Raw genomic sequence first — 72,089 nt, forward strand, 5'->3', positions numbered from 1 at the left:
CAAACGGACCAAGGATGGATGATGAAGGAAAAGTCTGTATGGTTCCTTCCTGACTCAATGGTCCAAGTTATAATAAACACTATACATAGTCCAGCGCATCTAGGAGAAAAAGCTATGCTAGACAGCATTCAACACATTTGGTTCAATAAACATTTACGAGCAGCAGCAAAACAAAAGGTCCGTACCTGTATGATCTGTTGTCAGTTTAACCCAGGAAAAAGCGTTCCCGTAGAACAGGGTGGATTTCATACTCCTAACCATCCTTTTGAAGTACTCCAGATGGACTATATCCAGATGGAACGATGTCGAGGATTCAAATATGTTCTTGTAGTTGTCTGCGCTCTGTCCCGTTGGACGGAGGCATACCCGGTTTCAGATTACACTGCCCCGACTACTGCCAAACAGTTGGTTCGAGAATTCTTCCCACGATACGGTTTACCACGTGCTGTTTACTCAGATAACGGCCAGCCGTTCTCATCCGAATTAATGAAACACGTTTCACTTCTGTTAGGATATCAGTGGAAATTCCACTGTGTCCGACATCCCGAGGCAGCAGGTCTCGTAGAAAGACATAACCAGATACTGAAAATTAGAATGTCCAAAATATGCAGAGAGAAAGGTGTCGACTGGGTAGTAGCGTTACCAGTTGCACTCTTTTACATGAGAATGGTAGCACACTCTCGAACAGGGCTATCCCCGTATGAGGTGATCTTCGGTAGACCACCGAATATGTGGGGGACGCCCATACCACGCAAAATAACTGATATTGACTGTAATATGCTGACAGATTACTTGGCTTCCTTGATGTCTGCACTACAATCTTCTCGTTCACAGGTAGCTGCAGCCTTTCCCGACAACACTGAGGTGAAACCCCATGACGTTGTTCCGGGTAATCTTGTCTTTGTGAGGAATTTCGACCGAAAGACCCAGCTGGAGCCCAGGTGGAAAGCACCCAAGTTGGTCCTGTTGACCACGAGGACAGCCGTGAAGATCGAGGGCCGTAAGGGCTGGATTCATTCAAGCCACGTCAAAAAATTTCATGGACTACCCTCGGATATAGACATTGTGCCCTGCACTCCCTCACAGACTGATTCAGAACTTCCTTTTGTTGAACAAAATGACTCTAAGAACTATAAACTAAAGCTTAGGCCCAAACAGTCGAGCAATTTGATTGTTTAAGTCCTCTCCAAGGTGAAGCGGTTGAATTGTCTCTGACATGTATCCCTTGGACCTGAGTAGAGAAAATACCCGGAAAATGTTGAAACGACAGGCGTATTGTAAATCACTGCGTAGCCACTGCATAGTGACATTATTAATTTTGTTTTTATTGAGTCTTTTAATAATTATTACAAGTATGTTGTTGCACATATATTACCCTATTTCTAGACATGCTTATAATGTTACTACTGAACATTCTTTTAGTGACTTACCTCCGCATGAATTATCTTATAGACTTGCGCTGCGCAATAACACATTCATTAGTATGTTACATCATTCCCATCAGACTAGTAATGCCACCAATTGTTGGGTGTGTGGCCGACTCCCTCCCTATCAGAATTATGAAGGAGTCCTGCCTTTCTTTCCACATCCATTCACACATAATGGCTCCTGTGGAGCATGGTTTAGTTTAATCAATTCCATAGACTCAGACACAGCAGTTTACCAAGATCATTGGATATGGGGAAACCTGAACCTAGTCTTACTCAAGGTCTGCTACCCTGACAAGGAGGGTCGCCCCAAAAGAACAGGAACTGATCTAGAAAATGAAGTATATGGATTAGGTAATTTTACACCTAATCTCATGATTCTAAATGTCGTATCCGAAGTTGAACTAGTCTTGCCCACCATGTCAGTATTCCCAGCGAAGGGTGAATTATGTGTAAGAAAGGTTGGTTCCATACATATGGGCCATAGTAAATGCACTACTATGGTAGAATTCAGTGATCAAGGAAAATCTTCATTTAGAGCTTCTCGCCACTCCTACTTTATATGTGGTCAGACTGCATATATGCGTCTACCTCCAGATTGGGATGGTACCTGCTACATTGCATTCCTTTTGCCACCTGTTTTTCTAGCTCCTCCTGATTACTACAGAAATATTCATTTAGTACACAACAGAAAGCGGAGAGATCTCCCCATTGTCGATTACACTGAGACGGCATGGGACAAGTATGTAGATTTTAATAAAGGCATCTTTCCCTATATAGGTACCGTTACTAATAGTAAGCTGATACGTAGATTAACCAGAACCCTTGAAGCAGTAGTGAATGAGACTATTTCCGCCTTAGGCAATTTAACAGAAGAGCAGTCTGCTATGCGGATTGTTGTGCTTCAAAATCGTCTTGTCCTTGACGTCATCCTGGCTGATAGGGGCGGAGCTTGTAGGGTCATCGGATCAAGTTGCTGCGTATTCATACCAGAAAATTCGCCATCTGTATATAAAGCCATCACTCGCCTTCATAAGATTGTAAGCCAGATACACCAGAACCCAGGCACTTGGACTTGGTCCAGTTGGTTTTGGAATGTGGTATCAGCCTGGGGATGGAGAGTTTTATCCTTCCTAGGTATTGGCCTTCTCATACTATTCAGTTGCTGTCTATGTCTACAATGTGGACCAGCAATTTGTGGTCTGTGTGCCACATCGTGCATTCCACATCAAGATTTTCATTCAAGATCCCGGAAGAAGAAAGAAGAACAAATGATGCTATATGAACAGATCGATGGATTGATGAAGATCGATATCTCTTGAAGGGCAAGTAGGGGGACAAGGAGGGAATGTGGAAATGTGGATTTTCCTGGTCAGTTATGTCCCCTATCTTGGACCCCAACGGTTCTATGTGCATGTCACAAGTACATGTATGTTCCCTCCAGTTCCAGTTATGAAGACGCAAATACATGTGCGTCCACCGTCAACATGTCCTCTGTCAGATCCGCCATGAATATGTCGGATATTCCATTTCTAAATATGAAAGGCCACCGGCTTTATATGGTTCACTTATGCCATTTTACAGTCCAAGGCAAGTAGGCCCTGATTCTGTCATCAAACTCCTTTTGCCTTCTGCCTCTGAAAGCTCCAGTCTGAGCCTGCATCTGTGACCATGAACTCTGTCTCATTCTCTGCGCGGCCCACGAAGCTTGACATCAGCCTATTCTCTGCCAAGAGCTGTATTTCACCTTCGAATTATCTGCTTCCCCCTCAGCCGATGCATTCCTGCCTAGTAGCTTAAGTAAACATTCTTCCAGTTACCAAGTAAGAGGCCCGGCTTCTCTGCCCTCATGCAAGTAATTCATAGCCCTGTCACCATGGAATATTCCCATCCCCTCGCATTCAGTGTAGACACTTAGACGCTTGTACACACACGCACAGTCAGTATAGAATAGATTCTGTCCGAGAGTCCTTCTTTATGGATAACATAGTTCTTTAAACATAGGATGTTAGATATGATTTGGGATTAGGTTGATCTGACCCCCAGACTTTTCGTCTCCACATGTAGAGCTAACGTCAAGTTCCCTTCACCCCCTAGTTACACGTCAATTACACGTCATGCTGCTGCGCGCGCATCTATGTCAAGTATTATCTTATAGATCCACCTATGCATGATATCATAACCAATCATGTGTCTTTTTACTCCTTGTAAACACCCATTTTTCGGTTACGCAGGTACCACGTCAAGTTCCTTATCAATTATTACGCCTACTGTATTTGCTCCATTATAACGTATGTACTATAAAAGTTACTTCTTGTCAATAAAGTATGTACTTCACTTCCTGAACCCCGTGGTGATGGAACTCGAAGCATCCGATTATAATCGTTTATTGGAATAAAGCCCATTCCGAAACTCTGATATCACGGATTCTGCCTCTCATTTTACTGAGCTATTTTATTATGATTATGTATCAAATTCAGTCCCGGTAAAGGAATTTTTATTTACCACACCTGGACCCTCAGGACTCATCAAATTATCGTCCTATATCCCTGCTGCCGTTCCTATCCAAGATATTGGAGGCTCACGTCTCCAATTGCCTTTCCAACTTTGTGGAAACCACTGGATTTCTGGAGCCAAATCAAGCTGGGTTCCGTCCAGGCCATTCGACCGAGACGGTAACCCTGGCAGTCCAGAATACACTTCGGTGTAACGCAGACAGGGATGTCCACCAGGCACTGGTGCTTCTTGACCTGTCTGCTGCATTCGACACGGTCGACCATACTATTTTGGTCGGCCGTGTCGAGCAGGCAGGCCTCAGAGGTGCTGCCCTGAGCTGAGTGGAATCATTCTTGTCCGACCGGATTCAAGCAGTGAGACTGGGCACTTTCACAGCCCCTAGAATTAAGAACGATTGCGGGGTCCCTCAAGGCTCATCCCTGTCCCCCCTTTTATTTAATTTATACTTGCGTCCCCTTTTGTACTCCTTGAGGAAATTCAAAGTGTGGATCTTTAATTACGCAGATGATCTGCAATTGGTTTTCCCCCTGGGGTCGCCGGATGCTGTCACTGAGTTTAGGGAGGTCATGGCTCATATCCAGAGTTGGATGGGCCTTAACCACCTAAAACTTAACCCAGGCAAGACTGAATTGATCTTGCCTGGGAAGAGCGAACTCAGCTGGGGACCTCAATTTTGGCCTCTGGAGATGGGAAACCCCCCCTCCAATTCCCGCACAGTTAAGAGCCTTGGAGTCACCTTTAGTGAAGACCTCCCCCTGAAAAGTCAGGTAGGGTCAGTTGTTTCCGCTTGCTTCTTTCAGCTGCGCAAGATTAGAAAGATTGCCCATTTCCTAACCCATTCTGCCCTGATACAGGTGACCATCGCCCTTGTGCTGTCTAGGCTGGACTACTCAAATAGTTTATATTTGGGCCTTCCAGCCGGGCAGCTCAAGAGGCTGCAGCTGGTTCAAAATCAGGCGGCCAGGCTGATCTGTGGGCTTCCTAAATGGCAGTCCATCAGGCCAGGCCTGGCAGACCTGCACTGGCTGCCAGTAGCCCAGAGGGCGGCTTTTAAAACCGGCTGCATTATCTTTAGGGCATTACAAAGTAAAGGCCCCAAATTTATCATCAATCTGCTTGCCAGATACACCCCCTCCCGCAACCTCCGCTCTGGTCACAAAAACTTGCTCATGGTGCCGGTTGTTAGGAAACAACGTCAGGGCGGCAGCTCTTTTCATTTTCTTGCTGCCTCCCTCTGGAACTCCTTGCCAGCTTCGTTAAGGTCACACGAGGATATTCTAGCCTTTAGACTAGCCTTTAAGACCTGGCTTTTTAGAGAAGCTTATCCTTAGACGTTCTAAGTTGTCCTCCTGTTGTTGTGTTATGCTCTGAAAACCTCCTACAGCGCCATGAAGCCTACGGGCGTACGTGCGCTTTATAAGCTAAATTTAACATAACATAACATAACACATGTGGCACTCTCCTTCGAGGTTGCGTCTGATGTGGCGCATTAACGCATGGTATTTGCAGGACGTGGACTTTGTCCAAGCATTAAGGGCTGAAATAGGTGCATATGTTCACGACAACTACGGGTCTGTGTCTAGCAGGGACACTCTCTGGGCTGCCAGTAAGGTGACCCTGCAGGGGGTTGCAAAGTGGTTGATCAGAAGGGAACATGAAAGCGCCTCTCATTACCCAGTTAGAGGCCCACGTCATATGCCTGGAACAGACCCCGAGCGAGGCTGTAGATGAAAGGGGCCCACAAGATGAATTGAGGAGGCCCTCTCTGGCCGTTCGATACGGTGGACTGGTATTATTAACAGGAGGTCCTGATCCGTGTGGGTCGGGGCTAACACTTTCGCAGCATGTTCCGTGTTCTCTATTCTCATCGCATAGCCCGAGTATTTGTCAATGGGGTGCTTTCGGATCTCTTTCCAATACAGTGAAGCACTATACAGGGGTGTCCCCTGTCCCCATCCTTCTTGCCTTAATAATAATAATAATACTGATGCTTGTATAGCGCGAACAGCTACCTCGCAAGGAGGTGTCCCGGCGCTGAAAGAGTGCTGCAGCAGTAGGCTTGAAACCATAGAGAAATTCTAGGTTTTCTGCATAAAAAGCCAGGTCTTTAGGAGCTTCCTAAAACCAGCTTCTGTCGTAGCAGATTGGATGACAGATGGCAAAGCGTTCCAAAGTTTCGCCGTGCCCACAGAGAAGGACCGGCCCCCAAGTCTGGCTTTTTTAACTCGTGGGATGCTTAGCTGTAGCAGGGAGTTAGAGCGCAGGTGTCGCTCCTGGTGATAGCGGGGAAGTCTAAGTTTTAAGTAGTTGGGGCAGGTCCCTTTCAGTGTTCTGAATGCCAGGGTGAGAACTTTGAATTTTATTCTGTTCGCCACTGGGAGCCAGTGAAGTTCGTGCAGATAAGGAGAGACATGATGTCTAAAGGGAATATGCTTTATCAGTCTCGCAGCCGCATTCTGCACGATCTGCAGTCGTTGCACCAGATATTTAGGCAGACTGAGGTAGAGGCCGTTTGAGTAGTCTAATCTAGATGTGACTGTCGCATGGACTACCGTTTTTCGGCACTCAATAGGAAGAAGAGAAAGAAATTTGCGAAGGTTTCTGAGTTTGCGAAGACAGCAGGTAGTAGTCTGCTGTATATGAGAGGCGAAGGAAAGATTCTCATCCCATCTTACTCCTAAGTTCTTTGCATGGGTGCCGGGAGATGGTGCTGGACCCATTTCAGGAGGCCACCACAGAACGGGGGAGGGATGTGTATTTTTACCAAAAAATAGCACCTCCGTTTTACTTGCATTCAATTTTAATTTGTTTGTATTCATCCAGCTAGCCACATCTCGAAGGCAGCCTCTTATTTTACTAAAAGCTGCCTCCGATACCTCTGTATAGGGGAAGACTAATTGCGTATCATCTGCATACGAAATCGCCTTGACCCCCCATTTGGCAATCAAGGTAAAAAGTGGGGCTAGATAGACATTGAAAAGCAGCGGGCTGAGCGCCGACCCCTGAGGGACACCGCACCAAAGGCGTTTAGGCTTAGAGGAGAAGGTGCCCAGCGCCACTTTCTGGGACCGATCTGTGAGGTAGGAGTGAAGCCAGCTTAGTGCCTTGTCTGCCAGACCTATGTCCTTCAATCGTAGCAGCAGTCTGTCGTGATCCACCGTATCAAATGCGGCTGATAGATCCAGGAGCACCAGCATAGCTGATGCCCCTGAATCTAGGGACCACCTGATTGATTCAGCAACCTCAATGAGGGCCGTCTCGGTACTGAAGCCGGTCCTGAAACCAGACTGTGTTTCATGTAAGGCTCCTTTTTCCTCGATAAAGCTGATCAGCTGACGCTGAATCAGCTTTTCGAGCATTTTTCCTGGGGCTGCTAATAAGGAAATGGGGCGGAGATTGCTCAAATCATCCGAGGCACCATTGGGCTTTTTTTTCAACGGGAGAAGTGTAGCATGTTTCCAGCAGTCCGGGAACGTGCCAGTTTCGATGGACGTATTCCATATATGTAGTAGTGGGGCTGCAATTGCGTCTGACATCATCTTCCAGAGCTTCGGTGGACAGGGGTCATCAGGGGCTCCTGATTTACATTTTTGTATTTCTCTCAGTGCTTCTGCATAGATGATAGGATAGAATTGATTTAAGGGCGAGGAGGATAACTCACAAATTTCGAAGTCAGCCATAACTGTGGGCTCGGGGTCCGTAAAGGTGTCGTAGACTTTTGTTATTTTTGTATCAAAGAAATCTGAGATGTTTTCACAGAGTCTTGCTGACGGAATAATTTCAGTCTCGATCGCCTTTGGTTTAAAAAAAGATTGAACAATCTTAAAAACTTCTTTACTAGATTGCTCCGCCTGCTGGATGGAGGTCGCAAAGAATGCTTTTTTAGCTTTTTTTATGGATAGGTGGAGACCGCGGATGGCTTGTTTGTAGCGGTTTTTTGCTAATTCACAGTAGTTGACCCGCCAGAGGCGTTCCAGCCTTTTACAGTTGCTTTTTTCGGTCATCAGCTCCGGGGAGAACCAGGGAGCAGAAGGAGATTCTCTACGAGACGTGGCAGTTTTTGCAGGAGCGATGGAGTCCACTGAATTGCCTATCCAGCGATTCAGCAGTACTGCATCATAGTTTACATCTGAAGTCTGTGGTGGGGGGTCAACTGTAAGAGCAGAACAGAGGGTGCCAGCTGATATGTTGTCCCAATTTCTCCTCACATAAGTGCGTTTCCCAGTTATCTGACAATGGGGTGGGAATAAAATTGAGAAAGGAATTAAGAAATGATCCGTCCATGGCAATGGCAGCGGGGGTTTAGCTGTAGTGTCCAATATATTGGTAAAAATTAGGTCCAGCATGTGACCTGCCTGGTGCGTTGGACCAGAAATGACTTGAGTAAGGTTGGCCGCTTGTAGCGTTGAAATAAGATGAGTGGCCTGGGGGCAATCGGGCTTATCGACATGGATATTAAAATCACCAACTACTATGTAGTGTGGGTGGGCTAGAGAGCTTTGGACTATAAGGTCCATAAGTTCCCATGTGTGAGTCGATGGACAATCCGGGGGTCTGTAGATGATTAGGCCTGTTAGAGACAATTGGGGATTAATTTGCAGGCAGAGGTGTAGCCCCTCTATCCCAGGAATGTTAGTGGGTGTAGAGGACGCCAATGTGTATTTATCTTTATAGATAATGGCTACTCCGCCACCCCTTCTGTCCTCTCCTCTATTTGAGAAGCTTATTTTAAAGCCCAGCGGGATAGCTGAAGAGATTGACGCCATATTGTCTTCATTAAGCCATGTCTCTGTGAGAAATAAGGCGTCCCACTCAGAGTCTTCTATGAGCATATAGATGTCATCGGCATGCTTGGAGAGGGATCTACAGTTCAGTAATCCAGCCCTAAAAGGAGTAGTTGAGATATGAGCTGTCTGACGACTGGCTGTTTTAGAATGTACGTTAGTTTGAAGTGAATCAGCACAAAGTAATTGACAGCAGAGTGGGCATGCAGAAGGTAGATCAAGGAGCGTCAGATCGAGTCTAGGCGCCTGACATGGGGTGGCTGCTTTCAGCGCCAATAATTCTGCGCTAGACCAGACAATCCTTTTAGTATGCAGCCGATTACTGGCAGCATGGCTGGCGCTGGGCGCGGTCCAGTCGCGGACGGGCGCAGACGGGCTTGCCTTAGGCGCGCCTTCGGCGCGCAAACGGCGCGCCCGCTGCGCTCGTCCGCTGCGCTTCCGGGGGACGCACATATTTATGTTGTATATTGGGGCGTGGACTGAGGGCAGTGGGCGTGGCCGCAGTCTTCCCCTCTGAATGGCGGCAGGTGAGGAGGAAGATTCCCTCGTGAGCGCTAGGGTCCGCTGCACGGGAAAAGCACACGTGGAAAGTGACAAGTTAGTTTTTAAAAGCACAGTAAATACACAACACTAGATTAAAAACCTTGCCTATTTCTCCCGGCTTTTCGCCTCAGGAGCTAGCAGTACTCTCTCTATTCGCGCTCGTTCTTCAGCGCGTTTTTAAGAGCTGGGCATTAGGGGGCGTGGCCTGAGGGCGGTGGGCGTGGCCGCAGTCTTCCCCTCTGAATGGCGGCAGGTGAGGAGGAAGATTCCCTCGTGAGCGCTAGGGTCCGCTGCACGGGAAAAGCACACGTGGAAAGTGACAAGTTAGTTTTTAAAAGCACAGTAAATACACAACACTAGATTAAAAACCTTGCCTATTTCTCCCGGCTTTTCGCCTCAGGAGCTAGCAGTACTCGCCTTGCCCATGGAACACCTGTTCAACTTATCCGGATGAATTCGCAAAACCAGGGCTGGGCCAGAGGGGTTGGTCATGAGGAGCATATTGCATTGTATGCAGACAATGTTCTCCTTTACATCGCAGACTCAGTGAAGAGTGGCCCTTGCTGCCTTCAGTTACTCAACACCTTTGGAAGGGCCTCTGGCTTGAAGATGAATTCTTTCAAATCTGTGTCCTGGTTCTTTTGGCATCATCTCAGGACTGTTTCGACTGGCAGTCCACAACTTCTGGTAATTATCGATTGGTTAAACGGGGGGGGGGGATATGAAGACCCAGTATACAGATTAGAATTGTCCATCCCAGGCCTAGATAATGTTCTTCAAGTCATTTACAGAGGCTCTTGCCCATATCAACTCTCTAAACCCACAAAAATTATAATTTTCGTACGACAGGGTGAACGACGTATAATGGGTAGAAAAAGAAACTTGCACAGCTGACCTGCTGTGGCCAGGAAGTTGGCTTTGTTATGTGTCAAAGCTAGAGGGATTTTTCAAATGGGACAGAATAGGTAGCACATACCTGGGAGATGTAACACATCAAGAAAACACTGACTGAAGTGCTTCAGCGCCCTCTGGATCATTCCCACAGAATAGCTCCGTTAGTCATCCTGGAAGATCTTGGGGCAAGCCATGGGGAATATACACTAGTGGGGATTGCTATATTACTGGTAAAAAGGAACATTGTGCACCACTGGAACGCTATGCAGCAACCGAGTAGCTCTGTGTGGGTAGCCGCAATGGACTAGTGTGCTAAAATGGAGGAGCCTATACCTGGCCAGAGGCTGTCCTTGTAAACACATTGCAATGTGGGGACACTTGTGGAGTCACTTTGGGCTATTTAATGGCGGGGGAGGATGGGTCAAAGAAGGGTGACGCTCCCCAACTGGGCGCATAGTATTTTGCTCGATGAAGCCTAGGCGAGATATCTCGGTTCTTTTCTGCTGAACATTTTTTTAACAAATACAATTTGGTTAGAATATTGAAAAAATGAAAATTCTAACTTCTTCGGTGAACACGAATGGATTAGGAAGGAAGCTCCATAGAGAAGCCTAGAACAGCATCACTTCTGGTACCATTTTATGCCCTATGCACATGCAGAAGCAATGGGGCAGAGGTGCACAGCCTTTGTCCTTCTGTGAAGATATCTGGCATGCGGTGTGCACATTTGTAAAATTATGAAAATAAGGGGCGTTTCACATGGTGTGCAAGAGATCATTTCAGAGCATGCATATTTTTTAAAATTTGTTTTAACTATTCTGCTGCAGATGTAGGTGAACTTTTCTCGGCCACAACCTTCCAACGAGTTCTCCTTATAATACGGAAAATTACATATATCAGTCCCCAATCTCATTATCAGAATAACTGATTCACACACGTGCACCAAGGAGGACAGCAACGCATAATGTCACCCAATATTTTCACTGACTTATAACATTCATTTATAGTATACTTCTTCCTCACCAACCCACAACTGACTGAATTGCAGTTAAAAATGTAGGGTACACACCTGCTTTCTTTATGGACCAATTATGAGGACAAACTAGACCCTGTCAAAAGGAAGTTCACACGTGTTTAGTAGCCACTCGAGAGACTCAAATGTGAATGGCAGCATGCCCTAGCAAGTATTTCACAAGTCTCAGCAGGGGAGGGGGAGACAGGGAGGTGGCCAAAATAGGGACAGCAAAGTAATGGAGTGCACTAAGTTGGCAATAATTAGTCCATATGAATGGGAAGTTAAAAGGAAAATGGGGTCCTTGCAGCAAAAATATTCAGGAAACTGTACCATGTAATGTTTGGGTAATGTAAATCTTGAAGGCTCACATATGAAATAACATATTGATACAGGTGTTTGTAAAATTTAAGGATGATTTTAAAATATGTACCATCTTAATAGTTTAACATTGAGATTGTCAGGCAAACTACGGTTACGAATTTAAAATAAATAAATTAACAACCACTTACCTGCAACCTAGATTCTTGATCATCTCTAGAAAAGGTTAGCTTCTTAAATGAATGCCTTTGGATGAATGTCTAGACGTGGACAAGCCTATTACAGTGCATAGGCCCGGTCTTTCTTTTGCACCAGAAAGTACCCGAATACTGATGTTGGTCATAAACATGCATTGTCTACATCAAGGATCTTAAGCAACTGAATGGTCCTAAGAGATGATTGAGTACCACAGAACATGCCCCCTTCTCAACATATGCTTGCTTTGGGATGAACTGACAGATCTGTCACCTCCTTGTTTGCAGGATGTTGGGACCTGAAGCTGTTTACGCATCATAAGGGTACTGGTGCTAATAGCCATACGGCGGGGGTAGAGGAGCAATTTGGCTTCCACTGCTACAAAAAGTTTGACAGGAACATACTTGGAAACTGCCCCCAAAGTTATTGGCATGTTTGTTCCTTGTTAGCAATCTATTTCAATATTTAGTGCGAAACAAGTATTTTTAATCTGGCTGACAAATGAGTGCGCATTTCGAATTTAGTCCTTTGCAAGCAGCATGTTGTCCACCATCAGTGTGTAGGAAGCTGCCAGGCACTCACAAAAAGAGATAGACCTAAGAAGCCTAAATTAATATTTTTGAAACTTTTTTTTTTTAAATGCCACCAAGCACATCACTGAAGGGGGCCATTTTATGCTGGATGTCCGGTATGCACACAAACAGAATACGTCACTCTAAGTGAAGGGAGCTATTGGCTAAAGTGGACTGACATTACCCCATGGTGTCAGGTGTTGGAGTGAGTGAGGAAGCAAGATGCAAATGACAAGTAAAAAAAACTCAGCTCGGTATACTATTTACAGAATCCAGGGAATCCCAGAAGTATATTAGAGGCTAAATTAGTTAAGTACTAACAGCTTTCTTTGTGGTAGTGTGGGCGAGCTGTTAGGCTTATCCAGAGGGTGTGTTAAGCATTTATTGTATTCACTTAATCAAGGCCTGATTACACACAGTTAAACAGAATCCAGACCATTTAGGTAAGTATAAAAAAAAAGGTATATTTATGTTTTATTTGTAGAACCAAGCAGGACTTGGCACATGTAAGTAAAATATACTCTAAAATGCAACTGTTCAAGGAAATGAAGTTGCAATCGTTACAGGTTTGGATATGCTTTGGAAACAGTTTAAATTACACTAATTAATTTTAGATACTTTTTAGTTACTTTTGGATTACTTTGCGTACGGGGGTGGTATGCCTAGATACCACACCTTAGGATCTCACAAGGCAAGTAGGACTTTATACATTTGCAGTTAAGTTCTTTTCTCCATACAAACATCAATTCAACAGAACATTTTAGGCCCAAAATCTCTCAACATGAGTTCCTATGGGAGAAAAGCGTTAGCGATGTATCGGGTAAGTACACAACTTACAAGTGGGAATTTGGGGGGTTAGGACCAACATAACCCAAGGTCTAGATGGGCACTCAAGTTGCACCACCAGCAGTACTGGGGCAACCGGGTGCAGTGTAGGGGCCCAATCTTAAGCAAAAGGGCTAAGTGGGCCTTCGGTTAGGGACTGCTGACGAGCAAGCCACTCTTTTGTGGGAGCAAAGCTCCTGTAGTCGGGGTCTGCACTGCAGGGGCCAATGACCAGCACAGGAGCTGCACCACCAGCAGCACTGGGGAAGCCAGGTGCAGGGTGAAAAAAGGACATCGGGGACCCTGTGCATTTCAATAGAGACCTTCATTTTTGGGAAGTTGGTGCAGGCTCTGGCAGGGAGACTTCCTGAAGGAGACCACAAGCTAGAGAGGTAAGTTTGGTCCTTGGGGGATGCCTGGACACTGTCGGCTGAGCCATCCAAGGCCGTGGGACGTCAGGTTCTATCAGTTAGGGTCATGAGGACCCTTAAGTTGAGGCTGCAGAAGTCGTCTCGAAGCTTGAGGTAGGCCGGGCATCACCAGATTCCAGGTCAGGATCACTGGGGAGACCTCCTTGTGTTGGGCCATTCGAACTCGGGCCATGGGCATCATGGGCAGAGTGTAGCGGGATTGCGGAGTCTGGTAAAAAAATATCCATGACCACCACATATGAAGTGATAATAATGGAGCGTTTTTCTAATTGGCAGTAATTTATTTTAGAGCAGCAGATAGTAAGAAATCAAAGAGCTTGTTGTTAGAATCTCAGTTTTTTTAAAGTAAAAGCGATTTACAAATCTATACATTATATGAGAGTTAATCTGATAAATGAAATTTTATAACATCCTAAACCTCATTCCAAAATAGTATTACAATCGAAAAGCATGTTTTCACGAACCTGGAACCAATTTAAAGTGCCGACAATTAGGCAAATTTAATAGTTTTGCATGATATATTTCTAACAGCGTCCATAAACAATTAAATAGTGTGAAAGAATTAGTTTGATATAAGGGCACAGGTAACTCTCCAGAGACACTATTTAACCATATTTTCCTCCATATGGCTTGAGAAAAAGATAAATTAAGTTCATTACTCCAAAAAGAATAAAATCAATGTTATTTTTGTCAAAATTATTCCATTTTTTTATATAATGACAGTGCGAGAGGAAGTAGCTATTGTTTGAATATATTCCTCTAAATCCTATAAGTTTTCCTTTGGAAAATTGCTGAGAAATTAATCTAGAATAGAATTACATAAACATTGGTATTTAGAAATAACTGATGGAGGTAAAATACATTTGTTGCAGTTCTTCAAAAGAAAAAAGTATTATTGCAATACATATCTTAAGTAAAACAAATACCTGCTTTCATCCAAGATTAAGTTTAATAACTGGGCTATAACATAAGGTATGAGAAAAAGAGAATCTAAATCCTGCAATATTAATTTTGTAGATTTTAGTATTGCAGATCTTCGTATTAAAGAGGACATGATAATTAACGTAGGCAACAGAAACTGTGAAATCAAACTTTTTTTAATGAGAAGCTATGAAGGTGTATTGTTAAACTCTGTATTAGTTAACCAAAAGACGCTTTGTTTTAAATTAAACGCTTTAGATAGTTAAAAGAAAATCCGGTAAACCAAAACTACCATTATATTTTGCAATTTTCAATTTTTTATAGCTTATACGGGGTGTTTTGTTACAAATTAAATAAGATAGTTTCTAAAGATTTATAAAACTTAAGTGGAAGTTGAGGAGGTATAGATAACAAATTATTTTGAGCAATAACCATTTAAACAGTCAATTCCCCCCCACCAGGATAAGTGTAAAGCAGACCACTTATGAATTGTCATTAATACGGTTAAGAATATATTCAAAATTTAATGTAATCGATTGTTTAATGGTATGGGGTACCAAGATACTTAAGTTTGTCCTTTTGCCATATTATTTTGTTTTTGGGGAGCATGTCAGGGGTACAACACACATTTAAGGGAATAAATTCAATTGTTACGATTTAGAGTAGAACCGGAAATTTGGGAAGATGTTTGAATTAGGTTTAATAGGGGAGGAACAGAAGAATCAGGATTATTAATATATAATACATAGGCATAAGCTGAGGTTTTTACAGTAAAAACATTGATAGTAATACCTTTTATTTCTATGCAGTGTGATGGCAATGAGTAAAGGTACAATAGCAATGAGAAAGAGTAAAGGCAACATGAGACAACCTTGACAAGTGCCTCTAAAAAGGAAAAAAAATTAGACAGTTGACCATTAATAAAAAGTTTAGCATATGGACCAGAATGGAGTGCAGAAATCATATGAATAAATGAATGGACAAAATTAAATTCAGATAAAGTACGAAAAAGATACTGCCATTGTACTTTGTCAAACGCTTTTTCAGCATCCAAGGACACCAGCACGAAGATGCAAAGATGACAGCTTAAATAACATGAAATAATAATCTAGTGTTATTTACAGAATGTCTAATTTCATTAAACCAGTTTGATCAATGTGAATAATAGTATCAAGCACAGAAGCCAATCTGATTTCAAGAATGTTTGCATAAAGCTTACAATCTTTGTTAATTAAAGAAATAGAGCAGTAATGTGAAACAATAGTGAGGTCTTTATTAGGTTTTGGAAGTAGTACAATCAAAGAATTAATAAAGGATCCTAAAGTAGATCCTGAATTATTAAAGTGAGAAAATAATTTAAGTAAATGAGGTAGGTAAGGAGACAATTCTTTATAAAAATTCAGCATGAATACCATATAGTTTAGGTGATTTACCCAGTTAAGAGATTTAATAGCTAAATTAATTTCTTCTATTTAAATTGGTTCATCCAATTTCTTTCAAGGATTGAGTAATTTTTAGGCAAGCCACAAGATTGCAAACAATTATCAATACTGGACATATCTGAAGCTGGGGGATTACTGTATAAATTTGATTAGTAAATCAAAAATTCATTGCCAATTTGATTATGGGATAATGCCAATTTACCATTAGAGCCATGGATTGCATTGATTGAGTTTATTTTTTTAATACGTAATTTGCCAAAAGCTGTCCAGATCTATTAACTTTGAAATTAAATTTAGCCTTATTTGAAATTTGTATACCAGAGTTTCTCGTATCTAAATTTCTGCATTTTGTATTTGTCATTTAACAAAATAAAGAGCTGTTCGTATTTTGCTATGTGTTTATCCAATTCTTTAAGTTTAGCGTTAAAAGCTTTATCATGTGCTATCATTGATAGTTGCTTTAAATGCATTCTGATTTACAATTTAAGTAGATCCTTCTGGGTTGAAAGACAAATAATCATAAATTGCTGATAAGTTTGGATTTATTATTTGCATTTAGAATATTCATACTCCAGCGAGAGTGGGATTGTTGAATGGAACGAATTAGTAAAACACTTGAAAGTAGTGCATGATCTGAAATATCAGTATTATGAATGATAGCATCAGAAAATGATCGAATTAATGAGCGAGAAATTAACAAATAGTCAATTCGAGAGTAATTATGAGGGTTAGAGAAAAATGTAAACTGTTGATCTTTTGCATGGTGCAGATGCCAAATATCTACCAGTTTGGTGGATTTAAAAAAAGGGTTTTAAAGTGAAATATGCCTATGGGGGGACAATATTTAGTTTGAGGTGGTCTATCCAATAGGGGGTCACATATTAAGTTAAAATCACCACAAATAGTAAGGGGAACACTCCCTATTTTAATCACCTCTGAAGTAAAGCTAGACCAAAGTTTATAATCATTTGTTGGACCATAAATGTTAATTACATGAGAAACGGTGGTATCAATTTTTATTTTTGCGATGATGTAATGACCTTCTGAATCGGTAACTTTGGTTAGCATTTGAACATTTAACTTTTTTGTAAAACGGATAAACACCATTCTTTTTATTGACTGCAGGAGAAGAAATAATATTACCAACACAAGGTTTATTCATGTATGATAAAACTATCAATAGGAGTTTCTTGAAGTAGACAAATGTCTGCCTTACGCCTGGCTAAATAATCTAAAGCTAGTACTTTTAACAGGGTGTCTTAAACCTTTAACATTAAATGAAACAACTAATTCTAATATCCATAATCAACAAGGAAAAGATCTAGAAGAGAAAGAAAATATAGCTCAAGAGATTAGAGTAGCTCTAGAGAAAGAAGATGAGGGGAATGGAAGGACAAACATTAAAAAAGACAAATAATCATATTAAAATGCATATGTTTAAGTGGCAGAGTCATTCATTTCCATGGAGAGCAGAGAATGCTGATCTATAAAAACACAAAGATCAGGGAGTTGAAAAGATTGAGAAACCATCCTTAAAGATTATCATGATAGATGGATCCAAAAGGCCATATTTAAAACCACAGCTTTAGTCGAGGTTAAGCTCAGTGGATTCTCTGCAAATTTTACCTGTTTCCTTGGCAAAGTCTTGATGTATAAAAATGTTATTCCCATTAACCATCAGAGCTGGGATCTCTCTAGCTGCTTTCCGGATCAAAATCAGATGATGGTGACGCAAGACTTTAAAGATCACCTGAAGCGGTTTGACAATGCTTGGATAACGATGAGAAGGAATTCTATGTGCCTTGTCAATCTCTAATTTTTCATGGAATTTTAAACTTTAAAGACCAGGTATCAAGGTTTCCAAACATTGCCTAGTAATTAACTTCAAAACCCTCTGGTAAATTAAAAATACGCAATTTAAACTGTATTATGAGTTTCCAATTTAAGTAATAGAGTATTCATAGGCTCAATTTTTGCAGTGAGGCCACATGCTATCAATATTTACATTATTAGTCTGAATTTTTATCGTATTATCGGAGAATTTCATTGACAAGCTAGCGAGGCCTTTGTGAATATTTTAAGTCCTACAACAATGTTGTCAGTATTAGAACGCATTGCTTGCAACTCTACCAATAAAGTAGCTAACGAAGGCACATTGGAACCACAATTTTTGACTTTACCGGAGGAGGAGAAATTGTTTGTTTACATTTGTTGGTTGTAATATGCAAATTTTTCCTTCCATATTAAGAAGTTCCTTGCCAAATACATATAATAAATTCAAACATCAATGGCAAAGAAAACATTAACCCCTTTGGCGCTGTGCGGGAGAATTAATGAGCGGGCGGGGTCTGGACGACCCCCGGCCGTTCTCCGCACACACCCACCGTGACATTGGACGGCCAGGGGTGGTCCTGAGCACCGAAGAGGTTAAATAAGATATCACCAGAGCAGGAGAATGCAGCAGCTAGAACCAGCTGTGGGTGTGGTTAAGGCCACAGCCTCGCCCTTTACTTAATATGTCTCCGCCCTCCTGAAAGGAAACTCAGGCAGCACTCCACAGGAACAGGGTGGAAGGCACAGTAAGACTTACAGCCTTCCAAAATAACACCAAAACTATGTTTCCGGGAAGCGCTGGCCACAAGAACAAAGCTGTATCTGTTTGAAAGGTAAGAAAAGCCTGGAAATTGCTTTAGAATAGTAATAAATGCAGGCTTGAAGAGAAGACTTATAAGGCACGGTCATTTTGTTAAGGCCGCTTGCACGACTCTTCAGGGGACATCTCTAACATGCCCTCCGAGTGCATTTTACACTAAATCTAAAGCTGGCATCCATGTGGTGTTAATGTGCTGAGAAGTTTGCTACCAAACTTTCCAGTTTTTAGTAAAGCCATTATGGAGCTGTGGAGTTCGTAATAACCAACTCCTAAACCATAAACTATTTACGGCTTTACTGCCCTTGCGTCTAAAAATGGGTTTAGACACTGTAGGGGTACAGGGATCATGCCACTGTACCCTCACCCTATGGCTAGTGCACCCTGCTTGAGGAGGACTTATCCAGGCCTTAGGCAGTGGATTGCAGGCATGGCACACAAGGATGTGTGCTATGTAGACTACACTTTTCTCTGCATCAAAACATGCAGCCTGCAATGGCAGTGTGTGGATGTTAAAGTACATGGCCTCCAATGGTGGCACAATAGGTGCTGCAGCCCTTAGAGGCCTTCCTCAGTCAGTGCCCTTGGGACTCATGATACCTTTTACAAGAGGCTTACCTGTGGCCAGAGATGAGCCAATTGTGGGTACAAAGGTACACTCTTGGGAAAGAGCACAGGCCCTGGGAACCTGATTGCAGATACCCAGGGTACATCAAGTCAGGCTGCATCAGATGTCAGGCAAAAAGTGTGTGGGGCGGGTAACCATGCACAAAGGGGCGCTTTCCTACAACACATCAACAGACCAATGGATGAAGAGGTCTTACAGAAAGCTCATCTAAAGTGCAAGTTATTTACCTTCTGTAATGCTGTTTCTGGGAGAGACTATTCAACGGCACATTCCTCACCTTTTGAATATTCCCTAGGTGTCAGGGTGTAGACTTTTTTCAGCAGTACCTCTGGGCGCCTGTAAACTGTGCCATGCAACTACGCATGGACAGTTCCATTCCAGGAATGATGTGTGGAGCCTAAATAGGCTCCACTCCTGTGCACCGACATTAGTTGCTTTTGAAGCTGTCCCTGCCCCAGACACAGAGCCCCATAAGCAAATTGGATGTGAGCAGTGTGCAGATTCCTAGACTTGGGGTCTTAGGGAGACCCCCCCCCCCACCCATAGAATAGAGTGATAAGGGGGTAGGTGAGGAATTTGCAGCTAGAGTCTACTAGAAAAAGCATTACCGAAGGTCAGCAACTTGTTCTTCTAATAGAGTTCAACCACACATTCCTTACCCTTCAAATAGATAGATACCAGAGCAGAACCTACTAGGAAGTGGCCCAGTCAATGCCCCTTTAAGCGAACCCGGTTGAGACAGTAGCGCTTATGAACATAGGGAGTGACACCCACTTCGCTGGCAGGTAGATGTCCAGCGAAGGAACGGTGCATGCCAACGCAGAGGTAGTAACCTTGGCCCTGGAACTAGCTTGCAGTCCTTCAGGAGGCTGCTACTGGCCAATGCTTAGCAGATCTTATGTAGATCACGATCCAGCTGGAGATGGTCTATTTCTGCATGACCATGCCTTTTTTTCACACCTGAGAACCCTGCAAAGAGCTGATTGTACACCCAAGGTCTTTGGAAGGATCGATGTAAAAAGCTCAGCGCTCTTATGGCTCAAGCATTAAAGTCTCTCATCCTCCTTAGAGGGGTGAGGCAGAGCATAGAATGCCGGGAGGGTAATGGTTTCAGCGATGTGGTAGGGTATCGCAATTTACAGAAAAAAAAATGCTTGCGTCCGCAGAACCAGCTTGTCTGAGAAGACGCTGGGGTATGGTGGGTCAACAGAGCGTGACGCTCACTTACTCACACTACCAAAGTGATGGTGACAAGTAAGACAGTCATGAGGATGAGCGGCTGCAATGAAAGCTGTGAAATGGCTAAAAAGGAGTGCACATCAAACATGTGAGGACCAAATTAAGGTCCCACTGAGGCATGTGAAAATGAGGGAGTAAACAAGTGTTGCAGGCCTTTCAAAAAACATATCACAAATGGTGATTTAAACAATGTAGCCATAAAAAGGCTGAAATATCTGCAAACTATCCTTTAACTGTTCCCAAAGCAAAGTCTTGCCAGTAGAGACAAAACAGAATGTCAGATAATTTCCCCTGAAAAGGGTCAGTCTTGTGTGCTGCACCAAACCACATATTTGTCCAAATGAACGGAGTATACCATTTTTGTCAAGGGACGCCTGGCTGACCAGATGAGACAAACCACCTCCAGAGGGAGGTCAATGGTGTTCAGTTGTAGCCACTCAATCTCCATTCATGAACGTGGACATTGCTAAGGCTTGGGTGCAGAACTCTGCCCTGTTGCTGCCAAGCAGCCTTGAAGTCAACCTCACAGAGATCCAGGACTGAGGCTGAAAACTGGGATCATAGCCTGAATTTCCTGGAGTCTCCTTATCCAACTGTGTCCAGAATTTTTCAGATAAAGGGAAACATTTGGGAAGGAGTCAGGTGTGACTTTGGCATGTTGACAGTGAACCCCAAAGATGACAGGAGGTTGGCTGTAGTCTGGAGGAGGTTGACAAATGCCTGGGGCGAACCTGCCTTTACCAGCTAGTCGTCAAAGTAGGAGAAAACTGGCACCCCCAACCTCCAAAGGTGTGTTACAATCACTTTCATGAACACCTGAAGTGTGAGGTGAAGACAAAGCACAGCACAGCAAACAGAAAATGCTCCTGTCCCACCACAAACCACAGATAGTGCTGAAGGGCCTACAGAGCCTCCTCTCCTGCATCTTACGGAATTCAAGAGGAGAATACCTGACTTTAATTAAGCAAAACCAAAGGGGATGATTAACGGAGTGTTGAACATTGCAAGCACTCACCCCCAGTCAACTGATCTGGGTTTAATCCATCATTCTTTAGCTCACTCTGCCACCCCAGTTCAGACATGGCCATATACAAATCAGTCTGACCCTGTGCCTCGTGGGTACAGTCCAGCCCGAACTGCCAAGCCATGAGGCACAGGGTCAGACTGATTTGCATATGGTCATGTCTGAACTGGGGTGGCAGAGTGAGCTAAAGAATGATGGATTAAACCCAGATCAGCTGACTGGGGGTGAGTGCTTGCAATGTTCAACACTCCGTCATCCCCTTTGGTTTTGCTCTTTTCAATTAATTAGCCTACTATAGTGGGGCTAGGCACGTGCATGCACAACTACTCCGAGCCAGCATACACTTGCCGGCAATGGTATGTGTTCTAAATACCAAACATATGTAAATGTGTCCTACAGGTTTAACACCACCATTCAACCACCAGGGCAAAGATAAGACAAGACCTAGGCCAGAGTGAGCATCTTGAATTTATCCTGGAAGGCATTGAGAAGTCGCAAGTCTAACGGGACAAAGGCAACCGCCCTCCTTTGCCATCAGGAAGTAGAGGAAAGAATCACAACCTACTTCTGGTGCAGGAACCCTGGCGATAACCTATTTGGCCATAAGGTCATACACATTCTGCTGTACAATGGACAGATGGTCCTCAGGGGTTGATGGAAGGTGCAACGTGGTGGTAATGAAGGACAAGGTGCACCCCTGATTATCTGCAAAACTCCCGTCCAACATTATCGCCGTCAAGCTGGAAAGAATTGTTTGGGTCCTGCTTCCAACCAGGTGTCTGTGCTCTGCTAAGGGCATGTCGACAGTTTGAAACGTGGGTCTCCAACTGGACAGCAGATTGAGTAGCTTGTCGACCTTGAGTGCAAAACTGTTGGGCACCCTGCTGTGGCTGAATTGGTATGGTGTACCGCTACAGAGGCTACAAAAGGAACAGTAGGTTTGGCTGGGCAGATATGCCCTGGGAGCATGCTGTGGCCCTGCTTTCCTTGAACTGCTCCAGAGTGGAGTATCTCTTGTCTTGAGTCCCATCAAAGGGTATGTCATTAAGGGGTGACAGGACAGCGCCTGAAAAACCAGTTGACCACTGAAAGGCTTTGAGATTGGCAACACTGGTGCTATTGGCTTGTCTGATGAAATCAGTGGTGTCCAAGCTACAACAAATTGTTAACTTGACTGCATCACAACCATCCTCTATGGCTCAGTTTAGGCCAGGTCAGAGATCTGAGGATACCTGGAAAGACTTGAGCTACCAAATCCCAAGGAGCGTGGGATTAGCAGCCCAAAAGCAGTTGGCATTCTGACTTGAGGGCCAAGCTGGGGGGAATAAAATAGTTTCCCAACGTTTACCTCTGGTTTGGACTCCCCATCGCGTGAGTAGTCTGAACAGTAGTAGGTTCGTCCAAAATGTAGATGCCTGCACCACCAAGCTTTCAGGGGAAGGGTTGAGTCAACAAAAATGCTGGGTCACCCTAGGCAGGACAGTGGCATTTTGCAATTTGGCGACAGACTATGGGGCCAGAGCAAGGTTTGACCCAAGTCCTTAACAGTATCTGTAAGTGCCTCGTTTAAGGCGAGGACATGCTCAGTAGAGGTTTTGACCTCTAAGAAAGGGAGCTGGAGATCAAGTCCTTCGGCTACTCTAAGCATCACCACTGTGTAAGATGCACTCTCCTCAGTGCCAGGGCCTGGGTGGTGAGAGGAGTCCCAACACAAGGGCCATGTCAAGGCTACTGGCTTCTTGAAACCCTTCATACCAAGTTTGTGTGAAGGTTGCCGTATCTCATCACCTGGATCATAATTGTGGTCTGAATCTGTACCAAATAAGGAGTGCAAAGTTTGTTGTGGAGAAGGCAAATCAAGCTACTTGATTTGCTTCAACACAAAGTGCAACCTGTGTCGAGGTCGTAGTGGCGCCACCTAGAAGTCATAAGCACAATGTGCACCTCTTTCTCAGACAGTTGAGTCGGCATAGGTGTTGAGGTTGCGGGAACTGGTGTGGAACATGCCACCTGAGGCTGAGTTGGTACAGGAGCCAGGGGAGGCTCAGAGGACCGAACTGGCGCAAACGGTGAATCCACCGCCAGTATCCCATTGCCTCTCTATGTGCCAGAGGGAGTCAGTAAAGATCCAAAGAGTCAGAGCATGGCCTCAAGGAACTCTTCAATTTGCCTCAATGCACCATAGGCAAACCTGATGAGGATCTGTCACAGTCTCGTTTGCAACAGTCCTTACAAGGCTTAAAACATGTAGTTTTGGGAGGTGTTATTTTTTTTAATGTAGGTGTCTGACGCGAGGTAGCTCAGATATCGCCTCTAGTGGCGCAAAAAGAACTGACATCAGCACACAGGAACATTTTACAGATCCAGTCTGATGCCTAGGGAATGTAAAGGTAATAAATCTATTGCCAGAAGTCTCAAAGAAAAAAAAGTGTGTATATAACATTTTAGCTCCCAACAGGCAAATTCCTTAATTGCACCCGATCACGGCCGGTGCTCTGAACGTTGCTTGCCCAAACTGGTGATAAACTTCAAACTAACTCTTTCTTGCAAATACTCCTGCAAATGAAAGGCAGCACTCGAGTTGGATTTCTAATGTTGTATTAGATTTATGGTACCATCAACTAAAAATAGAGGATCGAATCATTTCGGCAGAATTTTCTGCCTTTCAGTACTTGAGCGCCAGTTTTCCATCGCGAGAATATTTGTATATAGAATGTTTTGAGATATCATGGTCATGATAGAGGCAGTATACAGAGCTGTTCTTCTAGCCACTTTAAGCACACGCAGAGCTCTTAAAAAGAGTGCACTATTCACCAGCATGTGTATTATGAATCTGAACAAGGGAGGTGCTAGCAGGAGGAATTCTCAGGGCAAGAAGTATGGGTTAAAGTGCTCAGTTAACTATAAACTGGTCTCCTTTTGCCAGAGGATTCCAAGCTTGACATGGAAAATATTCAAATGGCTTGTGATTTTATGAAAGATTCAGTTGTGGAGAACCAACTTTTCAATGGCTAATATTCTTGGCAGATTTAGCCACAGCCGGACCTCAAAATGGTGGCCACGATGAATGTGATTTAGGAATTCCAGGATCCATCAGAATTGCAAATAAATCTTCAGGAAAGCAGGAATAAGATAGCACTAGTACCAGGTTCTGTCAGATGAGGACTAGACAAGCTGTGACAGGAACAGGAGGATCACACAGGAAATAGTCAGTTAAAACCACATAATTGCTTCACGTAGGTAGTCTGTGGTTCTTCACAATCCTGTCTAGTGGACAGCGATGAAGCAAACTAACACTTGAGGTACATTTTCCCAGCTTAGAAGTTAACCAGACATGTTAGACCCACTGGGGATGCATCAGTGGCAGGTAGGTTAAGAATTCGAGGATTGGCACCCAGACCAACATACAGGCAGTTGCCGTTAGGATTTTTCAAGGTGAACGAGTAATTACAACACAAGCACAATGGAGGACAAATAAACTGAGAACAATAGATTTTAAAATCCATTCCAGACTTTAATTAAGACTATTAAAAGGAAACCATGGCAAGTGGTCACACCTATTTTTTTGTTTTAATCACATATAAAAGCACCATTGCTTTTTTACAAGATGAAGAGGGCATGCAAAGACCAATGTGAAAACACTAAAAGTAATGATCAGAGCAATATCGAAAACATTCACAACCAACTGAAGGCAGTTCAAGGGACATGATCAGAAAGCATGAAGATGATTAAACGGGACACTAGTCAATATTTTAGCATTTACAAAATTTGATAAAAAATATTTTACATATTTAAGAGGTAATTAAAACCAATTTAAAATCTTGAAGGTGAAGTCAATCTTTGTCTTTGCCAGATTCAGTTTTCTGTTGCTGCAAAAAGAAAAACAGTTGCAATTAAAGAGATCTGTACAGATCTACATGTACCCACTAGGGGCATTAACCAAGCCTATACACTTGGAAGCCTACTTCTCTATCTAAGGTCACAACCGAAGAAATGTCCCCTTTGATTTACACCAATGGACACATTCCATGCAACCTTCTTTAAATAAATATAACAAAGCCACACTATATTTTTCCTAGTCACCGCAAACACTACCATACCCTTAACTTTCACTGTTTCAATGTGCCCTTTTACTGACAGTGTGCTTGGAGGGAACCCTCTGGATGTTGAAACATTAACAGTGGATCGAGAGACGCGAATCTGAAATAACATCATGAGTAATAAAAAGAAGTGTTATGAACATGCACTTCATGGCGGGAGACTAAACACTGAAAAATGCAGATGCTACTAACTCCGTGTACACCAAGTACCTCTTCAGTTTTAGTTTCACCATTTTCAGATGGAGCAGTACCTTCCTTTCCAGCATCTTTCTTGCCTTTTGCACCAGGATTACCCTTTGCTGCAGATTCCTTCTGAAAAAGGAAAAGCTCCTGATTTGCAATCACTTAGACAGATACACAACTCAATTCACAAGAATAAATTAACATTTTGCTCAGAAACGTATACAATGCTCAACATAGGAACTGTAGATGGACTGAATTGCAAAACCCCAGGCGGGCACAGTTGCAAAGTGTTACATTAGTTGCTGCATGAAAAGCAACAGCAGCAAGGTCAAACAGGCACTTTAATACTGTGCAACAAAGTACACAGAGTAGATTGGCAAAGTGGGCAGCTGCCTCATCTCGCTCGGTTATATATAAACACATTTACAATGTAAGGCAATGATGACTAACCATTACCTCAGAATGACCAATTTGCAAGAGATGGATTTCAGCATCTATAAATATTGTTGCCATAAGCATGCTCTGGTGTTTAGGGGGAGGGGTTGCATTCCAGTGCATAGGTCAAAGATGCAGAAGCTGAACAGTGCACAGGAAGTATCGGTACACTTAGGATGTGCTGATTTTCTGACTAGAGATGCATACAGAGATGTATAGGGCTAGATTATCAAAACTTTAGTATGGGGTTGACCCGTGAATGGCTCTAAAAGCTAGTCTTGACAGTTTGCAGAGGGCCTCAGTCTTGGTAGCAAGGTTGAAGTGTATAGGAGAAGGAGGGTATTGCTATTGAGATAATATATTATCTGTCAGACCCTGATCTGTGTCCCACAAGGCAATCAGGGGTTACAAACTGATAACTGTTGTGACTGAGTTTGCCACTTTTGTCCTGGGGTCTATCCTACTATTGCTCTGAAAATTGGAACTACACACCTTTATGCATGGGACTCCCAGGGTAGTGAACAGTTATAAACTTCAGCTAGGTGGGCACGAGTTCACAACTCACAAATCAAGCAACAGACACTAATTTCAATGTCCAGCACAGTGTGTCTTTAGACAAGGGTTTTTTAATCTCAATACTACACAACTCAATTCAACATAGAAGGCAGTGATCTTGGAGACAACTTTTAATAACTATGCAAGAAGCAGGACTAAAACTCAGGTTCAGATTTAAGGTGCCCCACAAGTCAATTGTTTAATCAGTTCACTGCTTTGCGCAAGTTCTTATCCCTGATGCAGGCACCACATTCACTGCAGCCCCGCTGGGGTCGAGGCAAACTAAGGCAGTTGTTGCCCTAATCTGGGCCAAAAAGAATTCCATGGCAGTTGTAACCCTCATTGGGCTGCAGTGATCCCCACATCAACTGTAGTAGTTTGTGCCAAGAACTGCAGTAAGCTTAGGAGACCCTCTTCAGCAAAGGTCTCACCAGGCTTCTCTCTCCAACAAATTAACCTTCATTAAATTGTTTATTAACTAGGTACCCGCGCTGTACCTAGTTAATGAAATTAAGTTTGCCCTAGTAGAAATGCTGTATAAATTCCCAACTACTAGGCACAATGGTTTCTTTTCCCCCGTATGTAGCAGCACTGAATAATTGGAAGACAACTTGAATGTAAAAGATTGTCCACTTGCTGCTTTTGTTTTGTGAAAGGAGACTGGTTTAGTATTATATTCACTAATTGTTTGTTTTAATGATTTCGTCAAAGTTGATTTCAGTGTTATTTTACATTTTGTCACATGGTTTGTTTAAATGTACACTAATTGATGGGTATCCATGCTTGTCTGACTTGATATAAATTGGATTAAATTTGCTTAAACACATGAATGACTAAAAAAACGCATAAAGTCCATATTAAGTTTATGGACTCAAGTCTGGTTAATTGCTTTATCAGCACACTACTATGACGGCCAAGACAAACTTCTCTTCTAGTCTAATATTAAGGCCCCATCCTGCCATGTAGGGCCAAACCCCTTCCCGCTATAACTTTTGGAAAGTTGCCATTTTCTTGCCTTAGTCATTTGGTACCTGCAGCCGGTCTCTGTTCACATGTCTGGGTGTAGTTGGCAGATGAGATGTGTATACCTCCTAAACCATCCAACAATGGGAGCTTAGGTGTGACTGAATGGGCCATCACTGGTAGGGTAGGATGGGAGGGAGGGGCTGGAGCCTCACTTAAACCTGAACAGGCAGTGTCTTGTTCCCACACAAAGGGCCGCATACCCCCTGTAGCTAGACTGGAATCAGGGAAGGCAAGGCATTTGTGCAAAGAGGCATGCCTCTGGAAGCTTCTCCCCACTTCAAAGGCACAATTGGGTGTAAAAGAAGGACCTCGAGCACCACTTCAGTACACTTCTGGACCTGTGGATACTCTGCCAGGAAGAAGGATTGCTGTGCTGCTGAAGGACTGAAACTCTGCTGGACTCCTGATTTGCTGACTCTTGACAGGCTTCCAACCATCTTGCACCTGGCTTTTCCATCTGAGTCTTCTCCCCTGCCAAGATGTGCCAGCCCAGTCCTGAACCTATGGAAGTGGGCCTTAGGTGCTTGCGAGCAGAAGCATTTCCTTCGGCTGAGCATGTGCACCCCCTGAGCAGATCAGACGCATCGACGCTGCAGCGTGGATTAAGCCCATCTCAAAGACTGTCATTGCCCACAACAGCTTCTCGGTGCAGGCGCACCGCCACAGTGCATTCACAGTCCAGGTTCTTACATCCCAGACGATGGAGGAATCCGCATTGCAGCTCCTCTGAACAGACGCAGCGCCAGCTGTGCCCCACATCCCAGACACAGGATATAACATGCAAGCCCGGTTGACGGGATTCTAGATGAGGCAACAAGACCTTGCACTGCAGCCTCTGCACATCTGTGGCGCAACAAATCTCTTCGGCTGCCATGCACATCTTCGACCTGACTCCACATGACACTCCGCAAACAGGATTTAAGGTACTCTGTTGAGCAGATCTACCTGGGTTGCTGTAGCCAGCCCGCGCCTTTTCCTGGTTTGGCACGACTAGACCTCCCCAAATAACACTTTGTGCTTTTTGGCGATATTTCCACTAAAAACTTTAAAAATCAACAATTCCAGTTCTAATTGGATTTGTCGTTTTGGTCTTGTTTTATTTATTAAAAACTTTTTCTAATTCTATTGTGGGCTCCTTTTGTGGTGTTTTCACAGTTTGAAGAGTTGCACAAATACTTTACACATTGCTTTCAAGTTAAGCCTTACTGCTCTGTTCCAAACTGCCAAGGGGATGACGTGAGCTCAGGTTTTAGGGTTTGCTTGAGCCTTACCCTGCCACGGACTGGGGCTTCTGCTTGACCATGGCTTATACCCCCAGTCAACCAAGAACCCAATTTCTTACACCTGGTACCACAGCAGTCCTTTGAGTTCTCCCTTCCTTGATCCTTGATCATGGAGAGCTTGGAACTGGAACAAAGTGGGGTTGTTTAGACACCACTTTTATATGCACTTTCTAAACAAGAAATGTAGACAGACACCCAGTCTAAAACTTCAGAACCTGTTTGAGGTAGTTCTCTTGCAGGTGTTTTCCCAAGTTGTTCCCCAGACACAGCATTTGTATTAAGTGATGCTTCTCCAAGCAGATAGCACTGGGGTGGTTTCTAAGCCGGAGCACACCCACAACACAGGCACAATCAAGTGTGAGGTTTCTGAACCTGGCTGTCATCAGCCTCTCTAAAGGATTGACGGGGAAAGGAAAAAGGCATGTCTGACTCAGATTCTTCTTCTTCACCTTGAAATAACAGACACAGCAGTCCCACCCTTCACCTCTACCATCCACAAAATAGCAGTGCTCTGGAAGAACGAATCAGAAACTCTTTGCTCAAAGTCTTAAATTGCTAAAGGTAGCTTGGTCTCCATTCTCATTTCAATATCTGGGTCTCCACTTCAGCAGTAGGAGTGCAGATAATAAACTTTCATTGTCTAGGGTGGAGGGGTCCTTATTCTACCTCTTGTAGAAAGGCAAACCAGGGTCATGCAACAGGGATCCTCTTGGTTTCAGATTCACAGAGTCCTACTACTGCACATGTACTATACACACTAGACGTACACGCAGGATATCAGCACAAGGTTCTCAGCATTCACAGAACTTTCCATGAAAGTTTGAGACTCAGAGAAATTGTCAGGGCACAATCAATCTTAAAACATTGAACACTGCCACCACCGATTTAAGTGCTATACCCAGGACAGAGAGGGGTCCTCTGTCCACTAATAAAGTTAGGAGTGCATGAGGTGGCAAAGTAGAGGACGCCCATCTTGCATGGATCCAGCACAAAGGAGTAATATTCCCCAATAATAAAAGGCAGCGAAGCAGCCTAATATACAAGATTGCATAAATTATGAGAATGTTGGGAAAGAACATGGTGTTTTGTCTCCACATAGAGGGCAAGAACCTAAAGGAGCAGATGATTTCACAACGCAAGAGGTGTAGTGAGAAAATGCAAGACCAAGACAATCCCTTAGGGGAACACCAACTGGTAGTGGGTGAGATATTCTGACAGCCTGCCAATCCACAGATACAGGGAGGGAGGTCAGAACGTACAGCACAGAGCATGTGATGCCAAGAGTCCTTAGAGAGGCAAGTGGAGTAGAATTGTGAACTAGGTCAAAAGCAGCAGGCATACCAAGGATTAGGATGATAAATTGGAGGCAACTGTGCGATGTGTGGAAAGAATGAAGTTAGTAACATGGTTTTAGAAGAGTGGGTGACCTGGTGCCTCCACAGAAGGGATAGATTAGAGAGGAGATCAAGATTTAGGCAGGCTGAAACTATTTGGTTAAGTCCTCTAGGGAATCTGGAGGCAAAGTCCAACATGGACTGCAAATACTTTGCATTTGGTTTTTAATTTGCAAGTTACTAAAACCTTGCTTATTAAATATGGGCCGCAATCCCACCGGAATTATTTTAACTGTTAACTATGACTAAGAATCCCATGACGGATTATACAATTAGAGAAAATATTTTTTCCCTCAGTTTCCACAAGAGGCAAGCATGACTGAGAAGTAAACCTAGAACAACCACCACCAGCATCTGGAAAATATATATTACTACAAACTTAAGAATCAATTAGGGAAAAATAATTAGTGTGTGTAGACGATTTGGACACACTGAAAATATATGGGGCATCAGTCTTGTTAAAATTCTCAAAGGATCCTCGATCTTAAAACTTTAAGCTATTTACAAAGCAATAGGTTTTTACACTGACTACTGAAAATTAATAACAGACTATTCATTGAAGGAGCATGAACATACAAAAATAGTGGCCAGGAGCCATAGATTTGAATTCAGAGTTTAACTATCGACACCACACCTACTTAATAGCCTAAGGGCATTAGCAAAATATTTGCTGGTGCAAACACATGCTAAAGATGCCAGAAAGAGTACACATTTAAAAATAAAATTATAATTGTGTGGACTGCACACAGATGAGCACTGGAACACAGCGGTGAACATAGGAGAAATAACGGACCATAGATTTGCGTATATACTAGTCGATTTACTACTCTCTTGATAAGGGAGAGACTACTAGCCGTTTGACTACTCTCTGCCATGTTATTTTCTGCATTTTACTTTTTGTATCATGCTTTTAATTCTTTTATTTTTATTTTAATCATTTTTCCCTGTTTTTAAATTAATAACATCTATTGTTAATAGAACAGAATGTTTCACTTAGGGTCATTATCAAGTAAGAATTTCGCCAAAGTATGTCTAGTATTCGATGTCCTGATTGTGTTTAATCTTATTTTAAACTATTGTATGCAATTGATTATTGTAATTGTATTTGGCTTTTATGAATGAAATTCGAATAAAGCATACTTTTGACTTGGTATATACTAGTGTGTTGTCTGCTCATAAGGATAGCAAGGAAGCAACATAAGCACACAACCCAGTTCATAGACATGGCATATGTTCAGGGCAAGTGGAGAATTGCTTTGGACTGAACAGCTGAAGGATTTACAAACATGGGTGTGATCGCAGGGATTGAAATACTGAATGAATACAGAAGCAGAGAGGAGGAAGGGTGAGATGGGAACATGATCATGAGAAAAGTCACTTACAAGTCAGATAGCTAAAGAATTATGGATTCAACCCAGATCTGTGACTGGAGGAGAGGGTCTGAAAAGTTTCAGCGCTCCGTCCATCATCTCCTTGTGTTTGCTTTGTTTGCCCCAAGTTGGCAGGGTATGTCCAGACATGGGTCCCTTGCTCATATTGCCACTGGATTTCAGCTAGCCTGGCTGATGAACAGCGTTACCCAGAAACTGGTCCCAGGATGCTGGTTTCTGGTCCAGGGAAGACATGGCTTGACAGTTTGGGATGGACTGTTCCCATGAAGCACAGGGTCAAGACTGATTTGCATATAGCTATGTCTGAACTGGGGTGGCAAAGTGAGCTAAAGAATGATGATGGATTCAACCCAGATCTGTGACTGGGGGTGAGTGTCTGGAATGTTTCAGCGCTCCGTCCATCATCTACTTGTGTTTGCTGATATGACAAGATTCCCATAAGAACACAATGAAGGCTGTAGTCTGCTCTTGCCATTACCCCCCACAAAAAGCAAGACAAGCCAAAATGTCTCATTAAGTGACACATAGTATAAACTGCTAACTGCCAAACTCATACTAAAGTTAAAGGATGTTTTATTTGCGTGACTATTACAGACACTACTAGTCAAATGTTAGCAAGCAGAGGAAAGTTGGATATTATTGTATCTCAAACATATTAAAGTTCCCCAATGCCCATGGGCCGTGTTCGCGCTACATAAAACTACAATATATACAGTACAAAATGAACTACTGGGCCCTGCACTACAAAAATGGATAGGAGGCTTTACATCATACTCCGTTAAAGGAGTTTCTCGAATTTGCAAAAATCACTTGTATCAAGATTTTTTTAGCAGCCTTATACTTTTAGTGAATTGATGCCAAGGGCCAGCACCCCACTCTGAAAAGCGCTTCAGCTCCAGTGCAATCACTATGTGCCACTTTATGGGCATATCAATGTCTTGGCATAGTCCAATAATGAAGGGTGTGTTCAAGGTTGTGAAGTTTACAAACAGTTGCTGTTATTACGTTTTATTACATTAAATAAATCGTTATGTCCATTGTAGTTAGGTGGTATGCAGAGGTTGTTACTCTCTGGAACTGGGCTGTGGTTCTAAAACGTTTGGGGAAGCACCGACTTAAATAGTTTGAAATGGCCAAGGAAAGTTACTAACTAAAAATAACACTGGGATACTGGTTTCATCAGACTCTTCTAACAGGCACACATCCAGAAACTATTTAAATAAAATGCTTAGGTACTCCACCCTGAACTCACTGACTGAAACGCATTTTAAGTAGACAAGATTGCTGGATTAGCCGACTTTTCTTGGTGCTTATGATTGCCAAAAGATTTGATATCTTAGCCTGTGATGTTTAGTTGTTGAGGATTATGGAGCTAATGCTGCAATAGACGTCTTTGCTTGCTATCCTTCAACACTTGCTTCATATGCTCCGCATTGTATGCACAGTGATTTGGTTGCATGATTTTTTGAAACTGCAATAAAAGCAAGTTTAAAAAAACGTTTATGGAGGTCAGCACAAACTCTTACCTTTGCTGATATTTTTTTCGGTTTCACTTCAGGCTTTGGTGCAGCAGGTTTCTAAAATAAAGTAAGAGTACTCAAGTCAAAACTGCCCCACATTTCAAGTCTAAATTAAGGTTAATTACCAAGTTTTGCTTTAATTAATGAACTACTCAATACTTGCCACTAGTCCCATCACTACCACTGGAATCCAAAAGATTGATTTTATGGCACTGACTCTTAGGAGTGCTCAATCATACTATGCGTTAACAAATTAACCAGATCCCAACATCATGGTTCAAAGGAGGAGCATAGAACAATGCAAAAGCGCAGGTCTACATATGGTCCTCCCAACACTTCAGACCCAAGTACCACAGGATTACTCACATTGCATTGCACACAGGTACCATATACCCTCATAATACTAGATCAGAATTGAAACCTAGTCAGCCCAGACTAACTTCGCATGAACTCCTTCACATCTCCACCTCCCTAAATTTTGATAATCATAACCTAATTAAGCACCACATCATTTGACAGATAAGTGGTGGACTGGTTGCAAATAAGCAGGAGCAGCCCACCAAATTGCCCATGTTTCCACAATATGCTATGAGGAGGCCCATAGTATTGCAGCAACTTAGAACTGCAGTCTGCAAACAGAAAGCTCTAGATGGCAAATGACCATGCTTTAGTGTAAGGGGGAAGAACCAAAAAGAACCAGGAAAAAAGGACATTAACTAAAACAAGAGAAGGAAGCAGTAAATTGTGGCAGTAGTAAGTCTCCACTGGTGAAAAGAAAACAATGCTAAGAGAAATAACGGGAATACTGCCGGAAAGAAGATAGGAGGGACAACATTACATAAGAGTTGGAGATGGTTTAAGTAGTAGGTTTTTTTTAATTTAAAAGATAGGTGCCATTTGATCTCTATGTGCACCCATACAAACTTTTTTTATAGCCACATTCAGGCTTATGTATTGGTGCAAACCCTGCATTATTTAATGTCAGTCTTCGTAGCTAATGAAGCAACAATGGCAAAGCCAACAGGTCTTGCCTTTGACAGTTAACTAACCTGTTGGCTTTGCCAATGTTTGTTGCAGATGGTGAACAGCATTAGACAAAACAAAAAAAATAAACTGTGGTGGGGCAAAGGGTGGAGTGGGTTGACACGGGGCAGGGGAGCACTGGCGGAACTTGAGGTAGGGCAGGGAGGAAGCCAAATGAAAAAGCCAGGGAAGTTTGAGGAAATAAATGGATGAGCTTGAGGGGAGGAAGTAGGGAGCAACATAGTGCACAGGGACGCTGGGAAGGTAAAAGAAAATCGCACACAAAGGAGTTAGAATTCAAATACATTCAGAGTGCTCAACGAAAAAAAAAAATAAACATGAGCAGGTGAATGATACAAGTCATACAATCAAGAGAAAGACAAAGGGAGCATGTTCTAGGAGAGGCACAACAGGAGGAGAAGGACATACATAAAATGCACAGGGAAGGCCACCGAGTAAAAAACAAGCAAATGAGTGACAAAGCGAACCAATGGCAAGTAATGGGTCGGTCAAAGCCCTGTAAGATTTTGGTATAGTCCACAATTGGCTATCACCTACCAGACACCTAAAAGTGATTTGGTATGCGACACCTAAAGACTAGAGAGAGTGGAGCAACAGTAGAGCAGGAGGGTAAGGTGGAGGAAACCACTGTGCCAATGAATAGCGGGGAGCAACAGCAAGCAGGGAAGGCCGTTGGAGCAAGAAGCTGGAAAGGATATAACAATAAGCGGAGGGGGGGGAAGGAGAAGGGCTGGAGAAAGCAATGGATAAATAAGTTAGGGGGAAGCAACAAGGAGAAGGTGGGGTAGTTATGTGCAGAATGAAGGAGTACATGCGGGACAGCAAGAACGCACATGAACTCCTATCGGATGCTGGAAAAAACGTAGTTCCTCCATTTTGCCATGGGAGGATAGAAGTCACCCAATCAAAATGACAGCAAAGAAGCTATGCTCCTGGGGAGGGACAAATACAAGACGATGAAGGAAAGCCATTGAATAAGAACCAATGAAACAAGATTGACAAGAAAGCCAATTAATGATAAGCAGGTGGCTTACCAGCAGCACATTGCAAGTATTGTTATTGTATGCAATAGTCCAAGAAAAAACATAAATGGAAAAAAAAAAAAAACACAGCTGTGGGCCAGACATCAAAATTTAAATATTTCTTTTAACAAATTTGCTTAGTATGGGGTTGTATTTCTCAAATGGACAGAGTATGGAACGCTAACCAAAGAAGTGTTGCTCTGAATGCCTAGAGTCCAGCAATACCAAATTTGTAGATCATTTTATGACCAAGCCAAACCCATATCAACAGTATAAGCTGGTAAACAGATCCTCACTAGTATGAAGCCCCCCTGGGATTTTAGTATCCAACTCCTAGTTTCCAGTTTGCGTAACAAGGCTTCCCTTACGCCTCCTCTCCGGAGGTAATTATTTCTTAAGTGATTCAAATTGTTCTTGTGTTTATCTTTAAAATGGTGAGCCACAGGGTAAGTGGGATCTGAATTGATGATAGCCCTAATGTGCTGAAGTATGCGTTTGTGTGCCTGTAGTTAAGTACTCCCAATGTAACAAAGGCCACAACTACATTCCAATACATATATTCCATGATCAGTTTTACATGCAAGACATTTATTTATCTTGGTCAGCTGATCACAAAAGGGCGTTTAAGTAAAAGGTTTTGTTCTACCTGAATTAGCAAACCCGGCACATAGTACCTTTGAATAAACCTTTTCTACTGGATAACCAGGTCCCCCTTTCCCCGCCCATCTCTGGACTACTTTTGACCAGAGCATCACGCATGGAAGATTTTCCATACGTGATGGGAGATCGGGGCAGTGTATTTTATATAATGGGATCATCCAGGTTAAGTGGCCAGTTGCGCCTAATGATATTTCTCAGTTGTTTTTGCCAGTTACTGTATGTGAGAATCAATCTAGTTTGATTTGAATCTGGTGATTAATTGGCTGTGTCCCGTGTGGTTTTACTGAACAACAGCTCCGACCTATCTCATGCTTTTGATTTCTCAATTGCTATATCTACCATCTTATTGGTATAACCCCTTGCTAGAAATCTTGGTTTCCTCTCATTTTGCACTTTTACCAAATCCGCATTGTTGCTACATATACACGTCTTAATTTTAGCATTTCCACATATGGTATGCTTTGAGTTAAATGATTTTGGTGTGCGCTGGCTGCGTGGAGCACTGAGTTCCCTGCGGTTTCTTTACGATGTAGCAAAGTTACCAATTTACAATCCTAATCTGCACATCAAGAAAATTAACTGTATATGAACTGACATTTGCAGCAAAATTTAAATTTAAAAAATGTACATTAAACCTCGAAACAAACTCAAAAGGAATTTCTTCAGATCCTCGCCATATGATGAATAAATCATATATAAATCTCAACCATCTAACCACATGTTCTTTCAATGTGGTCTCATATTTGACCCCAAGGACCATCTCCTCCTACCAGCCCATGTGTAAACATGCATAGCTGGGGAAGAAACTGGCCCCCATGTGTCTGTTGACAGATCTGATTTTGAAACATGAACAAGTTATTTTCCAGACAAAACAGTCATATTAATTCAAATGTTGCTATGTTGCAAATGTTTAATTAAATATATACACATACATACACACCTAGTGGCGGTCATCAATAGGTAGTATTAGTTAAGTCTGCTTTTCCATAGAAAGCTTTTTTTGGTTTGCCAAGTAACTATGGAAAGTTGTGAAGATGTGTCAAACAGGGCCCAAAAAAAACAGAAAAAAAACCCTAGCCCCCTTTTAAGTTTCGGGGTGATAGTTGAAGCGGCAGGCAAAAAAAAGGGTTGGCGGGGGTCCCAAAACATTAAGGGACTCATTAGAAAGCCTCTGACCAAGGATGTCCTTGCTAAGTTTCAGGAGTCTGTAATAGGGAGCCTTGTTGTAGTGGAACAGGCAAGTGTTCCTAGAGTTGGAGTGGTGGAGGATGTTGTTAGATTGAGAGATCGCCACTTTCCTGATCACATTCCTCCCACACCCTCAAAAGATTTTCCCAGTAGAAGATGTAGAGTCTGTTGGCGAAGAGGTACGCGGAAGGAGATTCGTATGTACTGCCCCGACTGTCCTTCTAAACCTGGGCTGTGTGTCCCTGCTTGTTTTAGAGCGTACCACACGCAAAATAATTTTTGGGAGCATTCATGAGTGGTAAAGTGAACTGCCTGGTCTGTATTCTTTTGAAAATTTGATTCTGTTTCAAGGTTAGCGTTAGTGCAATGTATTTAGTTGCTGATTTTGTGTCTGTAGATTTGTATCTATTTGCGATTGGTTTGTGTTTTTATTTTTGTCTAAAAAAATCCTAAATGTGATGGCGGCGTGTGTAGGCTGGCGCTTGGCTGTTGGTGTGTGTGGACTGGCACTTGGTTGGCGGTGTGCGTGGAATGGTGCTTGGCTGGCAGTGTGCGTGGACTGGCAGTGTGCTTGGACTGGCAGTGTGCTTGGACTGGCAGTGTGCGTGGAATGGTGCTTGGCTGGCAGTGTGCGTGGAATGGTGCTTGGCTGGCAGTGTGCGTGGAATGGTGCTTGGCTGGCAGTGTGCGTGGAATGGTGCTTGGCTGGCAGTGTGCGTGGAATGGTGCTTGGCTGGCAGTGTGCGTGGACTGGCAGTGTGCTTGGCTGGCAGTGTGCGTGGACTGGCAGTGTGCTTGGCTGGCAGTGTGCGTGGACTGGCAGTGTGCGTGGACTGGCAGTGTGCGTGGACTGGCAGTGTGCGTGGAATGGTGCTTGGCTGGCAGTGTGCGTGGACTGGCAGTGTGCGTGGACTGGCAGTGTGCGTGGACTGGAGCTTGGCGGGCGGTGTGCGTGGACTGGAGCATGGCGGGCGGTGTGCGTGGACTGGAGCATGGCGGGCGGTGTGCGTGGACTGGAGCTTGGCGGGCGGTGTGCGTGGACTGGAGCTTGGCGGGCGGTGTGCGTGGACTGGCGATTGGCTGCCCGTGTGCCTGGACTGGCGATTGGCTGCCCGTGTGCCTGGACTGGCGATTGGCTGCCCGAGTGCCTGGACTGGCGATTGGCTGCCCGTGTGCCTGGACTGGCGATTGGCTGCCCGTGTGCCTGGACTGGCGATTGGCTGCCCGTGTGCCTGGACTGGCGATTGGCTGCCCGTGTGCCTGGACTGGCGATTGGCTGCCCGTGTGCCTGGACTGGCGATTGGCTAGCTGTGTGTGAGTAGTGACTTGCTGCTGGTCACTACACACACTGCTAGCTGAGTGCCACTCCACGCAATCCATCACACGTATGAAAGGTGTATGAATGAGGTTGGTGCCTTGTCGTGGCTTTACAGCTCACGAGCTGTGAGTCAATGGTTCAGTTTCTCGCCCTTTCAATTATTAACAGTGCATTTCATTTTTGTGAAATCACTTGCTAATACAATTCTATATACTGAACCATCACTCACCCTCGTGCCAAATCCAACCAGTATGTGTGTGTGCTTTAGGATTAGATGGCTGTGCAGTAATATTAGTCTTTCTGAAGCAGGGTGTACCTTGTCCCTTTTTGTGAATTTTGTAATGTGTTGCACCATTTTTACCGGGAGACCTGGGGGAACGCTGGGTGGTGGTAAATTTGTGAGCCCGGTGATGCCACAACTTTCCCACACCATAATGTGTGAAAAAAGTGATTTTTTTCAGCAAAAATTGAGGTTTGCAGGGGATTCTGGGTAAAGAAACATTGGGGGATCCACGCAAGCCATACCTCCCTGGAAGCCGCCGGGTGTCTAGTTCAGAAATGTATGGGTTTGGTAGGTTTCCCTATGTGCCGGCAGAACTAGTGTTAAAAAACTACAGCTAGTCACTTTGCCAAAAAAGGGTCATTTCTCACTGCAAAATTGAAGTGTGACCACGTTGCGTTTTGCGCCGTTTCCTGTCGTGGGCACTAAGCCGACCCGCACAAGTGAGGCACCATTTTTCTCGTAGGACTTTGGGGAACGCGGGGTGGGTGGAAATTTATGGATCCACGCAGATTCCAGAACTTTCCATCACAGAAATGTGGGGGAAAAGTGTTTTTTTTGTCAATTTTTAGGTTTGCAAGGGATTCTGGGTAACATATGGTAGGAGGCAGTCAAGTCACCCCATCCTGGATTCCCCTGGGTGTCTAGTTTTCAAAAATGTATAGGTTTGCTAGGTTTCTCTAGGTGCCGGCAGAGCTAGGGTTTAAAAACTACAGCTAGACACTTCGCAAAAAATGTGTAAATTTTCAGTGTGAAAATGTGGTGTGTTCACCTTAGGTTTTGAGCCACTTCCTGTCATGGGCACTATGCCTACCCACACAAGTGAGGTACCATTTTTATCGGGAGACTTAGGGTAGTTCAGATTTGTAAAGCAACTGTTATTATTGATTTTTGATGCATTTCTCCCTTCCAAATGAAAGATATTGTGTAAAAAAAAAAGTCATTTTGAAAAATGACTAATAATTCTCATGCTAGTATGAGTATTCCCAATTTCGAAAATTTGCAAATATGCACTGTTTCTAAACTCTAATTTGTTCCCATTTCAGAAATACATAGGTGTCTTTCATACCATTTTTTCCATGTATACATTTTCCCACAACAATTGCTATATACCCGGAACAAAAAAAAACCCATTACAAAATGCTGCTCAGTTTTTTACTCTGGGTTCGTTGGGCTATTGGTGAACCTACAAGTCCTATATATCCCCACAACCAGGAAGGTCCAGCGGATGTAACGGTACATTGCTTTCAAAGAGATGTCATAATTAGAAGAAGTTACAGGTGATAACGTTGACACAAAAGGCTGCTTTTTTCAACTAGTTTTTAATTTTTCCTATATTTAACTGTTAGTTTCTATAAAGAAACCTTGATGGATCTACACAAATGACCCCTTGCTGAATTCAGAATTTTGTCTACTTTTCAAAAATGTATAGCTTTCCAGGATCCATTTTTGATTTTGTACCCATTTCTACCAATAACTGGAAGGAGGTTGAAAGCACAAAAAATAGCAAAAATAGGGTATGTCCCAGAAAAATGTCAAAACTAAACATTTTTGGATTTCTGACAAAAATCTGTCATTCCCTAAAAGCTGGAGAAATGGGGATTTCAGCCCCACAAACCCTTGTTTGATATCATTTGCAGAGAAAACCCCAGACGCTTTCATTTGCAGTAAGTTTTTCCCATTTTTCACAAAAAATAGGAAATTTTGCTGTATTTTGACTAATTTCTGGGAACCCTCTAGGACCACAGTACTCACAAACTTTCTCTCGGGGGCCAGATTTACAGTGTAGTTTGTGGCCGAGGGCCGCACCGGTGGGGGCGGGGTCAGTGGGGGAGGAGGCGGGGCTAGAGCAAAAAAAAAAAGCTTTGGCCATGAGGTTGAACACAGGCCCCTGCAGCAGACGCCTTCGTCCACTGAGCCACCAGACCCGGCATTCACACATCTGTCTGTCTCTGTCTCCCTGTCTCTCCCTCTCCCTGTCTCTCCCTCTCCCTCTATCACTCTCCCTCTATCACTCTCTCTCCCTCTATCACTCTCCCTGTCTCTCCCTCTATCACTCTCCCTCTCCCTGTCTCTCCCTCTCTCCCTCTATCACTCTCCCTCTCTCCCTCTCCCTGTCTCTCCCTCTATCACTCTCCCTCTCCCTGTCTCTCCCTCTATCACTCTCCCTGTCTCTCTCTCTCTCCCTCCATCACTCTCCCTCTCCCTCTCCCTGTCTCTCTCTCTCTCCCTCTGCCTCACTCACTACGTTTGTCTACCTCCCTCTGTCTCTACTTTTCTATTTGTTTTCTTATCAATTTCCAAAAGAATATGAAGGAACCCCTTGGACATCGGCCTGTAAAGATGAAGGAGTCCTTGGAGCTCCCATAGCATTATCCATTTGTTCAGCGAGGGCGTGTTTGCCCTCAGTAGGTAACCTTCAGGGTTCAAAGTGCAGCCACAAATCACGGAGGGAGTTGCAACACCTTGTTTGAAAAAGAGGAGTCGCCGCGAGATGACAGCGGTGAGCCATTTGTGTCTACCTTACGATGATGGGTTTGTTATCGAGGCAACAGAGATGGAAAATATCTAAAGATCACGGACTACCTGAATTAAACAGTAACGAGACTTGTGATACTGTACGTGCAATATATTTAATGTGTACACAACATCAGCCTTGTAGCTCTTTTATCTAATTAACGAAACAGTCTGTCCTGCTCTAAAGGTAAAACTCTATTTATACTCAATTTTTCAACCTGCGCAACATGTAGCAATTCTAGCATTCACTTTTCTCAATGAACACCTTGTTTTTCCTTTGAAAAGAAAATTAAACATGTCATGAAAAATATAATTCGGTGTGTAGAAGCTTAAAATAAGGCTGGGATTAAAATAAGGCTACAGAGCCTTTTGCCATTTTCACAAATAAGTCTTAGGTTTACGATTATTAGCAACTTCCTTCCATGACGAGCTGAAATAGGACAAAAGTCTTTTACCATTCACCCCCCGCCCCCTGTCCGTCACCTCACCCCGCGCTGAGTCTGCTTCCATGGAACGCACACAGCCGCCGCACCCAAGTACTTCACAGGTCTTTTAAAGACCATTCACTTGTTAATGAGGCATTGTTGTATTTCATCTCTTCTTAGCGCCCCTGCATCTCCACTCATTCAGAGGGGAGATGCAGGGGCGCTAAGAAGAGGTGAAATACAAAAAAAGCCTTGTTAACAAGTGAATGGCTTTTAAAAGAATCACCCGTCCCGGCCCCCATCGCTCCACGCTGCTGCAACCGGCGGTGCTTACGATGTCTGCAAGGTCCGCGGGCCGCCAAGGAAGGCTTGCCGGGCCGCTGGCGGCCCGCGGGCCGTACTATGAGTATCCCTGCTCTAGGAGCATCCACAAACCCTGGGTACCTTTAGAATCCCCATGATGTTGGAAGAAAAGGACGCAAATTTGGCGTGGATACCTAATGTGGTCAAAAAGGTACAGGGGCTTAAGCGCGCACTACCCCAAAGAGCCCAAAAAAGGCTTAGCACAGGAGGGGAAAAGGCCTAGCAGCGAAGGGGTTAAAGAAACGGCATTGTTATTTACAATGCCAATAGCTTAATCACTCAAATGTGAAACCTTTTTTATTTGCACCCACACAGAGCCTCCCACACACACACAGAGCCTCCCACACACACACAGAGCCTCCCACACACACACAGAGCCTCCCACACACACACAGAGCCTCCCACACACACACACAGAGCCTCCCACACACACACACAGAGCCTCCCACACACACACACAGAGCCTCCCACACACACACAGAGCCTCCCACACACACACAGAGCCTCCCACACACACACAGAGCCTCCCACACACACACAGAGCCTCCCACACACACAGAGCCTCCCACACACACAGAGCCTCCCACACACACAGAGCCTCCCACACACACAGAGCCTCCCACACACACAGAGCCTCCCACACACACAGAGCCTCCCACACACACACACACACACACACAGAGCCTCACACACACACAGAGCCTCCCACACACACACAGAGCCTCCCACACACACACACACACAGAGCCTTCCACACACACACACACAGCCTTCCACACACACACACAGACAGACACACAGGGACTGGGGCCTGGGCATATTCTCCTTGTAGGCTGTATGCAGCCTGCATTGAGAACATGCAAAGTGCACAAGACTGTCTTTGGCGGCCCGAGAGAGCCAGCCAAGCAGTGACTGCGCACTTTAGGAGGGTGCTACCACTCCTCCCCTGCCCCCACCCACTAACGCAAAGCAGGAGGAAGAGAAAATAAAATGATAATGAGAGTTTCTCTTTTTCCTTTGTGTCACTGCAAAAAAGCAGTGGGGCAATGCTCCTCAGTCTTAGCGGAGGAGCCACCACTGTTAAAGGGCCACACATCTAAAACATTTTGCACCTCAACTCAATTGAGAAAACTGCACAACACTTTTTAAAAAAAATGGAGAACACTTAAAGAGGCCTTGGTGCTTGCAATTGGACCTCATCATGCACTTCAGACACTACACCACTTTCTGGAAGAACAACCGCACATCTAGGCAGCTAAACAGACTGGTACCAAGAAGGCAAAAACTTAATACAACCCTTCTACTCCCACCCTCCCCCAAATTCTAGGGACAAGCAGAACTAGCATGCCGTAGTACCGAACACTGGGCATTCAAAGCACTGCACCTCATTGGTGATTCACAGTAACAAAGGGGTTGTCTGCATAAACAAAAGCCCCATACAAGCGTGAAGGAATAGTCAGCAAGGTTGGAGCTGGCGAATTAAACGTATTTCTAGATTGTGTGGGAGAGACTCAAGGCTACGGGTAAATTAAAGTTAAAAATCACACAAGTAGCATTTGAGGTTTCAAATAACCCACACCATCAACTCCTTTTAAATTAAAATGTGGTGCTCTGAACTCCTGAAGTTAACCATGAAGTGGATCTGAAGCCCCACTAGATTTCATCAACCCTATGTAGTTTACTGCAGCACCAATATAGTAGCAGGACAATGACAACTTACCGCAGACAATCTTTCCGACCTCCTGGTAGGCTAGAAAAGAAAAAAAAAAAAAAAAAAAGAAGAAGTTTAAATAGCTTTAATTAAGGTCATGCTTCACACCATCAAGAATAATCCTCCTGTAATGACCTCCTTAGAGACAAATAAAGCATCACATTTAGTCAAGCTCACTGTTAAGTCTAAGATTTGTTCCTCTGTAGAGGCAGACATGATCAACTAGAATGATGCAGTTCATTGTTCTCAACATCCTAGCCTTTACTATCCTGATCGTCATTATCCTTATGCCCCTCAAGAACTTAACTCAAAAGTAATTCCTTTAAAATTAACTTACTAGCTGCTGGATTGTCTAGGGTGTGGTGCACTCACCTAGAAAAGCACTACAGTTCACAATTAAAACCTGTAGAATGGCCCATCGAAAAGATTAGGCCCACAAGTACTTAAAACTCTGAACGTCAGCAATTAATATGGTAAAATAAGATCACGTAAACATGTTAACGTTCTGATACTAATTTCTTTCCTCACTAAGTCAGTGTCACTTGGGGGAGGGGGGGGGGGGGGGCGACGACGACAATGGGCAATATCGTGAAATTAAACAAAAAACACAACAAGATCGTTTTAGAGAAAAATTTGACCAAGACCTGACCTAAAAACCCCGATGCATCTTGTCAACAGCCACTGTAAATTCTGAAGCTAGCCATCCCCTAGAGGGATAAGACAAAAGTGTTACACACAAACTTAGCTGAACATGATAGAAGGAAAATAGGGATCAAACGTATGTACCCCAAACAAGTAAGTCCTCATCCATTACCCAAGTAAACCTCCACCTAAACGTTCAATTTCAGATATTCAGAGTCTGGAATCCCCAGAAAACTTGCCTCTTGTTTACTGGCTTTTGATGCATCCTTTCCTTCAGCACCCTCTGGAGTCTGTAAAAAAAAAAAAAAAACATTTTAGCTGTTATCCCAACTGCAATGTCAAAGTCAACAACCCACAAATGTCAAACAAATAAGTCTAGCATTTTCAAAGAATTATAGGTCAAGTGCATAACCTTTTACGGTTTGCCATAACCTACAAGAATACCCTGGGTTCAGTTTATAGTCTTGGGATGGTCAAGACACCCACTGGAACCTCTAAGCCTGCCATAACTTCCAAAGAGCCATGATCTGCCCCTGCTTAAAGCAGGAATGCACAGATAGGTTTATTTTAACTTTCCAGGGCAGAAAAGTTTATTCCAAGAAATGTGTCATTTGAAACTAGGTTTGTTTAGTATGCAATTTTTTAGGTTTCTTGCTGAGTTTTCGATTAGGTTCTGCCTCTACCACATGTTTGAGGCAGAGGCCTCTGGTCTGTACCATGGTCTCCGCCCCTCTAGCAGGAAATTCCAATCTTGGAATCCTCTTAACCTCTCCTAGGACGCCAAAGGGAAAGAATAAAGGAAGACTTATTTTAGGGTCAGCTATGGGCTGGGCCAGCAGCCCTGTCGCTTCAACTTCCAACTTACTTCCTTCGACAACATTTCTTCAGTTCACCTAACTTTCAATTACATTCCCTCAGCCACATTACCCACAACACTTTTGAGGTGCGAAAATTAACTTGCTAGGTTGATTCGACTAGGTTGCTCCTGCGTGAAGTCTAAAAAGCTCTAATCCGATCAAATAAATACTGATAGCTACCCGACATGGTTAGTGGTCGACTATAAAAGACTGAATGGAATTATATAGGCTAGGTATTGGGTCACAGCTCCTTAATGTGCAACTAATTGCCTTCTTCCTTTGCAAGTGGTAGTTTCATTGGTTTGTGAGCCCACACGCATGAACCAGACCTCAGGCCCTTGATTCTGCAATAGCATGTTTTTTAGAATGTTTGAAGCAGACTTAACTGTTCCCAAAAATGTGCTACAATCCACTCCGACAAGATTGTTAGTGCTACCTACGTACAACAAGGCTCTCTGTGATCAGGTGGTTGAGGCACCCAGTTCCCAAACGTACAGCAGGCAGTTTAACATGGCCAGATTGCAAACCAAAATCATCCAACAAAAAAGTTCAAACTAGCCCCACACTGCAGGAGACTAACTAGAATGGGGCCATGGTTGTGTTATGGCAGCAAACTGCAGCCTTTAAACGCCTCTAACTTGTAATCGAATGGGAAAAAGCGAGAGTGGCATAATTTCTCATTACAATCCTGTTTTTCACCTTTCTGGGTCCATGAAGACAGGGTGTTTCCACCTCCAACGCATTAGCATAGAGCACTTAAGTCTTTTTTTGGTTTGCCCAAGCCAGATGTGCATATTGGCTACAGACTCAAGTACATCTATCCTGTTATGCAGGTTCTGAGCATAATGGTCCTTCAGACAAAGGTGTGAGCAGTGGGAATTTGACACTAACTTAGATCTCGGTCGCCAATACTCTAGGCTTCTGAACTCTGTTTGCTAAAACATTTCTGCAGTCCTGTCTTCACTATGAGCCATCTAGTGGTGGCTATAAGCTTCTAAGCAAACACTTGATCAGTTCAATGGTTGTGGTTAATTTGAGATGGTGGGGCAACTCGGCAATGTTGTGGTACACACCAAGTTCCAAATTGGAACTCTTGGCTTCCTGTTTACATAGCTGACATTCTTCAGATAAATTAGAGGAGCTCTGGACTGCATAGAAATGAGGGCTGCATTGGTATTTAACTACATTCTGCAGAGTATTGGGGGTGGGGCTATTTAGTTCAGGCTTTAAATACTGGTTTGTTGTCCCCCCCCCCCCCACCCCACCCTAAATTTCAAACGGCAAAAAACGTAGCTCTTTATATATGGTAATGCCACTAGTTGGTTATACCATGCACAGTGTCCAGGGGCTCCCCAAAAGTGTACATGGCTCAATGTAAAACCCAAATTGCTCTATTAGTGGTAGTGTGGGTGAGCAGCCTTAGGCCTAACAGAGGAGTTTAACCCCTTCGACGCGCATGACGGAACGGTTCCGTCATGCACATCGGTTGCGCTGTGCGCATGACGGAACCGTTCCGTCATGGCTCCGCCCGCGCACAGAACCTTCAGCGTGGCGCGGAAGAGTCGGATCCTCCCGCCCATATAGCGGGCTGACTCAAGGCACTGCGGTGGTGCTCTCCTCGTGCTTCTCCTGGAGGACGGCCCAATTGCACCTGTGAAACCATTGGGAAGTAGCGCTTAAAAGACGGCACGGTTGCAGATTTCTTAGCCCTGCCCGCTCTGACGATGTGCGTTTACGCCCCAGGTGGTATTGCCGCAACGCAAAAGTGTAATGGGTAAGGCAGATAAACAATCGAAATATCTTTCGACAAACGTACCACTAGGCAAGCTGACAGTGAGCTAATGTCAGACGATTGTGCCTGAAACGCATCTGTAAACGGAGCAGGAGGAAGACAAAGACAATGCTGCGTGATGTAAAAGTATGTCTCAAAGAATTAGACGCTAAGATTGATTCTCTTGCCGTCCGAATGGACCAAGTGTCGCATAGATTGGATAAGCACGAAACTAGACTAACACGTTGGAAACGAGAGTCTCCCATGCATATGATCGCCAGGTGGAAGCGCAGGATACTCTTCTCCATATGGAAGAAGTACTGGAGGTCAAAAAGACGCGCAATGAAGACCTCGAATCCCGCTCGAGGAGGAACAACATATGCATCACCGGAGTCCACAAATATATCCAACATGAAGTACGCAGAGGGCCTCTTTCAGGAACTCTTCGGGACAGAACTGTCCGCCATGTTTCAGGTGCAAGATGCCCACCGCACACTTGGTCCCCACCCGCCGCCAGGTGCCCTAATGCGGCAGATATTGGCTCGGTTGCTCAACTATAGGAACAGACACTACTTCGCGTAGCCTGGGAACGTGGAGAGTTACAATATCAGAATAACGTTATCTCACTGTACCCGCACCTAATGCGGACAGCCCGACGCAAGTTCCTTCCAGAAAAGAAACTGCTGCAGAAAACTGGAAGTATGCAATGTTATACCCCACCAAACATGTCAACGGCAAACCACTGTTCTTCACGGAGGCACGTGCTGCAATGAAATTTGCCAAGCAACATGCCAGGCAACAGCGGGACAAAGGCCATGACAAGGACAGCTCGTCGCAGAGTCAGCTAAGTGACAATGACTAGCAGAGAAACCGCTTAATTTCAATCCTGCAAGGGATCCGGTCTGGCGATCGGCTCAGTGTTACACCGGGAGCAAAAGCTATTGTCACCCTCCATGTTCTCAGTCTTGATTATGCCAATGTTTTTTAGGTAGTTCCATTGTAGCTCGGCCACCCTGTTACGATGCGCCGGGGCAGTATGCTGGCAACGTCATGCCCCCTCTGGGAGGATTCCCTATAGTCAATTTTCTATTACGGTTGTGTTAATAATGGGGGGGGCAGTTTTGAAACAGTAGGATTACATTTGATGTTTATGTTAATCATGGGGTGGTCAGTTCTAGTCTCTCAACACGGATTAGGGGGTTGGAGTGGGTGGGTGACATTATTTGTTGTTTATTGCAATGCAAATAGGTTCCTCTTCTGGATACCTTGCAAACTGGAAATGCATGCCACTGCCTAGACTCACTGCACGGTGTGTGGGACACTACAGGGTGCTACAGAAGACACACGCACATTCATGGACTTTAGACGCTACGGAGATATCTCAAACACCAGAGACGTGACTCACTTAACATGTATCACTTGGAATGTACGTGGTTTATTTAAATGACCACAGGAAGACACAAATTGTGCAATCATATCTTGCGAGACATTGGAGGTGTGCCTTCTACAGGAGACCCGTCTTAGGGTTACAACATGTGATAGATTGAAGTCTAGTAGATGGGGCAACATACTTGTGGTAGGTATGACTGTTCCTGCAAGGGCTTCACCAGTACTGATTTTTAGTTTGAAATTAATAAACATCTGGTATTTAGTTTCCCCACAAAGTATAAGTTATGTTGCATCAGTACTAGCAGTGGTAGTCATTGTTTGCCTATGTTGAGATTTTATTTTTTTAACATATAGTTCCTTTTGAATAATTAACTGTGTACTTAAAGAAAGAAAAGCACAATGACAAAGAAAAGCACAATTACACTTCGTTATTCTAACTATTCTAGAGGGGTAGCGACATTGATCAAAAGTTGTGTCCCATGGCAATCCACAGCAACCCGGAGGGGCGTTACCTGCAAGTACTGGGTACATTATTTCACCAACAGGTCATTATCGCCAATATATATGGGCCCAACGTGGACGATCCAGTGTTTTTCCAACAGGTGTGGCATAATATCCAATCACTGGGGGAAGCTGCGTTAATCTGGGGTGGTGATTTTAACACAGTCTTGTCGGAGGACAGGGTAGGCGCTTCACGCACACATCGCCCACAGGCGGCTACTGTACTGAGGGGATTGATGGCTGATTACAGATTGGTTGATACTTAAAGGGTCTTCCATCCGGACACTCGTGAGGGCACCTGTATCATGCAGCAACATAACGCATGGTTGAGATTAGAATTCTGGCTCACATCCCCAGACCTACATGTTGCAGGCGTCTCATAACGCCCGAACCCTATCGGACCACTCACCAGTCACTTGGACCCTACAGATACCACAACCCTACAGACAACCTTTCACGTGGCGATTACCACCCAACGTTCTCCTGGACATGGCGTTCCGGGAAGTGCTCCACACAAATCACAGAATACTTTTACCATAACAGGATCGGTGGAGACAGAGGGGATGCTATGGGAAGCCTTCAAGGTGGTAGTCGTGGCCACTGTATAGCGGGACAAACTAAAGTGCTCCGTGATATCCGCGGTACGCTGGGCCGGCTAGATGTGGAATTGCATGCCTTGGAAAACAATATTTCACGAGACCATCTGCCGTGTCCCTTGGAACTATCTGTAGTAAGTTAACTGAGTATCAGGAGGAGGCTGAGAGGGAAGTAAAATTCCTACACAAGCATGCCACGGCGCGTTGGTACGATGAGGGGGACAGACCGAGCAAGATGCTTGCGAATCTTCTGCGCCCATCCACTTTCATCATGGCACTCACCACCCCCACTGACTGCTTGGTACACTCCCCACCTGATATACTTGCCACCATGCAGGACTTCTACGCACAGTTTTTTTTTTAAACACATTTTTATTAAATTTTTCCATCAGCGCAGTGAAACCAACAACCGGGAAAAATAAAGGACAATCCTCGGTGTACATATCAGGAGAAATCCGTACTTCCCGCGCTTCCTCCCTAATACCCCAACCCTCCACCCTCTCTACCCCCACCCCCCCTGTCAGTGTGCCCGCGTCAACCCCTCCTGCACTTCTGCTGGGAGGGACCCGGGGTCCGGGAAATCCGAGCCTAGGGTAATCAAAAGAACCTGTCCACTGTTCTCAAGAGACCGGAGACCCGACCCCCCATCCAGATCCCAGCCGCCCACCACGACTATTCGGCAGTTACTATTCGGCAGTTACCAATACATTGTGCAAACGCTGAGTCCTCCACCTGTGTACCTAAATGGCCCTATCCAGGGCGGTCTCCCCAGTCACCCCAGGGGGCCCCACCCCGGGTTCCACACTCCTATCCCCATCCACAGGATCCCTATCCTCCTCATTCAACTCCTCCAAGGATCTAAGCCCTTCCACCAGAGGTCCCCATGCCCGTGCCGCTTCCAGCGCTTTGTCATTAGACGTGCGTCTGGCCATCTGCAGGCAGTGTCCCTTCGCTCCCCACCCAGGACAAGAAGCTCGCCTTCCATCTCCGAAAGCTCGGCCCAGATCTAGCCTTCCAGTGCATAGTGAGCTCCCTCTTCGCCATTATCAATCCTAGATCATAAAACTTGCTTGTAATTTTGGTTTTGGGGTGTGCGGAAACCACAACAGCAGGCAAGCCCCCCCCATCTCCGCCTCCAGCTCTCGCTCCGTCACTTGATTCAGGCACACCACCACATCTATCCAATAAGAGCCCAGTCCCAAACAGGACCAAAACATATGACCAAAATCAGCACCCTCCACGCTGCACCGAGGACGCGGCGACTGGGAGCCTCTGAAGTACTGCAGGAGTTTAACCGGAGTTAAGTAAGCCCTGTAAAGTATAGAATTGGACCAGTTGGAATCTGGCATTGCGCATGCCCTTCTAGGCCCGCCGCACCAGCTGCGCCCACGTCGTCTCAGGAATGGGCCTACCCAGATCCCCTTCCCATTTACCCCTCAGGGCATCCATAGGCGGCACCCTCTCCGTAGACAGCCGCCTGTATAGACTAGTGATAGCCTTGAACGTACCCGTCGCCATAGTGACATACTGACACCCCAAAGAAATCGGGGGCTCCGAAAGCCCCATCCTCCACTGTTTCTGGATCGCCGCCACCAAGGCGGTGTGCAGAAGATAATCCCCCCTCGGTAAATCATACGCCCCTTGCAAGTCCTGGAACGGCAACAATACGCCATCCCTATATAAATCCCCAATCATGTGAACCCCCCGATCTTCCCAACCAGCCAACGCCGACCAATCCCCACCATGACGGAGGGCCGTACACATGCCCAGTGGAATCTCCGGGGCATATGGGGCTGCGAAGCCTGCTCGCTTCTGACTCCGAATCCAGCACAAGCGGAGTGAGGACTTCTACGCACAGTTATACACATCTCAAATAACCCCATCTGATTCGGTCCTTGAAGATTACTTTGACTCCATAGAACTCATTTGGCTCAGCAGAACGCACCGCGAATATCTAGACATACCGCTCACCGTCGAAGAGGGTTGGCGGGTTATTGGCAGCATGTGGGCAGATAAGGTGCCAGGAGCTAATGGCCTCGCTGCGCAATTTTATAAAGAATATTCGGAGCTACTCTCCTCCTGGCGGTCTATCAGGAGGCATTACAAGAGGGGATTCTTCCCGGATCAATGCGCGAGGCTATCATAATCACTCTCCTAAAACCAGATAAAGACCCACAATGCAATTCGTACTGCCCGCTCTCATTGATCAATCTAGACGCCAACATTTTCGCCAAACTGCTGGCCACCAGGCTCCACTGGCCACCAGGCTCCAACCATTGTTACCACCAAGTGTCCGGCCGGACCAATCTGGTTTTGTGCCTGGCAGATTCACATCCCATAATCTTAAGACGCTATTTGGACTAATGCATTACCTCACCCCACATGTGTCTGCGATAGTGGTGCTTTTAGATGCCACCAAGGCGTTGGATTCCCTTGAATGGAGATTCCGGTTCCCACTTCTCAGACGGATGGGTCTGAGCTGAATCTTCATCCAGCAAATACAGGTTCTCTCTTCGAGACCCACGGCACAGCTCAGGGTGAATGGGCTAATTTCAGAGCCATTGGCTATCACTCGAGGTACCAGACAAGGCTGTTCATTATCGCCCCTATTGTTCGTGATCGCAACAGAACCCTTAGCGGCGCATCTGCGGCAACACCATACCAATACAGCGATTGGCTATACAACCAGGGCACTGTCCGTGTATGTATGCGGATGATATCACGCTATAAATGGTGAACCCCAAAGAAAACCTGTCGCCCCTGACTCATTCAGTCGTGAGATATGGTGGACTGTCAGGTGTAAATGTCAACTGGAGCAAATCTGTGCTCCTCCCGCAACTCAGGCTTTTGAAACAGATTACCCTCTGGTCTAGGCCTCTGGCCCAAATCGATATCTGGGCATATGGTTCAGCAGTAACATGCAGGAATTATGGAAGGGTGGTGGCCTGAATTGAAGACAGGGTGAGACGGTGGAAGACCCTCCCACTCTCTCTGGCAGGCCACATAGCGGTGGCCAAGATGATTATACTCCCGAAACTACTATATCTTTGTTAACATCCCCTCACCACTCCCAATGCACTTTAACCGCATTCGGTCACTCATGGTATGGGCCAGGAGACAGACAAGGATAGCTTGGGAAATGCGGACGCTGCCACAGGAGCGGGGGGGGAGGGGACGGCAGCTCCAGACTTTGTCCTCTATGTGTACAGTGCACAGGCACAATTCTTGCACTTTTGGGCACACCCTTATGCCCTTTCAGCCACACGTGGCAATAGAGGTAGATAGGGTGGCACCACTCCCACTGTCCACGGCCTTATTCCAACCTTACAAGCGTCTTTGTGACGAAATAGACACAGTACAAGCCATGAGGTAGGCATGGGAGGGTCTCCGCAAACGGGCACGCTTGGATATATTATAAGCTCTGACCATGCCACTTCTCAACAACCCGCTGTACCTCCCCCTTATGGAACGCAAGGCGCTGGACCGCGCTTCTAGCCATAACCTAAAAGTAGGTGGCGACCTCTATCCCGCAGGTACCTTTCTCACACTGCAGCAGATGTGTGACCCTGAAGCACCCTCAGCGCTAGATATGCTCATATACTACCAGCTTCGGGCATCCTGCAAGAGCAAATTCACCATGTTCCCAGACCCGCCACCGACACTGTCGGCACTTGAAAACCTGTTGGTGGTTGAATCAGGGTGAAAACTCATATCACGCATCTACAAAATGACAAAAGACATCCCCGATCACTATCCCAACTGCGCGTAAGGCCTGGGAGAAAGAGCTAGGGATTGATTTCACAGATGAGCAGGGGAGTCTTGGTTGTAAGCAGCTGGAGTGCTTATCGCCTAATTACCATCCCCGGCTCATACATTTTAAATATTTACATTGCCTGTATCGCACCCCCATGCAACTACACAAGACGGGCTCTGCGATAATGGTGGTTGTTGGCGCTGTGGTGGCCCCCCAAGCGACCTTTTTACATTTGGTGTGGCAGTGTAGACCAATAGCAAAGTTCTGGCTCACTATACTGCGCCACATAAAAGACATCACTGGGCAAGATCTCCCCTACGCACCACTGACATCTCTGCTGGGCGTCCTCGAGACGGGCCCACCTAAAGCACGTATGCTGCCAGAAATTCTACTCTTAATGGCTAAAATAGTGATAGCTCTACACTGGGGGGTGGCCAGGCCTCCAACGGCGAGGGAGTGAGCTAAGAGCACAGTTGACCAACTATTGGGAGCTTATGACGGCCAGATCCCGTCCGAGATATATGGGAGCCCTATGTGCTGTGGCTTAACTCTGCTGTCGTGGATAAATAGGATATCAACATGGTTGCCCTGTATGTGTCTAGAAATGACTTAAAACTGGTGATGTACAGTGTTACTCCCGTAATGCATATCGTTTTATTGTCTTCCTCAATGTAAAGGTATCTTAACATTTTGTGTACCAGGAAATGTGTGGTTATCTATGGTAGGTGGCAAATGCAATGGTATTCAGACCCATCCAGCAGATCAACTTATGAGTAATGCCCTGCAATTTCGGTTAATGTTGTACTTGTTACTGGAAAAAAACCTTATTCCACTGTACGTGAACATCGCTTAAACAAAAAAAAAAAGTATATGCCACTTAGCAAAAGAAATGACTTCGTGCAATATATTGCTTTATATGATTTACATGAGTACTGCATGTTACTACAAGAAATTGCAAGCCACACGATGATTTGAAACTCTTAAAAGGATTCAATTCAATTTTTTTAAAAGCTGGTTATTTGATTTACTAGGGATGGAGAGGCAAAACAAGTATCAGAGGGGCATATCAACAAGGGCTTTATCTCTGCTTTTGTGGCTTTAAAAGCCAAAAAAGCAGAGATAAAACTAGCACCCTATCAACAACAGGGTGCTAACACGCAAATTTGCATGTTAGCACCCTTTTACTCTACGCTTCCTCTTGCATCTCTAATGAGATGCAAAGGGGGCGTTCCAGAGTAAAATAATAGGAGAAATGTCGCTAAGCGACATTTCTCCTATTATCAAGAATGTCGCTAACCCTGTTAGAGACAAAAAAAGCAGCGCTAACCGCGGTTAACGCTGCTTTTTTACGTCTGCTAATTTTCAGACTTAGCCATGATATCCTATGGAAGGAGGATATCATGGCTAAGTTTACCTGTCCCTATCAACAAGGTAACGTGTGATTATCGCTGGGTTTCCAGCGATAATCTCACGTTAGCCTGTTAGCGTGTAGATTTTTATCGCTAGTGAGATAAGCGTTGCTAATAGCACGCTATCTCAGCGATAAAAATTCACGCTAGCCGGCGATAATTATCCTCACGCTAAGAACGCTGAGCGATAATTATCGCCGGTTGTTGTTGATATGCCCCTTGGTGTTTACTAGTGGATGGCAATGGCCCAACCATGTGCGTGGTAAAGACACTTCTTGAGTTGGAGAGGGCACGAACTACAAAACTCACAGAAGACATCCTCACAGTTCCTTAAAAGATTTCAGGGCAATAAAGAATTAAAAGAGGGAAGCTAGCCTCTCATCCAAAGGGTCACATCCTATAAGAAACATTTCTGGTATTTCCCCGAATGCTTCGGGAACAGGTTGAGTTTGCCCATGAGGCACAGAGAAGTAATATCCACCAAGAGGCTCTGAAGACTAAGTCTGGTTCCCACAGCTGGAACACGTTGTAGAAGAGAAGCTGGTGTGTGCCAAGCATTGTGTAAAGAAGTCTCTCCAGACCCACTTCAAATGGCACAGATACCAACACAAGTCTGAAAGGAAGCTGGTGATTTTTTGGGCGAACAACAACTGGTTAATACTTCCTGGTGGACATCAAAGAGTGTTCTCTACTTACGTAAGTCATGGTGGTGCCCAGCACTTCCTCTGATGTGACTATCCCCACCTAAACAGTTTTCATCCTTTGGTATCCCTGCTGTGGTCAAATAGGACAATGCCTCCCCTCCCTTTCCCAATTCGGAAAAGGAGTTTAAGGATTTTGCAAGAAAACTGTTTTTCAGATATCGAAATGTAACTCCCTTATGGCCTCAGGCCAATCCATAGCTGAACAATTCATGGGCACCCTAAAAACTGCAAGAGGCAAAAATAACTCCCCAGTTTCTGCATGATGCTGTGAGGTAGATTGCGAATGTGTGGGGAGGGGTGGGCGTTCCGGGGAGGTGTAGAGTCATGACGCGAATCTGAACTGAACTCCAAGTCATAACAGTGCCCTTCGTTTTATTTTACGCCGTTTATGGATACGCTGGTTTGGTTGGCAAAAATATATATAAAATAAATCAAAAAAACTCGTAAGCATCCTGAGGAAGATACTGCTGGTCACTTGCATGAAATGGTTCACTTTAAAGCGAGGTTAAACATAAGAGGAGTTAGTTGAATTTTGACTAGAACTACGGCAGCTGTGTAACGTCACGTTTACCCACAATGCAGGCTTAGCCAACCGTTCCTGTACTACTGCAAGACATCAGCTGGTGGCGACCGTGGCGTATGAGCGGACAATGAAGAATTCATGTGGCTGCTTTGGAATCTTACGCCTCCAGTGCAAGGTGTGTATGCCCTGGAAATAAATACTTTCCAGACGCCTAGGACGCTTGTGGCGTGAGCACAATTAAGGGTTTGAACCTCACAACTAAATGTATATCATGTCCTGCTGCTATCAGAATAATGCACGACAGAGTTCGCCACCGAGGGAGAAACCTCCGCTTTCCTCCTAGTCGCACACAAGCAACGTGTATGCAATTCTACACCTACAACTTGAAACCGATGGACGCGTGGCTTCGAGTCAACAATTCACACCGACGCAAGGCACAGCAGACAAGAAAGTAATGATAATTAACTAAAGTAATCAAACAAAAAAAATTAACAGCGAACGATTCTGGGTAACCACACCCCCCATACAATAAAAAACGTTCTCCATTAAGCGATTCGACGGGGCGAGCTGCGCTGTCTGTACTGTCACGTTACGAGTTTCTTTGTTGTGCGCGGGGGGGGGGAGGGGGGGGAAGTGTCCCGCCCCTATCCGCTGTGCTTTGGCCTTCGCAGTGGTGGTCAAACCGCTGGTGTGTAGAGTTGCGGCCGAGTCTGATAGGACCAGGCACAGCCCGTAGAACGAGAAGGCACACGGACAGCGACATACGGGTGCGTGCCATCAAAGAATAGCGGACGCAGCATTTCGTATAAAAGAAGCTTTATGCCCTCTTGAGCCACCCAATTTTACACGGGGGGGGGGGCGGGGGCGCGTTCCTCGTGCCATCCCCACGGCCACTCCGCCCGTGCTCAGTTAGTCCTGCACAGTAAGCTTACCCCTTATACGCCCACACAACCGTTCAAGGCCAGCAGAGCACTTCGACGGAGGCCTCACCTTCCTCTTAGGCATGATGGTGACAGCTACGACGCAACTGCGTGAATGGTGCTGATGCTGTTGTGGGCTCCAAGTGCGCTCTGAACTACACAGACTCGGCTCCCCGTTCAACCAGCCGCGCCTCCCATGACGACATTTTTTAACCCCCCCTGTTTGGGTGACGTCACCTATACCGCCCCTTCGGATAATAGCGACTTTGCCCTTCCAAAGAGAGGAGAGGGGCAAGCCCGCCAATGGAAAGGGCGTCAAGTAGAGGGATGGCTTTGGGTTACAACAGCTGATAAAAGCTTTCGACCAATGAAAATATAGTGGTCGGGTTCAAACGATGAGCTTCCCACTACATCAGCCGTTAACATATTTAAGTACGTGATTATTGAAGCCGTTAGGAGAAAGGGGGGAAAGATTGTATATAAATCAAACAGAAATTAACTAGTTATAGTTTTAACTATAACTCCACTGTCATGAACAGTGTTTTCATGAATGTTGTTATTTCTGATGTTGTAGTGATGTTATCAATAATGTGGTAGAACATGTTTTTTTTAAACTTATTTTTATTGGCATATGATGTCAAACATGATAATTAATATCTTAATTTGAATCACATATAGATTAGATACATTAAGCAAGGGGTTACGTCAACGTATATACAAATAACTTAAAAAAAAATCAGGGTGACAAATAAAATGGTTACTTACCAGTAGGAGTAGTTTTGCAGTTTGAAGAATTTTCTGGATTCACATGCTATACATTATTCCGCCATCTAGTGGTTGGGTCCGGAATTGTCTTTGTTTTATTGTTTGTTTTTGTTTTAGGCACTGTCGAACACCATTTGGTGCCAGGTACGTACCCTGTGTGACGTCAGACGCTATCCTGGAGGTCGATGTGTGTGGTAGCCATCTTCAGATTCTTTTTTCTGCTTTGTTTCAATTGGTAGTCCTTGAGATGATAATTAAATAAGTGATGTAATCATTTGCCTTCCCACTTGTTCTTTTCCTTGTAGGGGAGGCCGGGTGGGTCGCATTTGAATCTAGAAAATTCTTCAAGCTGCAAAACTACTCCTACTGGTAAGTAACCATTTCGTTTTACAGCGTGAAGCCTTTTCTGGATTCACTGGCTGTGCATTAGATTACGTAGCGTTTTCTCCCGAGGTTGGGAGGCTGTGGTGAGAGGAAGATTTTGCAAACAGGTGTTGAAGCACCTTCTGTCCAATTTGAGCCTCCTTATTTGAGCCTCATTTGTGTGTCCACACAGTAACGTTCTGTAAAGGTGTGTGGTGATGCCCATGTTGCTGCTGCACAAATAGTGTCAATGCGTACATTAGCCATGAAAGCTACGGTTGCTCCTTTCTTTCTAGTGGAGTGAGCTGTAGGCAGTATAATCAGTTCTTTTTTTTGGCATAGGCATAACATGACTGGATGGTTTATACTATCCATCGTGCAATTGTTGCCTTTGTGACTGGTGATCCTGTGTTGGCGTGAGCGTACGCCACAAACAATTGTTTTGTTTTGGGTATTTGTTCTGTTCTTTGTAAATAGTACAGTAACGCTCTCCTTACATCCAGGGAATGGAGACCTTTTTCTGCTTTAGTCTTTGGATTTTTGAAGAAAATCCACAGGAGAATATTTTGATCTAAGTGGTATTTTGATACTACCTTCGGCACGAAGTGTGGGTTTGTTTTAAAAATCACCATGTCTTTATGAATTTGTAGTTATGGCTCTTGTATTGTTAGAGCTTGTAACTCATTTACTCTCCGTAGGGAAGTAATGGCGATGAGAAAGGCTGTTTTTAAAAGTGATGTTTTTAAGATCTGCATTGTATTTGTGCCCCTGATCCTGTATTGTGTTAGTCGTTTTTTTCCTTTATTTCTGTTTTTGCACTGTTATTTTGTTTTTCTCCCCTTTTTTGCCTTCTGTATCCCGCTCTACCGTTTTCCCGCCGCTGCATCCCCTGCGGCACCCCACCCTGCTCGCCCATTCGCCACCCCGCTCCCGCCTCCCAGCTGCTCCTCCCTCCCACCTCCCCTTATATGGCGGCCGCGCGCAGAGGGCGTGCCGCTGGCGTGCCTAAGGCAAGCCCTGTCTGCACCCGTCCGCGCCTGGACCGCGCCCAGTGCCAGAACCCCTGGCCCCCGCTAACGCCACGATGCCCGTCTCCGTTACGATGCCAGCACCCTTCACGCACTCAACACCGGACAATCACACACCTGCTTCCTGGCCGCCCCGAAGCGAAGCCAAGGACCCCTCTCCTGCCGGAGCTGCAGCTTCACTAGCCTCCGAGCCACCAAACCACGCACGAGAAAGGACGCAACCACCTCAGATGCTTCCTACTCAACACCCGCTCTACCAGAACTGGTTGAACCCCGCCTCGGCACTCGACATTGCCATAGCTATCCCTGATGGCTACAAGATCACCCGCAGGGACCGCACCAATGGAACAGGAGGAGGAATCACCATCGTCCACAGGAACACCCTCAGAGTCTTGACCAGCACCAACGACACCCTCAGCACCGCCGAACACTTGCACTTCCACATCCACACTGATCCCAACACCACCCTCAGAGGAACCCTCATCTACAGACCCCCCGGTCCACAGCCACAGTTCAGCGACGCCATCGCCGACTTCGTCAGTACGCATGCCCTCGCCTCCACAGACTACATCCTCCTCAGGGACCTGAACTTCCACCTCGAGAACAACAACGTCACCAACTCCACCACCTTGATTGACAACCTCGCCAACCTCGGACTCAGACAGCTCGTCACAACACCCACCCACTCTGCCGGCCACACGCTTGACCCCATCTTCTCTGCAAGCTCCCGCGTCTCCTTCAGCCACACCACTGAACTCCACTGGACCGACCATCGCTGCATCCACTTCACCTTCCGGAAACCCACCACGCAGCACCGCACTCAACAGATCCCTCGCCGATGCTGGAGCAAAGTCACCAAAGACCAGCTAAACACCACTCTCGCCCGAAGCCCACCCGTACACCCCACCGACCCCGACACCGCTGCCCGCGACCTTAGACAGTGGATCGACGACTGCGCCAACCCCCTCGCCCCGCTCAAGAAACCCTCCAACAGACACACCAACAAGAAAGCCAGTTGGTTCACTACGGAACTCCAGGCATCCAAGCAAACCTGCTGAAAACTAGAGAAGAAATGGCACCACGAACAGACACCGGACAGCCACGCAGCCCACAAGAACGCCATTCGCAGACACCATCACCTCATCAGATCCGCCAAAAGGGCCTCCTTTAAAGACCGCCCAGACAACAACGCACACGACAGCAAAGAGCTCTTCAACATTGTGAAGGAGCTCTCCAACCCCAGCTCCGACACCAACGACATCCCACCTTTGCAAGACCTGTGCAACGCCCTCGCCACCTTCTTCCACCGCAAGATCGCAGACATCCATGACAGCTTCAACACCCTGACCGCCCGACAGTCACCGAGACCTCCGATCACATGGACACCACCCTCACCAATCCCCTGCTCACCTGGACCAACATAAACAACGACGACACCATCAAAATCATGAACACATCCACTCCGGCTCTCCGTCAGACCCATGCCCACACAACATCTTCAACAAAGCCAGCTCCACCATCGCACCCCATCTCCACAAGGCCATCAACAACTCCTTCGAGACCGCGACTTTACAGGAAAGCTGGAAGCATGCCGAGATCAACGCCCTACTCAAAAAACCCAAGGACCTCAAGAACTTCCGACCCATCTCCCTGCTCCCGTTTCCAGCGAAGGTCACCGAGAAGACCGTCAACAGACAACTGACCCGCCACCTCGAGGAGAACAGCATCCTGGATCCATCCCAGTCCAGGTTCCACAGCAACCACAGCACCGAAACTGCCCTCATTGCTGCCACTGATGACATAAGGATTCTACTGGACAGTGGCGAAACTGCGGCCCTCATCCTCCTGGACCTGTCAGCCGCCTTCGACACGGCCTGCCAACGCACCCTACGCACAGGTCTCCACAACGCTGGGATCTGAGACAAAGCACTGGACTGGACCACCTCTTTGCTCTCCGGCAGAACGCAGAGCGTCCGCATCCCCCCCTTCCGATCCGAAGCTACCGAGATCATCTGCGGCGTACCCCAAGGATCATCCCTCAGCCCGACATTGTTCAACATCTACATGGCACCACTCGCTCACGTCGCCCGACTGCACAACCTCAACATCATCTCCTATGCCGATGACACCCAGCTGATCCTCTCCCTCACCAAGGACCCCCTCACAGCCAAAACAATCCTCCACGAAGGAATGAAAGCCATCGCCGAGTGGATGAATATCAGCTGCCTGAAGCTGAACTCAGACAAGACAAGACCGAAGTCCTCATCCTCGGCTCCACTCCCTCGGCATGGGACGACTCCTGGTGGCCGACCGCACTGGGAGCAGCACCAACACTCACGGACCACGCACGCAACCTAGGGTTCATCCTCAACTCAACACTCTCCATGACCAAGCAAGTCAACGCCGTCTCGTCCTCCTGCTTCAACACGCTCCGCAAGATCTACAGGTGGATCCCCACTGAAACAAGAAGAACGGTCACCCAGGCCCTCGTCAGCAGCAGACTGGACTACGGTAACGCCCTTTACGCAGGAACCTCGGCCAAACTCCTGAAACGACTACAACGCATACAGAACGCCTCTGCTTGCTTGATCCTCGACATCCCTTGCCGCAGCCACATCACACCCCTCCTAAAAGACCTGCACTGGCTTCCCGTCAACAAGAGGATCACCTTCAAGCTCCTCACCCACACACACAAAGCACTCCACAACACCGGACCAACATACCTCAAAAGACGACTCACCTTTTAAACCCCGAGCCGCCAGCTCCGCTCCGCCTACCTCGCCCTTGCCACCGTCCCCCGCATCCGAAGAGCGACCACCGCCGGCACCCTCCCCATCCTCCTACAGCAGACCCAGGACCTACTTACCATCAGAAAGCTAATCAAGACCTGGCTATTCGAGCAGTAGCAGCACCCCTCCCCCCAGCGCCATGAGACCCTCACGGGTGAGTAGTGCGCTATGCAAATGGATTGATTGATTGATTGCATGGGTTCAAAGAGTTTTGTCATTAGTTGTGAAAGCACTGTATTTAGACTCCATGTGGGTACAGGAGCTGCTCTCGGTGGGGCAATTATTTTTATTCCTCCTAAGAATCTCTTAATTAGAGGACTTGTGAAGAAAATTTAGCATGCTCTCCCTATTGTATATGCTACGATGGCAGCTAGGTGCACCTTTATGCTTGAGTAGTTGACGTTGCTGTCCAGGAGATAAGTTAGATAAGTGATTACTGTCCCCTGCTTGTTGATTGAACCCATCTGATTGTTAGCAGTGCACCATGTGGTGTATCGCTTCCATTTTGCAGCGTAGCATTTTCTTGTTGATTGTTTCCTTGCCTCTTTTAGAATTTCCATAGTTCTTAGAGGCAGTTTGAGCTGGCCAAATTCTATGTATTCAGGCGCCAAGCTGCTAGGTGCAGTGTCGCTGGTTCCGGGTGAAAAATATGGCCATGTTGCATTGTTAGCAGATCCTTGTCTGCTTTGATCATTATCATTTTCCCTCTGGATAATTCCAGTAGGGTTGAGTACCATGTTTGCCTTGGCTATTGAGGGGCAATGAGAATCATGTTTATTCCCGTGTGTTTTGCTTTTTCTAGTACTCTTTGTATTAGGGGTATCGGTGGAAAAGCGTAAGCAAACGTCTGTGACCAGTTGGGTGAAAGTGCATTCCCCTTTGACAGGTGATTTGGAAACCTCAAGGCACAGGACTGGCATTTCTTGTTCTGCATTGTTGCAAACAGATCTATCACTGGAGTTCCCCAGCGATTGAACAGGTATTGAACTGCTGACTCGTGCCCATTCGTGAGAACAGTTGTTCTGTCTGCTCAGCTGATCCGGTGTAATTTTGTCTACTCCTGGCAAATGCACCGTTTGTAGGTTGATCTCTTGAGCCAGAGCCCACTGCCAGATGTCCTGTGCTAGTTTGCTCAGTGGAAAGTACTTCATACCTCCTTGTTTGTTGAGGTAGAACATTGTAGTGTTATTGTCCGTCTGGATTAGCACAGTTTTCTCCTGAATGTGTTTTTGGAATGCCAGCAGCGCCAGAAAGACAGTCTTCATCTCCAGATAGTTGATGTGTTTTATGGAATCCTGTTTGTTCCATTGACCATGTACTTTGAGCTGGTTGAAGTGTGCTCCCCAACCGTTGAGGGATGAGTCCGTGGTGATCATCACAAATGGAGTTGGGCTTTTGAAAGGTCTCCCCTGTGCTATGTTCTTAGATGCCCACCATTGTATCTGTACCTACACCCTTGGAGTAACAACCTCTAGATCTTCCCAACTTCCTGTGGCCTGAGACCAGCTGTTGGTAAGCCATTCCTGGAATGAGCGCATGTGTAGGCGAGCATGAACAATCAGTGGGATGCATGATGCTATCATGTTCATCAGTTTCGTGACCTTCCTCACTGTCAGAGATTGTCCCTTCTGGTAAAGGGTCGCTTCGTGGTGGATAGCTTGTATTATCTTTTGTGTTGGATACGCTTTTGCACCTATTGAGTTTAATCTTGCTCCTAGGAAAGTTTTTTCCCCTTTCTGGATTTGTGGATGGATTTTAGTGATTGAGAAAGCCAGTTTTTGAAGCATTTGTACAACTTTTTGTACATGATTGCAGCATGCTTGCTTTGAGTGTGCCCCTTATGAGCCAGTCGTCTAGATATGGATAGACATGAATTCCTTCCCTTCACAGATGCGGTGCCACTGCTGCCAGTCACTTTGTGAAGACACGTGGTGCAGATTTTATTCCGAAAGGGAGTACCTTGAGTTGATAATGTGTTCCGTTGTGTAGGAATCGCAGGTACTCTCTGTGTCTTTTGTTCATAGGGATATGCAAGTAGGCGTCTTTAAGGTCTATGGTTGCAATGTAATCTCCCTTTTGTATCTTTGGGATTATTTCTTGCAGGGTAAACATTTTGAAGCGTTGTGTTAATATGAACTTGTTTATGAACCTTAGGTCCAGAATTGGTCTTAGAGACAGATCCTGTTTGGGTATCAGGAAATAGGGAAGTAGTTTCCTGTGAACCACTCCTGTTTTGGCACAAATTCTATTGCGTGTTTTTTGCGATAGTTCTTTGATCTCTGAATTTAGCAATGTTTGTTTTGATATCAGGAATTTTCTTGCTTTTGGTCGGTTTGCCGGTGATGTCTTTGTCAATTCTATGCAATACATTTTTACCAAATTTAATATCCAATTGGCCGTTGTGATATTTTGACATTGTTTGAGGAAAAAGGATATTCTTCTCCCCACTGATGTTCTGTGTGGGTCCTTTTTGGAAACAAGTCAGTTGGAGCCGTTTCCTCTTCCTCTTGAGGTTTGGCCTCTGCCTCTTGTTCGAAAGGGCTGCTTCTGCTGTTGCTGCCAACCTTGGTAGCTTGACTGCTGCCCTGTTTGTTGTGCCGAGCCTTTACTATGTGACTGTTGTGACCCTGGCCAAATGCGCCTCTTCTAGTGGACCTCTTGCTATTTCATTATCTTTTTTAATCTGTTGCAGAGATTCATCGACCTCTTTCTGAAGAGTGCGTCACCTGTGAATGGTGTGTTGATGATGGAAGTTTGAATTTCCTGCTTGAATCCTGAGCCAGGCATGTCTTCTCAGGATGGTACCTGTGCACATTTGCCTGCTAGCAGTGTCTGCTGCATCGAGAGCTGACTTAAGGCAAGTATTTGCTACGTTTTTGCCTTCCTGGATGATGGATTTTGCTCTCTTTTTGTCTTCTTCTGGGAGCTTGTTAAGAAGCTCTTCTATGTCTTCCCACTGTTGGTGGCCGTATCTATTCAGCAAGGCATTAGAATTAGCAATACGCCATTGCGTTCTGCCGAATGTGTGTGGTATCTTACCTTATCCGTCTTCTTCGTTGGCGCGCTCGTCTTTTTCTGGGCGCGGGCCATTTCGGGGTCCCCTTCTTAAATTTGATGCCCGACCCCTCATGCGTCGATTCTGCTGGCACTCTGTGTTTGTCCTCGTCGCTGAAGAAACTCAGATCTCTGAGGGGCGTCTTCTTTGTTGTCTGCGAACTTGTGGCGTAGTGGGCCTCTCTGCTTACGGCGGGTTCTTAGAGTTTTCAGCAGGAACTCCGCACTGGCCTCACAGTTTTTGTCCTGGTGGTCTTCGGGTAGGCAGAGGTTACAGATGTCGTGCGGGTGGCGTTGAGCATATTACTGGTGGCACTTGGAAAAAAACTTGAAAGGGGTATTTTCCATGTCCCCTACCTCATCATTTGTGGACCGATAAGGCCCTCTGTGGAATCTGCCCTGGAGCTACGCCGGAACTGTGATCTTCTCTCCGGTTACGACGTCGATGAGAGATGAACTTTGCAGTGATCTTTTTTTGAAGTTTTTGGGAAAAATCTGGAAACTTCTTCAGAGCTTTCCGACTTGCTTCCAGACCCAACGGCAGAAAAAAAGAATCTGAAAATGGCTACCATGCACGTAGACCTCCAGGATACCGCCTGACATCACACAGGGGACATACTTGGCACCAAATGGAGGTCGACAGCAACCAAAAAAAAGAAGAATTTCGGATCCAACCACTAGATGGCGGAATAATGCACACCATGTGAATCCAGAAAAGGATTCACGCTGCAAATTTACAATAAAAAAGAAAACTGCGTAAATATTTGTGGCAAATAGTTCCACTATAGCTGTATCATAGCTATTCAAGCGAGCAGAACCTAGCTAGTAATATATTACAGACAGATATAGTGAAATTATACAAATGAGCTAATTTGAATTATAAAGAGAATTCAAAGCTCCATAACGATACCAATTAAACCTAGTCCATATATGTTCAAATTTCTTGATAGAACACACTCACCTAGTCTTGGGTAGTGCAAGGTCTCTTTCATCGATTTGCCTCATGGCTGCTCACCACTCTGGTGGCCTTGAAGGCAACTGAGAGATTCATGACCTAGCTATACACAACCTGGCTGACACAATAGTCATGGATAAGAGTCTTTTTAATCCTGGACCCACTTCAGCCCTGTACCCAAGCATAATCTCCTTGTGAGTAGTCTGTTAATTAAAGCCAAGACACATTCCGATAACTGCCCCCAATTTTAGGGCAGAAATAAGCATATGTAGCATATTGGCGGCCACCAAACCACATTTAGGATCTTTAGTCTTATCACCACTATCATTCCTAGTCCATCTTGTTATTCTGTCAGGGGGATAGTATGGCATATACAACGTTTTAAATTGTTGTAGTTTTAAGTGTATGGAATGTACTGAACCATCTAACATCACTAACGTGTCAAGACTTTCCGCAGGGACAAAATCTTCAGATAAGAGATTACTCCATTTCAAAGCACTTTTAGAACTATTGTTAATTCTATATTGTCAGACACTTTGATAGATAGGTCTTATTAGCGATTTCTTAGGTGCCCTATAGAGACATACCAGTAAATCAGAACTCGCAAGTGCCTTTATCTCATGGCGTACCAAGAAGTAATCCCTGATCTGTAAGTACTTAAAGAATAGCCTATGGGGGCGGTCATAGGAACTTTGCAAACCTTTGATTGTTCGAAAACCATTTACACCATATAAATGTCCTAGTCGCTCAACCTCATAGCTAGCCCAGATCTTACCTATTGTGTCATGAAATATATACAGAAGCAACGGATTGTCCCACAAAGGCAGATTCAAGTGCATTAGGGGTCAAAAGTATTTAAATGAAATTTCACACCATATATGGACTACATCTCTAATAGCATTGAATCTGACTCTTAAAGTAGTTGGGATCGCTTGATCTGTATAAAAACAATCTACTATCTGGCTAAAGCGCAAAACAATAACAAAAACATTGTAATCTAGGTTATTCACTGGCAACAAATTGCAAAGGCGCCCAGCAAATGCATCCTGAAAATATAGCATGAAGTCAGGGAGCTGTAACCCTTCCGGATTTTTTTTTTCCAAACCTTTTTTTATTGGCATTTGTTTAAATATTCATCAGGAGCAGTAATATTCAATATTACATATAATGTCCCAGCATTATTTCAGGTCAGTAGCATAGATACATTCATGCTTGTTGCTGTATGCTTCCTCATACCATCCCTGAATGTTGGTATTGCTAGGACAAGTTGCAGGATTTGTACACATGTTGGAGTCATGTTATGTTATGTTATGTTATGTTATGTTATGTTATGGATATTTGTAGAGCGCATGGCTGCTTGAAGGCGTCCCAGCGCTAGCTGAGAAAGAGGCAGGTCACGACAGCTTAATAGGAGGTGTTTTGAAAAAAACACGTTTTCAGAAGTTTACGGAAGGGAAGGAGATTTAGTTCTGATCGGAGGTGATGGGGGAGCGTGTTCCAGAGCTTAGCGGAGGTAAAGAGGAAGGAACGACCACCACTTCTCATCCTGTTGATTTTTGGGACCGCATCTAGGTAGAGACTGGATGAATGAAGGAGTATTTTAGGGTGGTAAGGTGAGACGATGGCTTGAGGGGGGCCTTTCTTCCAGAAAGATTTGTGGGCAATACATAGAGACTTGAATTTTATTCTGTCCGCAACCGGGCGACAGTGCAGGGTTTTCAGAGCAGGCCCTGCGGAGTGGCTGTTGGGAATCATAAAAAGCATCCATGCTGCACAATTCTGGATGACTTGCAGTTTGTTTGTGGTAGCCCTAGGAGCTCCTAAATACAGAGCATTTCCATAGTCGAGGCGAGAGAGGATGATGCCTGGACCATGAGTCTTCTTGCTGAAAACGGGAGGAGCAGAAGAACTTTACGGAGCATCCGCAGGATGCCATAGCAGGATGCTGCTACTTTAGTTGCCTCATGATCAAAAGTGAGTGACTGGTCTAGCCACATGCCTAGGCTTTTGATCTGATTTTTGGATGTGGGTGGGGAGCAGAGAGAGCATGGCCAAGCTAGGCTGATGCCAGAAATGGGTGAGTTGCCCAGCATCATGAGCTCGGTTTTATCACCATTTAGTTTGAGGAAGGAGAGAGTTCCATCCATTTGGCGAATCTCTCCAGGCAGGGGCCTAGACTGGACGAGATGGATCCTGGCTGGTTTAGGGCCACCTCTAACTGGGTGTCATCGGCGTACTTAACAGTGTCTATCCCCAAGAGGAGGACAATCTGTGCCAGCGGGCTCATGTAGACATTGAACAACGTCGGGCTCAGGGATGAGCCCTGAGGGACGCCGCAGCCAAGTGGGATTTGATCTGACGAGTTATCCCCTTCAAATATTGAAAGCTCTTGTCCTTGAGGAAGGACTGTAACCAGGTGATGACACTACCTGACAGACCAACATTCCTCAATCTGTGGATCAGGATGTCATAGTTAACTGTGTCGAAGGCGGCACTGAGGTCCAAGAGGATGATGGCCGTTGATCCTCCTTTGTCTAGAAACATTTTGGCCTTTTCAACCACTGCGAGTAATGCGGTTTCAGTCCCGTGTTGGGGGCGAAATCCAGTTTGAGACAGGTGGAGTATATTATTAGATTCAAGAAAAGCAGAGATAACTGAGTTAACATGCTTTTCTAGCATTTTGCTGATCGCGGGGAAAGGGAAATGGTGCAATAGTTTCCAAGTATATAGGGGTCAAGACTGGGTTTCTTCAATAGTGCCCTCACCATGGCGTGTTTCCAGGATGGGGGTACTAGTCCGGTTGCAATGGAGGAGTTTATCAGCTTCAGCAACACTGGGAAGATAGTATCCCCGGCTTTACTAAAAAATTGGGGTGGTGCTGGGTCATTGGGAGAGCCAGATTTTACTGAGGCACATATATTCACTAGGGTGTCCATGTCTATCAAGGGAATTTCCCTGAGAAAGTGCTCACCTGACATGAAGTGTTCCGTGAGCTGCTGATTGATGGATGGGCCGGGGGGTGGGAGGGGAGGAATTGTAGATATCCTTGATCTTATTGGAGAAGAACTCTGCAAGTTCGTCACAGCGTGCGTTTTAGCAGTCCGATGGAACATCCCTGACTGTTAGTTTTAGGAGGTGCTTGGCGATTTTAAAAATTTCACAAGGGGTGTTTGAGGCGGAGTTGATTCTTTCCTCATAGTATAGTGCTTGTGCCTCCTTTTAATTTGGATTGGTAAATTTTGATAGAGTTCCTGTAGATCTGTTTGCTTGTTGTATAGTAATTTCTTCTCCATTACCTCGCAAGTCTTTTACAGATTTGTTTATACCCATGCAGTGTAGAGGAGTAACATGGAGAGGGGTTGTTCCTGTTTTTTTTAATGGATAAGTTTCGTAGGTATAACTAGGTCAAGGGAAGAGATGATCCATTGGTTAAATTGGTCATTCGCGACCGTGGGGCAGGGATCTAGGGTAGGAATGTAATTTATCAGAGCTTCATTCCAAGAGTCCGACGAGAGTTTGGACCAGGAGCGATTCCAGCTACTGGTTGTGCCAGTATTAATGGGGGGTTTTACTAGAGCCCAAGAAAAGGGGACCAGGAAGTGGTCAGGCCATGGTACTGGGACTGGATCTCTGACTGAAAGTTCATTGCAGTTGGAGAAAATGGCACTCGTAACATTTTGCTTTATCCGAAGAGTCAAAAGATTTTGAGTTAGTTCAGTCGCTGCTTGGTCTGAGGTGTCATCGAAATGCAAATTGAGATCCCCCAGTTTAGTAAAGTTAGAAGGGGAGCTTGCCAAGTTGGCAACAACTTCTGGCAGAATTTTAAACAGTTGTCAATGGAGACTGGGGAGGGGAGGGCTGGCGGTATATAAGGATACCTGAGAAGGTATGAGTTGAAGAAAGTGAGATGGAGAAGGAGAAGTTCTCACAGTTGGGAAGGATATTGGGGATAATGCGGCATTTAAAACCTTCTTTTAGAATATTGTCAATGCCTCCTCCCCTCCCCTGTTCCCGATCTTTCCTCTGGATATAGTAACCCGGTAGGAGACAGTGGACTAGGTCAGGTCCTGACTCAGCATTGAGCCGGGTTTCTGTGAGAAATAGCACGTCAGGGCATTCCTCTTGGAGCAAGATAGAAATTTGTGTGGCGTGTTTGGATAAGGATCTGCAGTTAATAGACACCAATTGTAGACTGAGGAGGAGGCAGGGACCCGGCGGGGTTTAGGTGGGGGAGGTAAAGTATTAGAACATTGAGGACAAGTCATGCCGACTTGCAGTTCACTTTTAAGTTTCTTTGTGTATTACTGAGAGGAAGTCATCTGTGATCTGTATGTAAACTTATAGAGGGCGCCATCCCATAAATGTCTAGAAATTCATGTAAAATTATACAACTTATTACTTAACTAGGTGTGCATTGAGGTCCTTGTTGTGTGTTCATGCCCGTGATATAGAGTACGTGTCCGGGATGTTTGGGATGTGGAGTCAGCGGAGGGAGGGCTAATAGGCCATCTTTCACACTTCAGGAGTCTAACCATCACTACCCTCTGAGTATGTATTATACGTACGGAGAGGAGGTGCAGAGAAAGTGGGGGCTTCCCCCCAGTCATTGTCTTTTCCTGTTGGTGTGTCAAGTTCTGAATATACTAGCGTTCTCTATTTAAAACTTCACAATGCCAGGTGCCCATGCATGCCCTCTCTGAGTCCTGTCCGCTGTTTGACTAAGTGTTATCCGTATCCCTTCACTTCTCGCTATGGGCCCTGCCTGGGTTTTCCCATGCCCCAAGTATCTCTCTCCAGTGCTCTGCTATAGGTTGTTGTCTCAGCCCCCTCATTTCCTTTCTTGCCAGGGTGCTGCCCTCCGCTCCAGCCCAGTAAGTCACGCCTTGTTTCCAAGTGTCAAAGGCCGGCCCAGTCACGGTTTTCCAGTTCATCGCTATCCATCTCCTAGCTAAGACCAACGCAAGATCTAGGAATCTGTTTCCCACCTTTCGTTTGGGTGGTCGGGGGAAGAGTCCCAGCAGGCACATTCTATTTGCGGGCTCCAGTATACGACCCACTCCCATTCCCGAGAGCCTCAAAGCCTCTTCCCAAAACCTGTGGAGTGTGACGCAGTCCCAGGTCGTATGAATAAAATGTACGTCGTCATGATCGCATCTCTGGGATTTGCGTGTCTCGCTTCCAATAGCTGTCCGAAGTCTGTGAGGTGTCATATAGGCCAGGTGGGTGTAATTAAATTGTATGTACTTTAATCTGGTGTTACGGGAGACTTTCTTAGGGTATGCTAGAATTCTGGCCCATTGTGGGTCTGTGAGATCTTTTGCCAGAATGGTTCCCCAGCTGTTGCGCAGTTTTGTCAGGGTCGTGCAGGTCATTTCCAGTTGAAAACCATAGAACCATTTTACCTGGTGCCTCGCAGTGCCCAATGTGAGAACCAAGTGTAGTATTGCATGTGTCTTGGGCTTAGCCTGGCCTCTCCCCCATAATTCCCGAAAGTGTGAAGCACTATTTTATAAGTTAAGTAGTGGCCTGGCTGTAAATCATAGTCTTCAAGCAAATCCCCAAAATGGGCTAGGGTTGTGTGCTGGTAGCAATCCCCCACCGTCTCCAGTCTGGCCTCGGTCCAGGCCCGCATTAATGCTGGAGTCAGTGTTGTCTTCGTGTTACCATGAGGGAGGCCCATCAGGGGCAGACCGGAGTATATAAAGGAGTTTTCCCCACCTTGAACACACTACGTTTCCAACAGCATAAGGCTGTAGTTTGTAATAAAGATAGAAGGGAGATGGTCACCGCAGGATCCATTATTTTGGCCAATAACAGGTCAGTGCGGGACTCTAGTTCAGTTATGTCGGTCCCCTTCTGTCCTGTGCCCGCCAACCACTGTGCCAGCCACTGCAGTTGGGTGGCCAGGAAATACAGTTCAAAGCTTGGTACCCCCTTCGGTAAATGGTCGTTGTAAGGTCGCTAAGGCCACTCTCCGTCGCCACTTTTCTGATATGAGGGCTCGCAACAGTGAGTCTAGTTGTCTAAACCAGGAGGCTGGAATTGTGATGGGAAGGTTACTAAAAAAGTTAGGCAATCGTGGTAACATAATCATCTTAGAAAGGAAGACCCAAGCCATAATAGTTGGAGAGAACACCAAAAGGGGACACTTGATTTCAGGGATCTGAGAGCCTTTCGGAGGTTACCCTCACGGAGGTCATGCAGCGAGTGGTAGACCTGGATCCCCAAG

General features: G+C 45.2%; 1 protein-coding gene across 4 annotated transcripts; it reads right to left on the reverse strand.

The window, feature by feature from the left end:
• Positions 1 to 24,918: 24,918 nt before the first annotated feature.
• HMGN3 (high mobility group nucleosomal binding domain 3) lies at positions 24,919 to 57,134 on the reverse strand. Of its 4 annotated transcripts, none has more exons than XM_085610993.1 (6): positions 56,977 to 57,134; positions 44,722 to 44,772; positions 43,850 to 43,879; positions 33,319 to 33,369; positions 25,736 to 25,837; positions 24,919 to 25,625 (listed from the first exon to the last, which is right to left on the reverse strand). In XM_085610993.1, exons 1-6 carry the CDS (start codon positions 56,989 to 56,991, stop codon positions 25,395 to 25,397), a joined length of 480 nt encoding a protein of 159 aa, XP_085467119.1. In that variant the 5' UTR covers positions 56,992 to 57,134; the 3' UTR covers positions 24,919 to 25,394. The 4 variants fall into 4 exon arrangements, with proteins under 4 accessions (XP_085467119.1, XP_085467121.1, XP_085467122.1 ...); XM_085610995.1 differs by having other exon boundaries at positions 24,919 to 25,294; positions 56,977 to 57,133; XM_085610996.1 differs by having other exon boundaries at positions 25,126 to 25,294; positions 25,736 to 25,834.
• Positions 57,135 to 72,089: the final 14,955 nt, after the last annotated feature.

Source organism: Triturus cristatus, chromosome 6 (genome assembly GCF_964204655.1).
Source record: "Triturus cristatus chromosome 6, aTriCri1.1, whole genome shotgun sequence".
Lineage (NCBI taxonomy): Eukaryota > Metazoa > Chordata > Amphibia > Caudata > Salamandridae > Triturus > Triturus cristatus.

What these genes read in the sequence shown, in the direction of transcription:
- HMGN3 (XM_085610993.1), bottom strand. An exon ending in CAAAAGCCAGTAAACAAGAG is followed by an intron (nt 43,880 to 44,721) that starts GCAAGTTTTCTG and finishes TTTCTTTTCTAG; the next exon opens with CCTACCAGGAGGTCGGAAAG. An exon ending in CGAAAAAAATATCAGCAAAG is followed by an intron (nt 25,838 to 33,318) that starts GTAAGAGTTTGT and finishes TTCCTTTTTCAG; the next exon opens with AAGGAATCTGCAGCAAAGGG.